Source organism: Nuphar pumila, chromosome 10 (assembly GCF_984573655.1).
Source record: "Nuphar pumila chromosome 10, dmNupPumi1.hap1.1, whole genome shotgun sequence".
Classification (NCBI taxonomy): Eukaryota; Viridiplantae; Streptophyta; class Magnoliopsida; order Nymphaeales; family Nymphaeaceae; genus Nuphar; species Nuphar pumila.
Window position 1 is genome coordinate 56,668,292 of NC_143258.1, and position 72,089 is coordinate 56,740,380.

Consider the following 72,089-nt stretch of genomic DNA (forward strand, 5'->3'; position numbering starts at 1 on the left):
ATGAATCCTACTTTGAGCAAATCTTCGAGTCCTTCTTTGACTTGTTCTATTATGGGATCCATTTTTCTCAATTTCTGCTTAATTGGCTTAGCGTTTGGCTTTAAAACGAGGACGTGTTCAACCAATTTGGGGTCTAAACCTGGCATATCTTCATATGTCCATGCGAACACTTCTTCATGTTGCTTGAGAAAATTAGTGAGCCTTTCCTTCTCTTCCGGACTTAAACTGGTGCCGATCTTTAGAATCTTGGGGTTGTCTTCCGAACCTATATTGACATCTTCTGTGGCGCCCCAAACCCCGACTTTGGGAAACTTACAATTTTCTGTAAATTTTGTTTTTTTTGAAAATGTTTAACCAGAGAACAGCGGAAAACACAGTGTACGTAAAACAACAAAGCCGCGGGTCTGGGCGGCCACCACAAGAGTGAAACAACAGTAAGGAAGCAACTTTTATTAAATACATTTACAAAGTGTACAACCAATTCTTTATACAAAAACCGACAACTGCCAAGATCCAGCAAGTGCCAGAAGTGTGGGTTCAGAGTTCGCTGTCACACATCGAGCTCCATCGCACGCCTAAGTAAGCACCTGTATCCCCATAAAACGTGGTCAGTACTCTTTCAAGCTGGTGAGACAAACCAAACACAATATACTAAAGTGTGGAAAACAAAGCAGAGCTATACATGACATACATAGCATGCACATTTACAATAATTTAGCAGTTACAACATGAGCAAGAGTACCGAACTACACATGGAGCAATAGATAGAAATAACTAGCATGAATTTATGAGCAATAAATATGCTAATTCATTTCACAGTCCATATCAATTAGTAAAGTATGCATCAAGGAACATAATAAAAAAGTGCTGGCAACTGTGTCAGGTTTGTGTGAAAGGGGCAAGTACAAGTCAACTAAAAGGTAACAAGCTGTAGTAACTGTAACAAGTGCTAGAAACGAGCAAGTAACTAAGGTAACTGCACAACAAGTAACTAGAACAACAAACTGAATTGTAACGAGTACTAAGCAGCAAGCAACTATAGTAACAACTGAAATAACTGTAAAGCAGGCACTCAAAGTAGTAACAGACTGTATCAAGTACTGAACAACGGAATAACCAAAGTAACAACTGAGCAAGAGAGGCAACTAAGGTAACCGCTGAACAAGTACGGTAACTGAAGCACATACTACAAAACAAGTAAAGTAGCAACTACAGTAAGTCAGCTGATTGGTTAGTTTTTAAGTTCTTCTTATTACTCCTTCGGGTACGCGAAGAAACCTCGCATTTTGTGAGACATGCACCTGGCGTCTGTTATTTAAATTATAGTGTGGTAACCGGGGAATCTACAGACCGAGTCAACCTCATGCGAGCAACACACAGCTAGGAGAAAACACTCGCATAGGCAAGGATTGCAATCCATACTACTGCAGTAGTGAGGTCCTAAAAAGGTAACCTCGACCTCCCTGACTTTGAGTGACTGGAGGCCAAAGGACGCTACAACTCCTGTCAAAACACATGGCGTAACAACGACTAGTCACTCAGAGTTGTACCATCCACCCTCTCCCAAGGTGAACCATTTTGTGAATGGGGCGAAGCAGCTTTATCTTACTTAGGCTCATGTTCATTCATACCTCTCTACGAGGAATTTGCCTCATGGTCCCCGCGGGGTACGCAAAATGAGGACTTGGCCTGCCCATTCACGTGCTCAGCCTCACGCGGCCAACAGAACACACTGCTCGTGAAAGCAGTCACAACACCATATTATTTCTTTTTGTTTTAGTGTATATCACACAAGAGTTCATTCACAACACAAGGGCCACTGCCCAAGGACTCCAACTGAGCCCACAACAAGTCATTTACATTTAGACCCTATGGTGTTATATTTTCAGTCTTTTCATTTCATGAAGTAAGGGCATGTGGTGCGCTTACCAATGCCTCAAGCAGTGTACCTCCTCAGGGTACGCACTACTCAATAACTGTGTCAGGATGTGCCAAGTGCAAAGTGTAAGAGTATCACGAGCATAACAACAGAGGCATTGCATATATCATTTCTGAGAGGCAATTAAGTATACGAGCAAATACACATTCACATGCATATGATATTTCATCAAAACTTCATTATACAAAGTATTGTCTCTAAAACATTAACAATGGCACTTCGCATATTTACAAGCGAGGTGAAACAGTAATGAGTGCGTACTGAATAACCAAGTGTGAGTATGCATCATAATTCAATGTGATAGCATGAACTAAGCGAGTAAATTACAAGTGTGAGTAGTCATGCATGAGCAGAATACGACAAGTACACGAACAAGCTAATTAAACATTTCAGAGCAACGTGCCTCACAATGAGACAGTTAGAAACATTTGGCCATGGTAAGGCAGCTCTCGAACAAATCAAGTTACGTGCACAAGCATACAAAACATGTATCTTTAACATAAGCGAGTTCGTCTCGCAAAGTGGGTCAACAGCCTGAGAAACTCACCAAAGAGTTCTACGACATCGATACACTAGGTATCATCGTTCAAACACTTCACGAATCTCATAACTATACAATGAGGGACATGTACATCAGAAAATGTGCCAAGTGCCAAGTGTCATGATCACTTAGGTGAAGACAAAGTGTTTTAATCATCAAACCAAAGCATTCAGATAAATTAGTCTCACGCAAGCCAATAAGCACACGGTTTTCCTAGGTTTACAGTGAATCACATTATACACAAGCGTTAACAAGCTTTACAATTGGCGAACCACGCATAGCGAAGAGTGCTAACTCCAATGCATTTAACATGTCATTGCACGCGTGACAAAAACATATTTAACTATTTATTTCTGCTATCATGGCGGCAACAAAGACAGTTGTTGGTGAAAAGATAAAGTGACAACTATGTCGTGCGATTAGGAAGTATGGCTAGTCAACTAGATATCTCATGTAAAAGACTGTGAAACTACAATGACAGGGCCCGAACGCTTCCGCTGCGCCAAAACTGCAGCAACATCAACCTAATTTGTTTGCAACTAAGGCTAAGCTTTGCCAAAAACCCACAGCACCTCCCAACTAGAATGCAGCCAAAGTGCTGCAGCTGCTCAACTCAAGAACGAAGTCTCCAAAACACCCTAAAGCTACTACTGCCATGCGAGTCCACGTGGCCCGCTGGTCTGGACAACGATACAAACCTAGGCAGCTGGACCATTGGACCCGTGTCTTAGACACTAATGCAGCCCCATAGGCTGCAGTCCGGAGCTCTTTATCGAAGCGGAAAAAGAGACGAAAAGGGCAAAAAGTCCAATAGTTGTGTTGGAATAGTTCCCAAAAGGCCGACAACCTTACCAACCATACTGGTGAAAAAAGGTACCAGGCGCACACATGCATGCCCGGTTTGGGCTATGCTGCCGAACTGCGGCAGCACCCACGACGAGACAACAGTGACCCGTTTGCTGCAAGGATCCAACTGAAGAAGAAGACGGAGATGGACAACAAGCTGTATTGTCCTACAACCCGCATACTGTTGGGATCGAATCCCCTGGACCAAGTGGGTTTGGCCCAGGAAGAACTACTAATGATGGTCGTGGCAACAAGAAGAGGTATGCATCACGGAACATAAAATTATTGATGTAACATCATGAACTGTGTACAGATATAGGTGGACATGTATGTGCATCGTGTCATAAGTGCGAGAACTAGTCAAGCGACTATACAAACATTTCACGTTATGATGAGACAGTTAGAAGCATTTGTCACGGTAAAGCGTGACTCACAAGTTGTGCCAAGGCTCTTAAACCATGTTTTTCAACCATAAGCAAGCTCATCTCGCTAAGTGGGGCCATTTCCCGCAACAGGACTCGCCAAGGAGTTCTAATTGTCGCATAAGTCTCATAAGACTGCGACTATCCATAAGTGCCTCAAACTCCCTTCATACTAAGAGAAGACATGCACTAACCATGTCAACCTGAATCATTCATTCGATTATAACGAATATGATAATTACATTAACTCGATGATATACGCCATGAGTTTCATAAATAAGTAAAACCTTATTTTGAAGGTATTCAAGAAGGCATCAACTGCAATAATTCGCATTCTAAGCAAAACAAACACATGTACAGGGATATGCATTTACATTACCCATATTGATGGGTTTATCAATATATTACGTAATTTGTTACGATATCTTGCAACATTAACTTGTGATGATTGTGTATATAAACACGTAGTTTGGGCCATGCCATGTATGGCAAGAGGAGTGCTATCAGCTTCTTACTATCGTAAAAACCTTAATTTACGAAAGGCATTAAACAGAGTGTCATAATGACAAATACGTATGGCAAGGGGATTGCCAACGCTATATTTTTTAATCGACATAAGCCAATGGTTCCTTAACTACGCAAAAACCCTTTTTTATTTGGAAGCCTTTGATTGGGTGCCATTAGCACAAAAATTGCGTTCTATCGCAAAGCGAACACACGTACACGAGTGGGAGTCCATCGCACCATGACGATGAATTCAACATTACTTTATGCATCCGTAACTGAATATACATAAGTTTGCTTTTGGATGGCGTGCACTATTCGTTGCGACGAGTCATAACCGTAAAGTGATTGGGGTATTGGACCCCGTGCTACGTGTGTCCTTACAGCCCTATAGGCTGCAGCCTGAAGGCTCACTAATGATGCTCAAAGGTGTGACAAAAAGAATATATATATATATATATATATATATATATATATATATATATATATATATATATATATATATATATATATATATATATATATATATATATATATTATATATATATCAGCTGCCACCCTAAAAAAGGGATGACAGCGAGCTCGACAATAATGCGGTAACAATCGGGTGCGGGGGCGAGAGTCGGTCCAAACGGTCTCACATCAAAGTCGGCCATACGGTGCCATGGGGCACCATGCACACGCAGCAGGCCCAAAGGTGGGCAACACTGCTGAAACAGCAGAAGACAGTACATTATGCTGTCATACGGTGCGGGAACCGAACGGAAGAAGGCGAACAACAACTATGCTGTCTCGCAAACCGCAAGAGCCAAACGTTAGGACTGTGTAGGGGCTGGTCCGGGGAATGACGCCGACATGGGTCGGCATCAAACGTAAGACAGCCCAGGTCTCGACTGGGCGTCCAGATTGGATGGGGCTCAGCCCCAAAAATCGGTCCAAGTCTGGTCCGATTGGTCCAGACCAAGAGGTGTGCACACGAATGAGCATGGTCTGGACCGTGCATCCAGACCCACGCTGGGCTCAGCCAACACTGTAGGGAAAAGGGGGTGCAGGCCCAGCTGCAGTCGAACCGCTGTAGTTGCAGCAAGGTCGGAACGTCCAAGCTGGTGGCGCGCGAAGGGCTAACACCCATACGGGCTGAGCAACCCGGTGCAGGCCTTTGACAAGTCTGGACCGCATTCGGTCCAGACCATGTCAGGCCAAGGCTGGGAACCGACCCCACACCAGCCCGAGCTGGTGGGTTCGGCTAAGGCTCAAACAAAACCCAAAAAGGGGAGAGATAAGGGCGCCCTCACGGGGGATCAAACTGGGTCAAGCACCGCTGGACACATCCAGCAGTCTGGACCAATCCGGCTGAAAGAAAAATCGTGGCCCAAAGCGACATATGGCCAAATGGAGGATAGAAGGCAAACAACACGGAGAGGAAAAAGAAAAGATGGTGCATTTCTACCTAGGCTCGACCCAACTAGCCCAGGCCAACAGCTTATCCAACGGGAGTTGTCTCAAAAGAGTGAACTGCATGGCGTGGGGGCTGTTCATGGTCTCCTTGCCAACCGAACCTCCTTTGCAAAACGATAAACAAGATGCGTTGAATCAAAGGGAAACACAAACAACCATGAAGACATTTCCAATTATACTACAAAACGAGAAAAGGAGTAGATACACAAAATGGGGAAACACGAGCCATGGAGAGACATTCTACCATGATTTGCTCAATGCATCATAATTCAATGCAATAGCTTGAACTAAGCGAGTAAATCACTAGTGAGAGTAGTCACGCACGAGCAGAATATGACAAGTACATGAACAAGCTAATTAAACATTTCAGAGCAACATGCCTCACGATGAGACAGTTAGAAACATTTGGCCATGGTAAGGCAGCTCTCGAACAAATCAAGTGGCGTGCACAAGCATACAAAACATGCATCTTAAACATAAGCGAGCTCGTCTCGCAAAGTGGGTCTACAGCCCGAGAAACTCACCAAAGAGTTCTATGACATGGATACAGGAGGTATCGTCGTTCAAACACTTAAATTTTGCGAATCCCATAACTATACAACAAGGGACATGTACATCGGAGAATGTGCCAAGTGCCAAGTGCCAAGTGTCATGATCACTTAGGTGAAGACAAAGTGTTTGAATCATCAAACCAAAGCATTCAGATAAATTAGTCTCGCGCAAGCCAATAAGCACACAGTTTTCCTAGGTTTACACTGAATCACATTATACACAAGCGTTAATGTTATCATCACAAAATTTTTACTTTTTGCGAGTCAAACTGACATTTGAAAAAGTTTTTGAAAATAACTCGCCTCCGTTTTAAAATGCGGGACAATTCCGAAGAATGAGACTCGCCTGTCGGTACGAGGTTCAACCATTCCTGACGCCTTTACCAGGGGTAATTGAACCAAGGATCAATTGTACGCTTAACTTTGCTCAACTTGTCTAAATCATGTTCTATTTCCTAAATGCACAAAGAATCAGGCATGTGCTATGATTTTCTGAAAATGCATATTTGAAAACATGATGTTTGATTTGAAATTTGAAAAAAATATTTGGAAAATAAACTCTTTGAAAATCGTGAATCATGATTGAGATACGGTATTTGAGAAAGTGAAAATCGATTTCTGAAGAAATATAAGGATTTTGTGAAAATCGATTTTGAGAAATGTGAAATAACTTTGGAAAACTTGATTTCTTTGAATTCAAACTTTGAAATTGAAAATATAACTTAGAAAAATCGAATTTGAAAATTGGGAAATACTTGAAATATCATTGGCAAATCCATATTTTGAGAAAATCGATTTTTGAATAAGACTTAGGAACTTTTTGAGAAAACTGATTTTTTTGAATTAAAATTGAAATTTGCAAATGCATGAATTGAATGAATATGGATTTGAAATACTTGATTTTGAGGAATTGAGAAAATCTTTTTGTATTTTTGAGAAATGAAGTGCATTTTGAAGTTAGCCTAAGAGTGTAGGCTGAATGTGGCTAATAAGAAGATTACAAATTTGGGTATCATTCGTATTCTGACTATGGCCATAAATACAAATTCCACCAAGTTTGTCAACTCCATAAGAGATAGTGCACGTGTCATTCATGTAGACCATAGTGAATTGATAAAAATGTGCATGAATGATACATTCATCAGACATTTAATATTTGCAGAATTAAACTATATGCAATGCAATCCTAGTCTAAGCTGAAATTTAAATTCTTATTCCAAATTTAATTTAATTTACATCACTATTGAATTTAAATACAGGAAATTAAAGGAAAGTAAAGTCTTCAATGTCTCTGAAAAACTAGAAAACTTTGTTAGTGATGATATGTTGGCTTTTCTAGGTTTATCCAATAATATCTAGAAATTACTGGATTTTGCAAGATATAAGCCTTTTTGCCATGATTCCCTTAAATCAAAATGATGAAATATGAAATAAAAATGAATAAATATGAAAATGGAATTTGAAATTTCGAAATTGGGGTCAAAATAACCAAAATACCCCTGATAGCAAGACTATGGCCTTCAAATCAGGGTTTTCAGAAAGATATTTTATAAAATGCAAGTTTTGAAATTCAAATGAAGATAAATCAAACTAAATATGATGTGACATGATTAAAAATATGGAAATTAGGGTTTAGAATTTCGAAATTGAAGTCAAATGACCAAATTGCCCCCGATAGCAAGACTATGGCCTTGAAATCAGGGTTTTCTGAAATAGATTTTGATAAAAATTTGAGATTTATGATTTAAATAAAGTCAAATAAATACAAAATTAAGCATGAAACATCTTAATATGATTCTAAACATGAAAAAACCCTAAAAACATGAACTTGTACACAAAAATCAAGAAATATCACAAATATCATGATTTTGGCAGTGTTTTTGGATCTTTCAGGTATCCTGTTTTGCAATTTTATTAATTCAGACATCAAATGAATTTTAAATTTCAAAAAAATTGGCACAGACACTTATTATAACCCTAAAATCAGATTGTAATTGCAAAAATAATTTTTTGACATTATTTTAATCCAAAAATTGCATTAACAACCTAAAATAAGCTATTTTTAACCTAGGTCACATATCATTTTCAAAGTTAGACCCGAATTAGGGGTCAATGATCCATGAAAACTTCTGATCTTTTACAGAGACAAACTAGGAAAAAAATAGAGATTTCGCAATTTACAGATCGGAAAAAGCATCTCTGGTTAGGGAGAAACCTTTCCGGCAATCGGAACTAAAATTTAACAAATCTAACAGGGGTTAAAACAGCTACTTCAGATTGAAAATACAGAAATAAATGTCAAACTTAATTATAAATCTTTGAAATTTTAGCAATCAACAGTAGACATAAAAATAACAATACTCACTTTTTACAGATCATGAATTGGATCTATGGTTTGGGATCTATGAATAACACACGTCTGATTAGGGTTTTGGTAAACCCTAACGAGTTTTAAATTTAAAATCACACTTTCTGTCAGAGGAAAAATACTAAACAGATATCAAAAAATCTCAAAATTTTACAGTAGATATATCTAATTAATATGAATCCATGGAATGTTACAGATCTCAAATCGGATATAGTATGAGAAAAATATCATCACAACAAGTTACCTTTCTGATTTTAACAATGATTTTAAAGCTTTATAAACCCGATTTGATGTCTGATTTTTCTAACAGGGTTCCCGAATCCCAAAGCCTTTGATTTTTTTACAGTAGTTCATCTACATATCTATGTATCACATATAAAAAAATAAGAAATTAACAGTGAATATTTCAATCCGAAACAGCATGATCTTTTCTGTTCTAAACTAAAAACACACAGAAATCTAAGAAACTTAGAAAATCATGCATTAACTAATGAAACACAATAAAATAAACACTAAAATAGTAAAATAAAAATTATTTCTATACTGGAAAACGTGTAACAAACATGAATAAATAAATAAATAAATAAAATACAGTGAATCAATGGCTGGAATTTGATGTTACCTTTAAAAGCATGGATTTAACCCATTAAAAGGGCAAATCACATCTTTTATTGGTTAATAATATAAAAAATAATGCAATAAACGATTCTAATGGATTAGAATCATGAAAAACAGCATGTAATAGAGTTAGATCTTCTTCTTGAATTGATTTTGGGGTTCTTGGATGAAATCCATGGTTAAATCCATTAACACAAGAGTTTCCATGGTGAAATCTATTGAAAAATCATAAAAAAACTAATAAAAATACTAATAAAATAATATTAAATAACTCACCTTGGTGCTCCAGCTGCAATGGAGAAAGGTGGAGGTGCTGGAGAGGAGAGAGAAGCCACGAAAATTTGAGAGAAAAAGAGCTCCTTTTGCCCCTCTAAAGACCCCTTTTTATAGTTTTTCAAAACCCATGTAATTAGGACTAATTAATACCTAACTTTGACTTTTTCAAACTCTATCGAAAACCACCAAGGGAGGATGATTTTTTGTGGTTTTCTAACCATAAATGAACTCTAACTAAACCTTAATTAACACCTAATTAAACCCTAAAAAGTCCAAATGTGGCACCACCTAGTATGGACCCACATTTGGTTTTTAAAACCTGAATTTAAAACCTTTAAAAACCAATGGTTTAAAACTTAAATAAAATGGATTTTTAAAATTGATTTTGACTCCTCTAAACCCTTAACCTAACTAGGACAATGACTAACCCTAGTCTAACCTTGACTTTTTCAAATGTGGCGCCACCCCGAGTGGGCTCCACTTGAATTTTCAAAAAATGATTTTAAAACTTGAAAATGAGAGATTTTTGAAAAGAGATTCAAAAGTAGACTTGAAATCAAAAGCTTTGAAATGGAATAGAGTTCCAACTGAGTCAGAACTCCTCTGGATATGGCTCCAACTGAGTGGACCCCACATCAGAGTTTTGAAAATTTGAAATAAATATTGAAAATGGCTTTGAAAAGGGGTTAAAATCAATAGTTGAAATTCAAAGTTTTGAAAGTAGAGTCTCAAGCAAACTGGAACTCCGAGTTAGATTCCTGGATTTTTAGGACTCTGTGATTTTGGTTTTTAAAAGCCAAATGAAAGAATTTTTAAAAGAATTTATCAGAAAATGGTGAAATAAGTCAAAAAATCTAGTCAGGGTCAGACTCCTAACTCGACCGAACTCTGAAATAGAGTCCTGAATTAACTGGACTCTACAAAATGACCCAATTTTTGAAAATAAATGAAAATGGAATAAAAACATACTTCAAAACAGACTCCTGACTGGACTAGGACTCCGGGACAGAGTCTTGATCGGACTAAAACTCTAGATTTTTTTGGTATTTTCTAAAAAACAAATGAAAGAACTTGTCAAAACAGTGAAAACAATAACAAATATTGAAATAAAACAGAGTTCTGCTTCAACTGAGACTCTGGGGACAGAGTCCTAATTGAACTAAGACTCTCCAATTTTTAGAGTTTCTAAGAAATCAAATGAGAGGATTTTGAAAAACAAGTGAAAACAAAATGAAATTGAAGTTTTGGTTCAGAGTCCTGATCTAATTAGGACCCTGAGAAAGAGTCCTGATTCGATCAGAACTCTAAGAATTTTGGCTTTCTGATAAACAAATGATGAAATTTGGGCAAAGCTTTTCAAAACCAGTGAAAATGAAGTGAGAAAATCAATTTTGGATAGAGTCCTGCTTCGATCAGGACTCTGGGGTAGAGTCCTGATTGGATCAGGACTCTGGGATAAAACCTCAGAATTTTGAAATTCTTTGATAAAAGTATAATAGTTTTGATAGATAAAAAGATTTTTGAAAGATTCTTTCAAAATTTGAAATCAGGATCAGAGTCCTGATCCAACTAGGACTCTGTGAACAGAGTCCTGTTTTGACTGAAACTCTAAGTTTCTGACTCATTTTGAAAGATTTGATTGAAAATAGATAAAATAGCTGTAAAAGATTAGAGTCCTAATCTGATTAAAACTCTGAAGAAGAGTCATGTTCTGACTGGACTCTTGAAGAAGAGTCCTGATCCAACTAGGACTCTAAAATTTTGGCCAAAACAGAAGATTTTCTACGAAAATAGGTAAAAAGGTAGTGAAAAGTAGAGTTATGATCCGACTGGACTCTGGAAAAAGAGTCCTGATCCAACTAGGACTCTGAAATTTTTGACAAGTAAAGGAATCCAGAAGCGACACCACCTAAATGGGTCTCATCTGAGAATTGAAATCAGTTGAAAATTTAGTTTAAAATGAATCCAGATTGTTTTCTGAGAAAATATTTCGAAATGTAAGGTCCCGGGGTTGGAAAATGACAGAATGTTGAATGAAAACACAAGTTTTGAAATTGATTTCGAAAGGAAAAGTTTTAAAACTCAAATCTGGATTAAATATTTTGAAAACATGAGTGTTGGATCTCGAAAATGGGATGCAATGACATGCAATGCAATGAAATGGTATGTTGAATTCATGCAGTGGTATGCAATGTCACAAGAAATGTAGACACTGAACGAGGATGAAAATTTGGGGTGTTTACAGATGTCCCTCTTTGCTACTAAGCCGGTATAGGGCTGAGCTTAGTGGCAGAGAAAACACACCAAATTCAGACTATAAAAATGTCCCAGTTAGATGAATCTGATTGGGTACGAAGGAATTAATCCAAGTGATGATGATAGATATGAAATGGAGAATAAGATGAAAATTTTATTTCAAAAGGAAGTGAGATTCAGGTTTTGCTCTTAACCTGGATGGGACAAAAAATACCTCATGTAGAAACGAAGCTCAGGTTTGACCCTTAACCTGACCGAGAAATGAAATACCTCATCAAAATGAAGCTCAGGTTTGTACCTTTATCCTGACCGGGAAATGAAATACCTCATCAAAGGAGGCTCAGGTTTATACCCTTATCCTGATCGGGTAGAAAATGAACGGAATCCTTGAAAGAAGAGACCCTGATGGAACCTTCAGATTTTGCACAATAAATCCGACAGGGGTTTTGCAAAAGGATGGAATTGGGGTCCCTAAAGTTTGAAAAGTGATTTGATTTTGGGCGCCTCATTGTTGAGACTAAGTAACTTTTGAAATTGCCTTTTGCTGGAATTGGTGGCTTAATCCTCAAGCCGAAATTCGACTGTTTATGGTGGGACAGTGGGGACATAGGGAAGTGTGCGAATCTGAGAGCCTGTGCGCTCAGATTATACCAAAGAAGGGATGGAATCTTGAAAACTCCCGTTATCAAGTCCTAAAAGGGATGGTGTCAAGATGCGCTAAAGATGAACCTCAAGCTCTCGATTCATGCCAGGATAGCTAGAAAATATTGTCAAAATGTTGAAAATTATTGGTGATTCAAAATAATTGAAAATGATGCATATTGTTTTGAAAATATTCCCTCTTTTCTACCTGAAATATTACCTCCGACTGGGCTTAACTCTGTAGAATTAAGATTTAAATTCAAATTGCTTGCAATTGGATTTCTTCCAAGGAAGCTATCAATTTCCTTGATATGAACAAAAAAGAAAGTATTCTTGATATTGCGAAAATCATTGGTGAAATAATATTGATAATAGAATTTCACAAAATTAAAGAAGATTCTTGATAGATTCGGCAGTCTGATATCCTGGGATTCTTTTCTCAAAATGGTCTTTCTGTCTGTACTCTTTTTTTTTCGACAGAATTGGAGCTCTCTTAGGCTTTTGGGGATTTTATTACATCATCCTTCATTTTGGAGATGTCCTTTTCTCTCTCTCTCTCTCTCTCTTTTTTTTTTTTGGGAAGGGTATGTCACAAACTCCTTCATCTCAGAGATGTTCTGATCCTTCTTTTCTCTCAGGGATTATATTGACGGTTATTGGCTCTTTGGATGGAAATCTCTTGGTGATAGCAAAAATTAACTATCTTTTAGGGTTTGTCGGTAGGCTCATCACACTCGCCTTCATTTCGACGGTGATCTGAACTTTCCCTGGAAGGATCCGTCACAAACTCCGTCATCTTGGAGATTATCCAAATCTTCTTTGGCCCCGGGGGTCGACTCGCTCAATTCGCCTTCATCTTGACGACAATTGAGAGATCACTTTTGCAGATATTTAATTGCAGCTTAGGTGATTGAGGAGATATGGAGAATGAGTGGATTTTTCTGTGTCACCCAGGATATTTCGACTGCTTTATTTTTTAAGAATGGTCTTTAAAAATGTGCCATTGACTGCGATCAATATCAATCACTCATGGCTTTGCAACAACCTTGAATATTCTTTGTTGGCCGTATCGCGGATTTATTCTTCATCCTTTTGGTTGGCCAATAGAAAGATTTCGAACTTTGAATCCTTTTTCGCAAAATCTTTGTCCTTTCGGAAGTAATACTGAGGGTATTCTGAGGTAATAATTTTGTGCAATAAATATTTTTTAAATCAACAAATATTTGATGACAAATTGGCAAAATTTTCTTGAAATCCTTTGTGAAAGCGAGCATTTGAGGCACAACACAACACATCTATGACAGGAATTCTCTTCTCCTTTCCCCAAAGGAGATGATTTAGAAATTGGAATTAGAAATTACTCCTCTCTTCCCTGAAGAGAAGGTGTTTGCAAAACGAACTTTCGAAGAGAAATTAAGCTTTCATCAAAACTTCCTAACATTAGGCTTCTCTTATGGAAAGGGGGCCGGTATTGGTGAGGTCAGTGAATTGGTCATGAAGAAGCGAGTTCATCACACTCTCCCTGAAAAGAGGGTCCTTCACGATGAAATGGACTAGTACAACATTGTGGTCACAAGGAAGGCGAACTTCCGTCGAAGCTCTCCCTGAACTAAGGGTTCCTTGTATGAAATTGGAGTTTTGTTTTGCAAACGGTTCACAAAGACACGGGTCCCTTCAAACTCTCCCTGAAAAGGGGCTAAGTGAACGAATTGGATAGCATGCAAAAAGAACGAGGTCCCTCGAACTCTCCCTATACAAAGGGTCTCTCGCAAGAGAAAATTATTGAAATTGGTATTGAGTGACCAAAAGGTCGAAATTTGGAAGTTGGAATTTTGAAACTTGAATTTTGATATTTGAAATTAGAAATTAGAAATTGGAAGTTTGGAATTTGGAAATTGATATTCGGAAATTGGGAATTGATTGACCTAAAGGTTGAAATTGGAAATTTGAAATTTGGTATTTGAAATTAGAAGTTGGACATTTGGAAATTTGAAAATTTGAAATTCGAAATTGGAAATTGATTGACCTAAAGGTCGAAATTGGAAATTGGAAATTGGAAATTTGAAGTTTGAAATTTTGAAATTGGAAATTGGATGACCTGGAGGTCAAAATTATGAATTGGTTTACTGGGAACGACATGGGTTCAATAGGGATTTAGCCTAAGAACGACATTGGTTCAATTGAGAACGACATTGGTTCACTGGGAACGACATGGGTTCAATAGGGATTCAGCCTAAGAACGACATTGGTTCAATTGAGAACGACATTGGTTCACTGGGAATGACATGGGTTCAATAGGGATTTAGCCTAAGAACGACATTGGTTCAATCAAGAATGACATTGGTTCACTGGAACGACATGGGTTCGATAGGTATTCAGCCTAAGAACGACATTGGTTCAATTGAGAATGACATTGGTTCACTGAGAACGACATGGGTTCGATAGATATTCAGCCTAAGAACAACATTGGTTCAATTGAGAATGACATTGGTTCACTGGGAACGACATGGGTTCTGTAGGGATTCAGCCTACGAACTATCAATTCCCTAGGGATTTAACCTGAGGATCACAGTTTAAGAAGGAAGAGTTCAACTTGTGAGCTTTGAATGAACCAGGTGCTAAACTGGGTTTTTGAGGGAAGATTCGAATCAGAATTCAACTCTTCAAGGAAACTAGATGGATTGGATTTCGAAAGAAAATTTGAGTCGGAACTCGGATCTTCTAGACCAACTCGCAGGATAGTTTGAGTAGAAGTTCAAACTTTTAAAGGAAAGCTAGGCGGATTGGATTTGGAAGAAAATTCAAGTCGGAACTCTAATTTTCTAGACCAACTCTGAAGGAAAAGAAAACTTGGGTCGGAACCCGAATCTTCGAAGGAAAACTAGGTCCATTGCGGAAAGAAAAGAAATTCGAGTCGGAACCCGAATTTCGGAAGAAAACTAGATTAACTAGAAGAAAAGAATATTCGAGTCGGAACTCAAATCCCGAAGGAAAACTAAACCGATTAGAAGGAAAGGAAATTCGAGTCGGAACTCGAATCCCGGAGGAAAACTATATCAACTAGAAGGAAAGAAGATTCGAGTCGGAACTCGAATCCCGAAGGAAAACTAAACCGGTTAGAAGGAAAGGAAATTCGAGTCGGAACTCGAATCCCGGAGGAAAACTAGATCAACTAGAAGGAAAGAAGATTCGAGTCGGAACTCGAATCCCGAAGGAAAACTAAACCGGTTAGAAGGAAAGGAAATTTGAGTCAGAACTCGGATCCCGGAGGAAAACTAGATCAACTAGAAGGAAAGAAGATTCGAGTTGGAACTCAAATCCCGAAGGAAAACTAAACCGGTTAGAAGGAAAGGAAATTCGAGTCGGAACTCAAATCTCGGAGGAAAACTGGATTAACTAGAAGAAAAGAAAATTCGAGTCAGAACTCGAATCTCGAAGGAAAACTGGATCAATGTGGACATTGAATTTTAAAGTGTACCAGTGCGAACACCGGATTTTGAAACTGTACAAGCATTAGGTTTTGAAAAATTACCAGTATGAATACTGGGTTTTGGAAGATTACCAGTACGAGCACTAGATTTTGGAAGATTACCAGTACGAGCACTGGATTTTGGAAGATTACCAGCATGAGCACTGGATTTTGGAAGATTACTAGTACGAGCACTGGATTTTAAAAAGATTGCCAGTACGAGCACTGGATTTTTAAGAAAAATTTACCAGCACGAACACTGGATTTTGGAAAATTACCAGCATGAACACTGGGTTTTAGAGAATTACCAACACGAACACTGGATTTTGGAAAATTACCAGCACGAACACTGGTTTTTGAAAAATTACCAGCACGAACACTGGGTTTTGGAGAATTACCAGCACGAACACTGGTTTTTGAAAAATTACCAGCACGAACACTGGATTTTGAAAAGTTATCAATTGATTCTGATAGAAGATTTTTGGTCTTCACCCTCACGATGACTTGGACAACTGTCGGAGCCTCAGGATTTATCCCTTACCCTGAATGGGTATTTCGATGCAAATGCAAATTGATGCAGATGAATGCAGGTGAATGCATGCAAATGCAAATGAATGTAAATGGGTGCACATGCGTGCAAAATGAGAGATTTGTTTGATCCTGCCTGCATACAGAAAGTTTTGAAGCCAATTTTCAAAATAATGCCCCAGTATAACTGGGGAGTGAGAGTTTGGATGAAAGGATAAGTAGTTGATATTTGAAGAATGCTTTCTGACTTTTGATTGATTCAGAGGAGACTCAGAAGAGGTCATTCCTCATGAAAGAACATTTTGCAGAGAAGGAGAGTGAAAGGTGACATCAAGTCTATGAGAAAAATGGATAATTTATTCAATTATTGAAAAGAAATAACAAGTTGGTAAGAAAACTGGGACTGTATTGATTAAAGATGACATAGCCTTGACGCTGTCAGTTTCTTGGAAAATTTGATCAGGATGGTCAACTGGTATTTTCCTCATCTCCAATAGGGATATTCTTGTTGATGCAATCTTGAATGATATTCTTTAGGGCGAAACAATTCTCAGTGTCATGTCCTACTGCCCGATGAAATTTGCAAAATCTTTCTTTGAATCTGCCCATGATTGTTGCGGGATCAGCTGCTTTAGGTAAACAGATCATATCTTTTGCGAGCATGTATTTCAGAACACTCTCTAGCGTTTGGTCCAGAGGGGTGAACTTTCGATCCGTACTCCAATCCTTGTGCTTTGGCTTTTCTTGATCTTTTTCTTTATGCTGAGGACTAGATTGAAGAGGCCTATCATTGTTGGAGAACTTTCCTTTTTGGCCCTTAGATCCCTCTGAATAGTGATCATGATTATTCTTGTTGTTTTTGCTATCATTGGCAGAAAGAGTGAAGTGAGTCTTCATAGATCTGACTGTATCTTTTGCCAGCATGTATTCCAGAAAAGTCTCAAATATTTGATCCAATGGGGCCATCTTGCGATCCTGGTTTGGATCATCACGCCGCACCTCTTGTCGAGTGCTTGATTTCTGCTGAGACTTGGGTAAGACAGTCGACTGGTATTCTTTCTTATTCTCAACGAAGAAATTCTTGTCGATATGATCTTGGACAATGTTCTTGAAGACGAGACAGTGGTCGGTATCATGCCCTACCGCCCTATGAAATTTGCAGAACTGGTCTGTTAATCTTCCCATGACTGTAGGAGGATTTGTGACTCTTAGAAGCTTTACCAATTCCTCGGCCAACATATATTCAAGGATTTCATCGAGAGACTGCTCGAGAGGAGTAAACTGGCGATCGCAATCCCAGCAGTCCCGCTTTATCTTTTCTTTCTGTTGATTCAATTTTCCACTCTGCTTTAAAGATTTCTCTTTCTGACTTGTATGATTGCCTTTGTTATCTTTGCACCCATCGTGTTTGGTATTGACAAAGAAGGCGGGATTCGTCTTCTTTTTTGAATCTTGATTATTCCTGATGGGGGTGATGCTTTTGTAGAGGTCTTTACTCGTGAAGACCTTCTTTCCCTTGTCATGAGCTTGCAAATCTTTAATCATCTTGGCCATTTCCTTCAGTTGTATTTAGACTGGATCATCCATTGCTTGATTTTTCAATTTATAGGTTGTCCCTTGTCTATGAGAGGATCTTTGAAGTGCTTGTTGAACTTCATACTCTTCATCAGTGTCACCTACCGATCCTGATTCATCAGATGTATCTTCCTGTTGGATATGTTTCTTGGATAGCTTCAGAATTTTCTTGACTGCCTGACCTTTTGCCTTCTGCTTGACTTGGATCTTTTCTGTACTAGCTTCGGCTTGTTCTGTCAGCATTTTGGTCATCATCTCTTTGAACATGACATACATTTGGAGATTGATGCCATTATCCTCTTGCTGATTCTGATTTTGGATTGATCGAGGTGAGTCAATTTCTTCTTCTGAAGCTGTTGGATATGCAATACCTTCGACTGAGGCAGTTTTCTTTCCGGACCTTGTCTGAACCATTGAGTATCACAAAATGTTCTCTTGAATGTCACTAATGCTCTCTGCAAGGTAGAACTGATGGTTTAGGATTTTGAAAAAAATTTGGTTGGAGGATAATGTTTGTTGAGAATTTTGGCAGACAATTAGAGAAATATCCCATTACTAGGGATCTAGTCGTCGTTGGAATTACGACAATTGCGTTGTCATTCCTTTGCAAAAATAAACAACTGAAAAATATGCCTTGTTACCTAGGCGAGGCCGTCAAACCAAGATAGAATGAAATTTAAAGGAATTTTATTGAAGAAAGGAAAAACATGATTTTGTTAATAATAAACTTGACAAAGGGGAGGGGGACAGACAATTTTCCACCACTCCTGATAATCAGAGGACACTCGAGGACCAGGAAAAATAGTGAGAGTAACAAAAGAATCCCAGCCATGTCTGGCAGAATGGTATACTCCGGACCACTGATCTGATGTGAGATCGAAGTCTGGCAAGATCCCTGATAGTAGACGAATTTCTATGCGCTTCTGTCTCTGAGAGAACTGCCTGACACACCGCTCTGGATGGTAGTATGTGCAGAAGAAGGGGCCAAGTAGCCTGAATCACTTGCCATATGCATAAGTATATCTGGGAGGTGATTCCTGACGATCAAAGTAGTCTCATACGACCTCTTCCTCCCGAAGGTTATCGATCAAGAATCGGTATCGAGCAACTGGAAGAAGCTTTTCACCATTATATCTGAATGAGCTGGCTCGGGCTGGCACATGCCGGAGGAACCAAAATTGCAATGCGTAGGTGCACCCTTCGACTAGAATTGATTCTCCGAGTGTGAAACGGGTTAACCCTCGGTATAGAAAAGCAAGTGCATCCATGGCTATGGAGAGGCGGCTGGTCTGTCGACTTCCCCACCTTCGCAGAAGTTGAACTATCCTGATATCTATGTAATTTCGTTCATCTGGAAAGAGAGTGAATCCCACAGTGCATAAGACCATCGCATGTTGGATTCTCTCTCGGGCTGTTCGAGATAAAGAACTGACTTCCACAAATGCCCCATACTGTATGTAGATTTCGAGCAGGTCCACATATTTGTTTCCATTCTCCTCGATCAATGGCCAAGACTTGCGTCCTGTCATGCGAGCTAAAGCATCTCGGGGATCCAGACCCTTGACATTGATAAAAAATTGTTTCTCCAGTGGATCTCCAGGGTGACCAACTGGTTCAGGTAATCCCATAATCTCCGAGAATTCGTCCATCAATAAAGTCATTTTCCCCCATGGGAACCAGAAGGTACTAGCGCTTGGATTTCATCGCTCCACCAGTGCGTGGATCAAATTGTTGTTAACTGTCTGCTTTCCTACTACAGATGCCAGTTCCAATCCACAATCGTCCAAGTGGTCCGGAAACATACCAGAGAAGTTCTTGAACCATGAATAGTACCACCAGGGAAAGAAGGATCCGGTGATGAGGACTCGATGTTCTGGAAGACCTTGTCGCACCTCGTAGGAGATGTGACACTCAGAAAAGACTGAATCTAGTTGACAGGATGCCATCAAGGTAGACTGAAAAACATTGAAAATTTGGAATAAGACTTGGGAAAATACAAGGATTTTTAAAAAGATGCAGGTAGGATAATAAAGCAGGAAATTCGAGATCCAGAAGGACGAAAGGATGGAAAATCACTTAGAGTTTTGAGAAAAATAAGGAGAATTTGGAGAAATCATCCAGGGTTTGAATAAAATAGGAAATTTCAGACAGTATATGGAAACAGATGGAAAAATTTAGAGATTTATGAAAATCGTCCAGTATTTTGAAAAACTTGTGAAAACTGTAATAAAATGGAATAAAAGAAGCTAACATTCAATCACATTATGTACAATCAAGTATGCACATACAACATTCCCTAAAAGCTGACTCTAGATGCACAAGTTTTGAAATAGCTGTAGGACCTTAATCCTAACTCTAAGGTTCTGATCATCTATGTCCAATCATGTTATGCCTATATACTCAAGCCAAGGCTCGATGTACGTGGCATAAAATCAATTTCTCTGGTTCTAGGTTCAAGTTTTCCAACATCCTTGAGCACCTGCCGATATACGTTGGACTATGGCCCTTGGTACGTGGCAGGGGGGTGTTAACCCAAATAGGTGTCCCAGTTGTGAGGTTTTGTCCCGAACTATGGTTCTGGAAGAGAGCCCAACAACGTGAAGACCGGGACAATATAGGTAGGGTGGTTTTTGAAAACATGAGCACATGCAATCAAATCAGAAGGCTCTAAAACCTAAAGAGATAGAGATTTTGAAAAATTTGAAGAAGCAAACATTGTTTTCAATCAAACCTAAATTGAGGAGGGTTGTATTAGACCTAAGCCTATGTGAGCATGAATAATTCTCCTCAATATGGTCCTACCAAACCATACCTAGTCTACATGCAATCCATGTCATCTGGGTTTGAGTCTAGGCTCCTAGGTTCACATGATATCATGAAATAAAAGCTGACATTCCATGAAACACGATTTTGACAATTTGAACTAAGTTAAGCTCACAATTGATCAGGCGAAGACAGGTCCCGTCACGGTCGCCAAACTTGTTATTATCACAAAATTTTTACTTTTTGCGAGTCAAACTGATCTTTGAAAAAGTTTTTGAAAATAACTTGCCTCCGTTTTAAAATACGGGATAATTTCGAAGAATGAGACTCGCCTGTCGGTACGAGGTTCAACCGTTCCTGGTGCCTTTACCAGGGGTAATTGAACCAAGGATCAATTGTATGCTTAACTTTGCTCAACTTGTCTAAATCATGTTCTATTTTCTAAATGCACAAAGAATCAGGCATGTGCTATGATTTTCTGAAAATGCATATTTGAAAACATGATGTTTGATTTGAAATTTGAAAAAAAATATTTGGAAAATAAACTCTTTGAAAATTGTGAATCATGATTGAGATACTGTATTTGAGAAAGTGAAAATCGATTTCTGAAGAAATATAAGGATTTTGTGAAAATCGATTTTGAGAAATGTGAAATAACTTTGAAAAACTTGATTTCTTTGAATTCAAACTTTGAAATTGAAAATATAACTTAGAAAAATCGAATTTGGAACTTGGGAAATACTTGAAATATCATTGGCAAATCCATATTTTGAGAAAATCGATTTTTGAATAAGACTTAGGAAATTTTTGAGAAAACTGATTTTTCTAAATTAAAATTGAAATTTGCAAATGCATGAATTGAATGAATATGGATTTGAAATACTTGATTTTGAGGAATTGAGAAAATCTTTTTGTAATTTTGAGAAATGCAGTGCATTTTGAAGTTAGCCTAAGAGTGTAGGCCGAATGTGGCTAATACGAAGATTACAAATCTAGGTATCATTCGTATTCTGACTATGGCCATAAATACAAATTCCACCAAGTTTGTCAACTCCATAAGAGCTAGTGCACGTGCCATTCGTGTAGACCATAGTGAATTGATAAAAATGTGCATGAATGATACATTCATCAGACATTTAATATTTGCATAATTAAACTATATGTAATGCAATCCTAGTCTAAGCTGAAATTTAAATTCTTATTCCAAATTTAATTTAATTTACATCACTATTGAATTTAAATACAGGAAATTAAAGGAAAGTAAAGTCTTCAATGTCTCTGCAAAACTAGAAAACTTTGTTAGTGATGATATGTTGGTTTTTCTAGGTTTATCTAGTAATATCTAGAAATTACTAGATTTTGCTAGATATAAGCCTTTTTGCCATGATTCCCTTAAATCAAAATGATGAAATATGAAAAAAAATTGAATAAATATGAAAATGGAATTTGAAATTTCGAAATTGGTGTCAAAATGACCAAAATACCCCTGATAGCAAGACTATGGCCTTTAAATCTGGGTTTTCAGAAAGATATTTTATAAAATGCAAGTTTTGAAATTCAAATGAAGATAAATCAAACTAAATATGATGTGACATGATTAAAAATATGGAAATTAGGGTTTAGAATTTCGAAATTGAGGTCAAATGACCAAATTGCCCCCGATAGCAAGACTATGGCCTTGAAATCAGGGTTTTCTGAAATAGATTTTGATAAAAATTTGAGATTTATGATTTAAATAAAGTCAAATAAACACAAAATTAAGCATGAAACATCTTAATATGATTATAAACATGAAAAAAACCTAAAAACATGAACTTGTACACAAAAATCAAGAAATATCACAAATATCATGATTTTGGCAGTGTTTTTGGATCTTTCAGGTATCCTGTTTTGCAATTTTATTAATTCAGACATCAAATGAATTCTAAATTTCATAAAAATTGGCACAAACACTTATTATAACCCGAAAATCATATTGAAATTGCAAAAATAATTTTTTGACATTATTTTAATCCGAAAATTGCATTAACAACCTAAAATAAGCTATTTTTAACCTAGGTCACATATCATTTTCACAGTTAGACCCTAATTAGGGGTCAATCCTCCTTGAAAACTTTTGAATTTTTACAGAGACAAACTAGAAAGAAAAACAGAGATTTCTCAATTTACATATTGGAAAAATCATCTTCGGTTAGGGAGAAACCCATCCGGCAATCTGAACTAAAATTTAACAAATCTAACAGTGGTTAAAACAGTTACTTCAGATTGAAAATACATAAATAAATGGAAAACTTTAAAAAAAATCTCTGAACTTTTAGCAGTGAACAGTAGACAGAAAAATAACATTACTCACTTTTTACAGATCATGAATTGGATCTGTGGTTTGGGATCTATGAATAACACACGTCTGATTAGGGTTTTGGTAAACCCTAACGAGTTTTAAATTTAAAATCACACTTTCTGTCAGAGGAAAAATACTAAATAGATATTAAAAAATCTCAACATTTCACAGTATATAGATATAATTAATATGAATCCATGGAACTTTACAGATCTCAAATCGGATATAGGATGAGAAAAATATCATCACAGCAAGTTACCTTCTTGATTTTAACAATGATTTTAAAGCTTTATAAACCCGATTTGATGTCTGATTTTTCTAACAGAGTTCCCGAATCCCAAAACCTCTGATTTTTTTACAGTAGTTCATTTACATATCCATGTATCACATATAAAAAAATCAGCTATTAACAGTGAATATTTCAATCCGAAACAGCATGCTCTTTTCTGTTCTAAACTAAAAACACACAGAAATCTAAGAAACTTAGGAAATCATGCATTAACTAATGAAAAACAATAAAATAAACACTAAAACAGTAAAATAAAAATTATTTCTATGCTAGAAAACATGTAATAAACATGAATAAACAAATAAATAAATAAAATACTGGGAATCAATGGCTGGAATTTGATGTTACCTTTAAAAGCATGGATTTAACCCATTAAAAGGGTAAATCACATGTTTTATTTGTTAATAATATAAAAAATAATGCAATAAATGATTCTAATGGATTAGAATCATGAAAATCAGCATGTAATAGAGTTAGATCATCTTCTTGAATTGATTTTGAGGTTCTTGGATGAAATCCATGGTTAAATCCATGAACACAAGAGTTTCCATGGTGAAATCTATTAAAAAATCATAAAAAAATAATATTAAATAACTCACCTTGGGGCTGCAGCTGCAATGGAGTAAGGTGGAGGTGCTGGAGAATAGAAAGAAGCCACAAAAATTTGAGAGAAAAAGAGCTCCTTTTGCCCCTCTAAAGACCCCTTTTTATAGTTTTTCAAAACCCATGTAATTAGGACTAATTAATACCTAACTTTGATTTTTTCAAACTCTATCTGAAACCACCAAGGGAGGACGACTTTTTGTGGTTTTCTAACCGTAAATGAACTCTAACTAAACCTTAATTAACACCTAATTAAACCCTAAAAAGTCCAAATGTGGCACCACCTAGTATGGACCCACATTTGGTTTTTAAAACCTGAATTTAAAACCTTTAAAAACCAATGGTTTAAAACTTAAATAAAATGTATTTTTAAAATTGATTTTGACTCCTCTAGACCCTTAACCTAACTAGGACAATGACTAACCCTAGTCTAACCTTGACTTCATCAAATGTGGTGCCACCCCGAGTGGGATCCACTTGAATTTTCAAAAAATGATTTTAAAACTTGAAAATGAGAAGTTTTTGAAAAGAGATTCAAAAGTAGACTTGAAATCAAAAGTTTTGAAATGGCATAGAGTTCCAACTGGGTCAAAACTCTTCTAGATATGGCTCCAACTGAGTGGACCCCACATCAGAGTTTTGAAAATTTGAAATAAATATTGAAAATGGCGTTGAAAAGGGGTTAAAATTAATAGTTGAAATTCAAAGTTTTGAAAGTAGAGTCTCAAGCAAACTGGAACTCCGAGTTAGAGTCCTGGATTTTTAGGACTCTGTGATTTTGGTTTTTAAAAGCCAAATGAAAGAATTTTTAAAACAATTTATCAGAAAATGGTGAAATAAGTCAAAAAATCTAGTCAGGGTCAGACTCCTAACTCGACCAAACTCTGAAATAGAGTCCTAAATTAACTGGACTCTATAAAATAACCTAATTTTTTAAAACAAATGAAAATAAATGAAAATGGAATAAAAACATACTTCAAAACAGACTACTGACTGGACTAGGACTCCGAGACAGAGTCCTGATCGGACTGAAACTCTAGATTTTTTTGGTATTTTCTGAAAAACAAATGAAAGAACTTGTCAAAACAGTGAAAACAATAACAAATATTGAAATAAAACAGAGTTCTGATTCAACTGAGACTCTGGGGACAGAGTTCTAATTGAACTAGGACTCTCCAATTTTTGGATTTTCTAAGAAATCAAATGAGAGGATTTTGAAAAACAAGTGAAAACGGGATGAAATTGAAGTTTTGGTTCAGAGTCCTGATCTAATTAGGACCGTGAGAAAGAGTCCTGATTCCATCAGAACTCTAAGAATTTCGGCTTTCTGATAAGCAAATGATGAAATTTGGGCAAAGTTTTTGAAAACCAGTGAAAATGAAGTGAGAAAATCAATTTTGGATAGAGTCCTGCTTCGATCAGGACTTTGGGGTAGAGTCCTGATTGGATCAGGACTCTGGGATAAAACCTCAGAATTTTGAAATTCTTTGATAAAAGTATAATAGTTTTGATAGATGAAAAGATTTTTGAAAGATTCTTTCAAAATTTGAAATCAGGATCATAGTCCTGATCCAACTAGGACTCTCTGAACAGAGTCCTGTTTGACTGAAACTCTAAGTTTCTGACTCATTTTGAAAGATTTGATTGAAAATAGATAAAATAACTGTAAAAGATTAGAGTCCTAATCCGATTAAAACTCTGAAGAAGAGTCCTAATCCGACTGGACTCTTGAAGAAGAGTCCTGATCCAACTAGGACTCTAAAATTTTGGCCAAAACAGAAGATTTTAAAAGATTTTCTCCGAAAATAGGTAAAAAGGTAGTGAAAAGTAGAGTTCTGATCCGACTGGACTCTAGAAAAAGAGTCCTGATCCAACTAGGACTCTGAAATTTTTGGAGATTTTTGACAAGTAAAAGAATCCAGAAGCGACACCACCTAAATGGGTCTCATTTGAGAATTGAAATTAGTTTAAAATGAATCCAAATTGTTTTTTGAGAAAACATTTCGAAATGTAAGGTCCCGGGGTTGGAAAATGACAGAATGTTGAATAAAAACCCAGGTTTTGAAATTGATTTCGAAAGAAAAAGTTTTAAAACTCAAATCTGGATTAAATATTTTGAAAACATGAGTGCTGGATCTCGAAAATGGGATGCAATGACATGCAATGTTATGCAATGCAATGAAATGGTATGTCGAATTCATGTAGTGGTATGCAATGACACAAGAAATGTAGACACTGAATGAGGATGAAAATTTGGGGTGTTTACAGTTAACAAGCTTTACAATTGGCGAACCACGCATAGCGGAGAGTGCTAACTCCAATGCATTTAACATGCATTGCACGCATGACAAAAACATATTTAATTATTTATTTCTGCTATCATGGCGGCGGCAAAGACAGTTGTTGGTGAGAAGATAAAGTGGCAACTATGTCGTGCAATTGGGAAGTACGACTAGTCAACTAGCTATCTTATGTAAAAGACTGCGAAACTACAAGGATGGGGGGGCTCGAACGCTTCCGCTGCGCCAAAATTGCAGCAACATCAACCTAATATGGCTGTAACTAAGGCTAAGCTTTGCCAAAAACCCGCAGCACCTCCCAACTAGAATGCAGCCAAAGTGATGCAGTTGCTCAACTCGGGAACAAAGTCTCCAAAACACCCTAAAGCTACTGCTACCATGCGAGTCCACGTGGCCAACTGGTCTGAACAACAGTACATACCTAGGCAGCTGGACCATTGGGACCCGTGTCATAGACACTAATGCAGCCCCATAGGCTGCAGTTCGAAGCTCTCTATCAAAGCGAAAAAAGAGACGAAAAGGGCGGAAAGTCCTACAGCTGTGTTGGAACAGTTCCCAAAAGGCTGACAACCTTACCAACCATACTGGTGAAAAAGGTACCAGGCGCACACATGCATGCCCGATTTGGGCTGTGCTGCCAAACTACGACAGCACCCACGACGAGACAACAACGACCTGTTTGCTGCAAGGATTCAACTGAAGAAGAAGACGGAGATGGACTGCAAGATGTATTGTCCCACAACCCGCATACTGCTGGGATCGAATTCTCTGGACCAAGTGGGTTTGGCCCAGGAAGAACTACCAATGATGGTCGCGGCAATAAGAAGAGGTATGCATCATGGAACATAAAATTATTGATGTAACATCGTGAACTGTGTACAGATACAGGTGGACATGTATGTGCATCGTGTCATAAGTGCGAGAACTAGTCAAGCGACTATACAAACATTGCACGTTATGATGAGACAGTTAGAAGCATTTGTCACGGTAAAGCGTGACTCACAAGCTGTGCCAAGGTTCTTAAACCATGTTTCTCAACCATAAGCAAGTTCATCTCGCTAAGTGGGGCCATTGCCCGCAAAAGGACTCACCAAGGAGTTCTAATTGTCGCATAAGTCTCATAAGACTGCGACTATCCATAAGTGCCTCAAACTCCCTTCATACTAAGGGAAGACATGCACTAACCTTGTCAAACTGAATCATTCATTCGATTATAACGAATATGATAATTGCATTAATTTGATGATATACGCCATGGGTTTCATAAATAAGTAAAACCGTATTTTGAAGGTATTCAAGAAGGCATCAATTGCAACAATTTGCATTCTAAGCAAAACAAACACATGTACAGGGATATGCATTTACATTACCCATATTGATGGGTTTATCAATATATTACGTAACTTGTTACGATATCTTGCAACATTAACTTGTGATGATTGCGTATATAAACACGTAGTTCGGGCCATGCCATGTATGGCAAGAGGAGTGTTGTGAGCTTCTTACTATCATAAAAAACCTTAATTAACGAAAGGCATTAAACAGAGTGTCATAATGCCAAATATGTACGACAAGAGGATTGCCAACGCTATGTTTTTCAATCGACATGAGCCAATGGTTCCTTAACTACGCAAAAACCCTTTTTTAATTAGAAGCCTTCGATAGGGTGTCATTATCACAAAAATCGCGTTCTATCGCAAAGCAAACACACGTACACGAGTGGGAGTCCATCGCACCACGACGATGAATTCAACATTACTTTATGCATTTGTAACCGAATATACATAAGTTTGCTTTTGGACGGCACGCACTATTCGTTGCGACGAGTCATAACCGTAAAGTGATTGGGGTATTGGACCCTGTGCTACGTGTGTCCTTGCAGCCCTATAGGCTGCATCCCGAAGGCTCACTAATGATGCTCAAAGGTGCGACAAAAAGAATATATATATATATATATATATATATATATATATATATATATATATATATATATATATATATATATATATATATATATATATCAGCTGCCACTCTAAAAAGGGGATGGCAGCGAGCTCGATAATAATGCAGTAACAATCGGCTGCGGGGGCACGAGTCAGTCCAAACGGTCTCACATCAAAGTCGGCCATATGGTGCCATGGAGAACCATGCACACACAACAGGCCCAAAGGTGGGCAACATTGCTGAAATGGCAGAAGACAGTACATTATGCTGTCATACGGTGCGGGAACCGAACGGAAGAAGGTGAACAACAACTATGATGTCTCGCAAACTGCAAGAGCCAAACGTTTGGACTGTGTAGGGGCTGGTCCAGGGAATGACCCCGACATGAGTCTCCATCAAACGTAAGGCAGCCCAGGTCTGGACTGGGCGTCCAGACCGGATGGGGCTCAGCCCCAAAAATCGGTCCAGGTCTTGATCGATTGGTCCATATGTTATCGTCGCAAAATTTTCTTCCATCTTCCCTTCCCTTGCGGGAGAGAGAGAGAGAGAGGAAAATGCTTTCGCGAGTCAAACTTGACCTTAGTTTTGAAAAAAAAATTTGAAATACTCGCCTCCGTTTTTTAAAATAGCGGGAAAATCCATGGGATGGGGCTCGACCTGTCGGTACGAGGTTTAATCGTTCCTGCCGCCTTTAATAGAGGTAATCGAACCAAGGACCAAAAATGTGCTTGACTTAGTTAAATCATCGAAATCGTGTTCCATCCTAAATGCACAGAGAATTCAGGCATGTGCTATGAGATTTGGTAAAATGTAAGTTGGAAAAATATGATGTATGCTTAGGAAACCTTTGGAACTGAAAAGCATTTCTCAGGAAAAAGAGAGAAGTCGACTTCTCAGATAATTCTGATAAGAGGATTTGAAATCTCAGGAAAACTTATAAAGATTTGGCAAAATCATGAATGCATGAAAATCCTGTGAAAATGGAAAGAATTCTTGAGAAAAGGGTAAACATTTGAAGGGAAAATGCTTGTCAGGGAAAACTTCAAGTTTTGAAAGCTTTCTTTGGAATATGGTTGAAATTCATTGGAAAACTTTTAAAGAAGGAAAATCAAAACTTGGGAAACTAAAATCCTGGGAATTTTAGCCTTGCAAGACTTGGAGATCGATTTTGATTCTTGAGAAAGATGAGAGACTCCTTTTGAACATCTTAAGAAATAACCCTTTTCATGGAAAATTGTGGAAAAGCATGACTTGGGAGAACTAATTGTGAAAATTTCTCAGAGTTTCTTGAGAAATTGATTTTCTTGAGAATGAAATTTTCTTGAGAAAATCATGAGAAGAACCAGTGATTTCATGATGTAAATGATATGAATGAATGTCATTTTGTAAAAGCCTCTTTTCAGAAAATATGCAATTTTAGGATTAAGCTAAGGTAATATTACCACATATTTTGACTATGGCCGTAAATATGCTTGTTATTTACTTAGTTAATTCTAAAATACTTTATGAAATTGAAAATATGCAGTGAAGTTTTGGAAGATAGCCTAAGAGTGTAGGCTCAGTGTGACTGGTAGGAAGATGATGGATCTGGGTCTCGTCCATATTCCAACTAGGGTCATAAATATAGACTCCACCGAGTTCATCAACTCCCTAAGAGTTGGTGCACGTGCCATTCGTGTATATCCATAGTGCTTTTGAAATAAAATGCATGAATCACATAAACATGATATTGCAGGAATTTAAACTACATGATATGCATCCCAGTCTAAGCAGAAAATTAAATCTCTTATTCTAAAATCTACATTATTACATCACTAAATAAATGAAATAAAAGAAATTGTAGACTTCAGCTCCTTCCTTTGAATGTCCATGCCAAACTTGAAATGGGGTTCGTTCAAATATGTGGGTTTTTCCAAGATTTTCCAATAATATTCTGAAATTATTGGACTTAGTTGGATATAAACCCTATTTTCATGCTTTCTTGATATTTGAAATAATGTAAATACAAGAAAATCCAGTAAAAAATAGTTTGAAATTCGAATATGTGGTCAAATTAACCAAAATACCCCTAATATTGAAGTTATACCTTTAAAATCAGGGTTTTTTAAAGGAAATTTTGGTAAAATTGAGATTTTGAAATTCGAATTGAACCAAATGATGATGAAATGCAATATGGGGCATGATGACATGCTGCTAAACACATTAGGACTGTAAAACCAGAATTTTGACATGCTATCATTCATCAAAATAATGAATTTCACTTGATTTTCGCTTGGATCAGGGTCCCATGGGGCCCTGTTTTGATGATATGGTTAAACCGAGCATCAAACGAATTTCAAATGCTGTCAAATTCAATATGGAGCATCTACCTATTCTTATAAACAGCCTAGAATGCTAAAACTCAAGAAATGACATGGTTTAGATAGTGAAATTTAAAGAAAGTCCTAAAAGGGGCGAATTTCGCCTACGGACCCGAACCAAATGCAATACTTAATATGATAATATGAAAATTACACCATAGAAACATCTGATGTTTTGCAAACTAATAAAGAACCTGAAATTGAACACTTTTGGCTTTTACAGCCATGGGATTTGAACTACAGTGAGTTCGGTAACCGAAATTTGGCTCTGACGGAGGTAAAATCCACCTGATCTAATATAAAAATGCTAAAAAAATAGCAACCCACCATGGAAATTTCTGATATTTAAATGCGAAACTACTGATAAATGCAGAAACAATGTTTATTTTTATGATTTTGGCATTTGATCAACAGGAACAAATATAAAAATGCGACATTACTTGCCTAAATCAACAAAACAGACAAATATGACAAAACAGAAGATTGACAAGAAAAATTCAAAACAGATAGTAAGACTGTTCTAAAAATCATAAAATTTCAGATGCAAACAGAGAACATCCCGAACATGACATTCACTTTTTACAGATTTGGATTTGAAGCAATACCCAAAGAGAACCCATCAACTTAATTTGATCCAATGTCTCAAAGGCCCAAATCAGGCTCTGACACGTGTCCCGAACTCTCAGATTTTTTTCAGACATCAAAAAATTTAGAAAAATCTGATAAAATTATATTAACAACTAGACATAATCCCAAGTTCTGAACATCTTTCGGATCAAAAATCGGATCTCATATGAGAGCTATCTCGATTTTACAAGTCGGAGATAAATTTTCAAAATGTATCCAGGCAACAAAATTCGACCTACCATTTTGAACTTTTACCATAGTAAACAAATTCAAATCATTCCTAATTTTTGTTAGATTGTTAGGGACACCTAAGGGCTCATACTATGATTTTCTCAGAATTTGTAACGAAAAATAAGTGCATGAAATGACGTGTGGACTGACTGACAAAAATAGAGAGTGACCTAAATGAAGCTGAATGCATGAAATATTAAATGAATTCATGGAACATGCTACTTTAATGAAATGAAACATAAATCTAACCTATTTTAATGTATGAACATGATGGAATGTGGAAATTGAATCAAGAAAGCTTGAAAAACCTCTTTTAGATGTGTGTCATTTTATGAGAATAGCTCGATCCATCCTTCAGATGAGCTCTTTCTTTAAAATGACAATACGAATGGAGTAAGGATATTAATATAATGAAATCAATAGGGAGAGAAGTACACCTTGTATTTTCCTGCAGCTTTGGAACTCCCGAAATGAGCGGCTACCAACGACTTCTTTCGTCCTTCGATCCGAGCTTCCGAGGGTTCACGAAAATCGATCCACGCCTAGATCGAATTGGAAGCGGTGCAAGCAATATTGGTGCTTCAATGCACCCTCTCAATTGATCCCAAAAGGGGCGTGAATTCAGAACTTTAAAATCGTGTAGTAGAGGAAGTCTAAGTTGAAATGCCAAATCCAAAAGGAGCTCTCCCTCAGTTGGGTGTGGGCTAGGGTAATTATAGAATTTTTGGAGATTTTTGAAATTCAAACAAAATGAATCTGGACCCTCCATGTGCCGCCATCTCAAGGCATGCCATCTTGGATTTTTGAAATAAATAAAATACGAATTTTGTGAGTGAGACACCTCAGCAGAGTTTGAAAATTTTCAAAATTGAGGTTTGCTTGATTTTCTCTGCAGGAGCTTCCCAAATGGCGCCACCTCAGAGGATGTCCTCTTGGAGTTTGAAATTCAAAGATTGGTTTTCCTGGAAGAAAGAGAGACTGCCATGTGGCGCCACCTCAGGGTGGCTCCACACTGCCATGTGTGAGAAGGTAGGAGCAGAGAAAGCAAAAGATGCCACCTCAGAGGGGTTTGAATTCTACTTTTTCTGATAAAAGGAGATCTGGACATGTGGTGTCATCTCAGACTAGATGAAAAAAGTAAATTTCAGGATTTGCGCCACCTCAGCCTGGAGTTTAAATATTTGAATTGTTGTTTTTTTTGAAGGAGGCAAAGAGTGACATGTGTCTCTTGCTTTTTCTGAGAAAAGTAGAGAGAGACTTGTATCCCTTGCTTTTTCTGAGAAGAGCAGAAGGTGACATGTGTCACTTGCTTTTTCTGAGAAAAGCAGAGAGAGACATGTGTCCCTTGATTTTTCTGAGAAGAGCAAAAGGTGACATTTGTCTCTTGCTTTTTCTGAGAAAAGCAAAGAGAGACATGTGTCCCTTGATTTTTTTCTGAGAAGAGCAAAAGGTGACATGTGTCACTTGCTTTTTCTGAGAAAAGCAAAGAGAGACATGTGTCCCTTGCTTTTTCTAAGAAGAGCAGAAAGTGACATGTGTCACTTGCTTTTTCTGAGAAAAGCAGAGAGAGACATGTGTCCCTTGCTTTTTCTGATAAGAGCAAAAGATGACATGTGTCACTTGCTTTTTCTGAGAAAAGCAGAGAGAGACATGTGTCCCTTGCAGGAAGAACACATTAGATGGTGCCACCTCAGGAGAGACAAGCTCTACCTTTTCTGGACAGGGCAGCACATGACACGTGGCATTCTCAGAGAGACATCAGAATGACACATGGCCAAGGGGTGAAGATGGTGGACATGTGGCGCCATCTTAGAGTGGCCCCACACTGACAATTGGCAAAGAAATGGAAAGAGAGAGAAAATGACATGTGGCGCCACCTTTAGGTGAACCCCACGTTGACACATGGCAGGTAAATGGGAGGAGTGAGAAAAGACAAGTGGCGCCAATCCAGGGACAAGGCTCCTATATTTTTGGGTTTTTCAAAACTCAGGTTTTTCAAAAGAAAGGCCTATGTGACACCACCTCAGTGTGGGCCCCACATTGCTTCTTTATTGAAATAAAGACAAGACAAAAAACCTCTTTTTGGATTTTTTATAAAATCTAGACCAATGGGCAAAACAGACATTTTGAAAAGAGTTGGCCCCTGTGGGGTGATTTTGCAAAAGAATGATATTGGAAATTGCTGATAAAGGGGGAAGATCTGAGATAAAGTGGCTGAAATCCTTATTGAAAGCTATCCAGATTGTTTTCTTGAGAAACTATTTTGAAATTTAGAGTCCTGGGGGTAAAATGGGAAGAATTGATAATTTTGAAGACCCAGGGTTTTGAAATCAATTTTGAAAAGAGTTGAAATTCGAATCTGGAATGAAAATTTTGAAATCGGGAGTTCTGGACGTCGAAATGACATGTTGTTCATTGCAGTGATATGAAATGCTCATGCAATGCTATGCAAAGACATGTTTCCTGAAATGCCGCTCTGAATAAGATTTTGCGATTTTGCTGTTTGGTGATATTTCTGAGTCTAAATAGAGAGATTTTGAGACTCAAGCATGGAATTTAGGACTTTCTAAATGGTCCAATCTCAGAAAATGACCATTTTGCACTTCCGTAATTTCGGGGAGGTGAGTGAAAATTTGGGTGTTTACAAATGCCCCTCTTTGCTACTAAGCCGACTTGTGGCTGAGCTTAGTGGAATAGAAAAACACACCAAATTTGGGCTATATATATAAAAAATGCCCCAGTTAGAAGGATCTGACTGGGTATAGAGATATTAACCTGGTGAAGATGGTAGATATGGAATGGAGAATGAAGAACAATAGATTTGCTCTGCAAGAGTGAAGTTTAGGTTTTTGCCCTTAACCTGGATGGGACAGAAATACCTCGTACGGAACGAAGCTCAGGTTTGACCCTTAACCTGATTGGAGAACGGAATACCTCATCAAAATGAGGCCCAGGTTTATACCCTTATCCTGATAGGGCAGAAAAATGAAATACCTCTTTGAATGAGGCTCAGGTTTATACCCTTATCCTGATCGGGTGGAAAAATGAAATACCTCTTCAAATGAGGCTTAGGTTTATACCCTTATCCTGATCGGGTGGAAAAATGAAATACCTCATCAAAGGAGGTTTAAGTTTGTACCCTTATCCTGATTGGGAGGAAAATGGATGGAACCCTCAAAGGAAGAGACCATGATGGAACCTTCAGATTTTGCACAATAAATCCGACAGGGGTTTTGTAAAAGGAAGGAAAATGGGGTCCCTAAAGCTTGAAAAGGGGTTGATTTTGGGGCGTCTCATTGCTGAGACTAAATAGCTTTTGAAATTGCCTTTTGCGAGAAATGATTGGTTGTTCGACCTTGAATCGAAATGGGACTGTCTATGATAGGACAGTGGGGACACAGGGAAGTGTGTGAATCTGAGGGTTCACCCTCTCAAAGAAGGGAAGGCATCAAGTCCTTAAGAGGGATTTAAAATTTGGTGTCAGGATGTATCAAAGACGGACATCAAGCTCTCGCTTCGCGTCAGGATAGCTAGAAAATATTGTCAAAATGTTGAAAATTTTGTTGTTGATTCAAAATACTTGAAAAATGATGCATATTGTTGCAAAAATATTCCTTCTTTTCAACCTGAAGCATTACCTCCAAATGAGATTCACTTCGTAGAATCAAGATTGGGAATCCAAATTACTTGTGATTGACCTTCTTTAAGGAAGCTATCAATTTCCTTGATATGGACAGGAAAGAGAATTTAGTATTGTGAAAGTGATTGATGAAAGGATATTGATAATAGAATTTCACAAGTCTAAAGAAGATTCTTGATAGATTTGGCAGTTTGATATCCTGGGAGCTTCTCTCATGATAATCTTTCTGCACTCTTTTGGCTCTCTTGGGTTTTGGCTACATTCTCCTTCATTTTGGAGATGTTCTGACTTTTTTTCTCTTTCTTTTTCCTCTCTCTTTTTTTGGGAAGGGTACGTCACAAACTCCTTCAAATTGGAGATGTTTCGATCCTTCTTTGACGATATTGGCTCATGGGTTAGAGATCTTTGGATGATAGTTGAAATTAAATATCTTTTAGGGATTGTCGGGAGGTTCATCGCATCTGCCTTCATCTCGACAGTGCTTTGGACTTTCCCTGGAAGGATCCGTCACAAACTCCGTCATCTTGGAGATGTTTCAAATCTTCTTTGGCCCCGTGGGTCTATTCGCTTAATTCGCCTTCATCTTGACGACAAGTGAGAGATCCCTTTTGCGGATATTTAATTGCAGCTTAGGGGATTTAAGGAGACAGGGCTTGGGTGAATTCTCTCTTTTTCTAGCGCTCAGGATATTTTCACTGCCTCGTCTTTACAAGAATGGTCTTTAAAGATGTGGCATTGACTGCAATCAATATAAATCATTTATGGCTTTACGATAATATTGAATTTTCTTTGCTGGCCATATCGAGGATTTATCCTTCATCCTTTTGGTTGGCCAATGGAAAGAATTTGAATTTCGAATCCCTTTTCACAAAAGCTTTTTCCTTTTTGGAAGTAATGCTGAAGGTAAACTGTGGTAAAGATTTGTGCAATGAAGATTTTAAAACCAACAAGTAATTGATGGACAAATTGATAAAATTTTCTTGAAATCCTTGGTGAAGGAGAGCATTTGAAGTCTGGTTCAACCCATCCGTGATGAAAATTATCCTCTCCTTTCCCCAAAGGAGGCGATTATCAGTTCACTGGGAACAATATCAGTTTAATTAAGAACGACCATCTCTGGGAATAATATTAGTTCAATGAAGATTGACTATCAGTTCCTTGGAAACACTATTAGTTCAATGAAGAACGATTATCAGTTCACTTGGAACACTATCAGTTCAATGAGAAACGACTATCAGTTCACTTGGAACACTATCAGTTCAATGAAGAACGACTATCAGTTCACTTGAAACACTATCAGTTCGGTGAAGAACGACTATCAGTTCACTTGGAACACTATCAGTTCGATGAAGAACGACTATCATTTCACTTGGAACACTATCAGTTCGATGAAGAACGACTATCAGTTCACTTGGAACACTATCAGTTCGATGAAGAACGACTATCAGTTCACTTGGAACACTATCAGTTCAATGAAGAACGACTATCAGTTCACTTGGAACACTATCAGTTCGATGAAGAACGACTATCAGTTCAATGAAGAACGACTATCAGTTCACTTGGAACACTATCAGTTCGATGAAGAACGACTATCAGTTCACTTGGAACACTAACAGTTCGATAAAGAACGACTATCAGTTCACTTGGAACACTATCAGTTCAATGAAGAACGACTATTAGTTCGCTTGGAACACTATTAGTTCGATGAAGAACGACTATCAGTTCACTTGGAACATTATCAGTTCAATGAAGAACAGAGACCATTATAGAGAATTGGATCGCTTCTATGAATGGTTTCAGGATTATTCCCTTATCCTGAATAGGGAATGGAAATTGGATGACCTGGCGGTCAAAATTGAGAATTTGGTAATTTGAAAATTGGGTGACCCGGGGGTCGAAATTGAAGAATTGAGTGACCCGAGGGTCGAAATTGAAGAATTATGGAAAATGATTCAGGTTTATCCCTTAACCTGAAGGAGAATTTTAATGAATATTTATTGCAAATGAATGAGTGCAAATTGATGCAAATGAATGCAAAATTAATACAAATGGGTGCATATATATGCAAAATGAGAGATTGGTTTATCCTGCCTGCATAGAGGATGTTTTGAGGTAAAGATAAATTTTAAAAAAAATGCCCCAGTGTGACTAGGGAGAAAGATTTTGAATAAAAGAAGTATAATTGATGAATAAGGCGACAAGCTTCTTGACTGATAGACGTCCTCAGGATAATTCCTCTCAAGAGAGACATTATGAAAAGGAAGAAGAAGCAAATAAGATGGCGCCAAGCTATTAAAAAAAATTGGTGGCTTTATTGATGCTTTAAAATCAAGGAAAGAGAATGGGATTACATTATTCTTTTGGAAAAGCAAGATGAGAAATGGGAAGGTGTCATCTTCTGGAATGATTGTGAAAAAATCTTAGTCAGGATGACTAGCCATCTTTTTCGTCTTCAACGAGGAGCTTCTTGTCAATGCAGTCTTGAACAATGTTCTTAAGGACGAAGCAGTTTTCTGTATCGTGCCCTTTTGCTAAAAGAAACTTGCAAAACTGTTCTTTGAATCTGCCCATAATTGCTTGAGGATCGGTGGCTTTAGGCAATCGGATAATGTCTTTCGCAAGCATATACTCGAGGATACTCTCGAGTGTCTCATCCAGAGGAGTGAATTCTCGATCAGTTCTCCAATCATTGCACTTTGATTTTTCTTGATCTTTCTCCTTGTGTTGAAGGTTGGATTGGAGAGGTTTATCATTGTTGAAGTCCTTCCCCTTTTGCCTTTTGAATCTCTCTGAACTGTTGCCATGATTATTCTTGTTGCCTTTGCTATTATTGAAAGATTTGGCTGAAAAAGTGAAGTGAGCCTTCTTTTTTGCATCTTGATTGTTTCTTGCAATGGTAATGCCTTCATAGACCCCATTCTCCACTCCCATTTCGAGCCATTCAGCTCGTTCAATGAGTTCAACGAAAGACTTGGAGGGTGAGGTAGAGATTAATCCTCGCAGAGGTTGCGAAAAATTATTGAGGATCAGTGATAGAGCATGCCTCTCTGATATAGGATCCCTCATTTTGTTGCAGGTCTCTCTCCATCTGCGAATGAAGTCCCTTGCTTTTTCATTATCTCCCTGCTTCATATTACAGAGGTGATTTAATGTTGGTGGCGCTTCAGTATTGAACATAAATTGCTCGATGAATAGGTTGACCACCTTATCAAACTCTCGCAACTCGATTGGATTGATATGTTTCGCGTACCATTTGGTTTCGGCTCCTTCCAGGCTACGGGGAAAACATAAGAACAGTGCTCTGTTGTCCCTCTTGAATTTGGAGCATTCTGCGAAGAACATGGCGAGGTGGGCTTTCGGGTCGCCAAAACCGTCGAACTTGATGAATTTACGAGGCAGATTTTCCAGATCTTCGTCTCCTTCTAGGCCATCATAGAAGTCCTCGCTAGTAAAGACTTTCTTGCCCTTGTCGCGGGCTTGCAGATCTTTAACTACTTTGGCCATTTCCTTGAACTGTGCTTGCAAGGGCTCTTCTGTGAATTGACTTTTTGTCTTGCGGCTCTTCCTTTGTTCTCGGCCATGTTTCTGAAATGCTGGAGGCACCTCATATTCTTCATCGGTGTTCTAAATTGAGTCTGATTCATCTGAAATTTCATCTGGCTGGACATCCTTCTTGGAAGCCTTCTTATCCTTGTGCCCGTGGAACTTTTCTCTGAATGAATTCCTTTCTGAGTTGGTCCCAGGCTACTCATTCATCATCTTGTTCATCATTTTCCGGAACATGGCATACATTTGTGGGTCTATGCCATCATCCTCTTGTTGCTGCTCTTGACTCCTCTCGGATCGCGGGGAGCCCATCTCTTCTTCTGAGGCTGATGAGTACTAAAAAGACGTTGTTTTTCTGCCTGATCTTGTTCTTACCATCAAATGCTGCGGACTCTCTCTGTAGGGCAAAGACCTGATTAGATTCTGAGGAATTTTTTTTGTGGATTTTTGGATATTTGGAAGAAAATATGGTAGACCATTGGAAGATTATCCCATTACTAGGGATTGAGTCGTTGTAAGGATTACGACAATTGTGTTGTCATCCTTTTACAAGAGAAATGAACAACGAAAAATGTGCCTTGTTACCTAGGCGAGGTCGTCAACCACGAGGAAAATACCCTTTTTTGAAGAAAAGAGATATCTTTTGGAAAAACAATCTGCAAACAGATTTAGAATAAGGAGAAGGAAAAAGGAAAGATGGATAAACAATTTCCATTGCAATAATCAAGGTATGCACGAGGAAAATAAGGTGAAGCATCAAATAGACAAAAGGATTGAGGATCCGAGAAAACAATGAGAGAAAAGATATGATTTTAGAAAATTGCAGGCAGGATAAAAATGCAGCTGGAAATTCGAGATCCAGTAGAACGGGAGAAAGGAAAATCACCTGGAGTTTTGAAAGAAATTGGATATTTGGGAAAATCATCTAGAGTTTGAGAAAATAAAAGAAGAAATGAGAATGTGGATATTTGGAAAAATATTTTTGGGGAAAACATGAGAGGAATAACGATAATATAAAACAGTCACATCCTGCACAAACATTTATGCACATATAGCACTCCCTAAAAGGCTGAATCAAGATGCATCTCTTTGAAAAACAGTTGTAGGACCCTAACCCTAACTCTAGGTTCAGATCATCTTTGTCCAATCCAGTTATGTTGATATACCCCAACCGAAATTCGAGGTACAAGGCATATAATTTCAACTCGGGTTCTAAGGTAAGGTTTTCCAACATCCTTGAGCGTCTACCGATATACTTCGGACTGTGGCCTGCGGTACGTGGTAGGGAGGCGTTAACCCAAATAAGTGGCCCAGTTGTGAGGCTCTGTCCCGAACTAGGGTTGTGGAAGAGAGCCCAACAACGTGAAGACCGGGTAAAAGTAGGTAAGGGAGGTTTGAAAAAATGATCACATGCAAGAAATAGAGGGCTCTAAAACCTAAAGAGATAGATTTTTGAAAACTTTGAAGAAGCATACATTGTTTGCATTCATATCCTAAATTGAGGAGAGTTGTATTTAGACCTAAGTCTATGTGAGCATGAAAATATCTCCTCAATCTGGTCCTAGCAAACCATGCCTAGTCTATATGCAATTAATGTCAGCTAGGTCAGAATCTAGGCTCCTAGGTTCGCATGATATCAGAAAAAAGCTGACATTTTGTAAGCACAGTTTCCATAATCGAACTAAGCCAAGCACACTTTTGATCAAACAAGGACAGGTCCCATCACGGTCGCCAAACCTCTTATCGTCGCAAAATTTTTTTCCGTCTTCCCTTCCCTTGCGGGAGAGAGAAAGAGGAAAACGCTTTCGCGAGTCAAACTTGACCTTAGTTTTGAAATTTTTTTTTGAAATACTCGCCTCCATTTTTTAAAATAGCGGGAAAATCCATGGGATGTGGCTCGACCTGTCGGTACGAGGTTCGACTGTTTCTGCCGCCTTTAACAGGGGTAATCGAACCAAGGAAAAAAAATGTGCTTGACTTAGTTAAATCATCGAAATCATGTTCTATCCTAAATGCACAGAGAATTCAGGCATGTGCTATGAGATTTGGTAAAATGTAAGTTGAAAAAATATGATGTATGCTTAGGAAACCTTTGGAATTGAAAAGCATTTCTTAGGAAAAAGAGAGAAGTTGACTTCTCAGGAAATTTTGATAAGAGGATTTGAAATCTCAGGAAAACTCATAAAGATTTAGGCAAAATCGTGAATGCATGAAAATCCTGTGAAAATGGAAAGAATTCTTGAGAAAAGGGTAAACATTTGAAGGGAAAATGCTTGTCAGGGAAAGCTTCAAGTTTTGAAAGCTTTCTTTGGAATATGGTTGAAATTCATTGGAAAACTTTTGAAGAAGGAAAATCGAAACTTGGGAAACTGAAATCCTGAGAATTTTAGCCTTGCAACACTTGGAGATTGATTTTGATTCTTGAGAAAGATGAGAGACTCCTTTTGAACATCTTAAGAAAATAACCCTTTTCATGGAAAACTGTGGAAAAGCTTGACTTGGGAGAACTAATTGTGAAAATTTCTCAGAGTTTCTTGAGAAATCAATTTTCTTGAGAATGAAATTTTCTTGAGAAAATCATGAGAAAAACCAATGATTTCATGATATAAATGATATGAATGAATGTCATTTTGTAAAAGCCTCTTTTAAGAAAATATGCAGTTTTAGGATTAAGCTAAGGTAATATTACCACATATTCCGACTATGGCCGTAAATATGCATGTAATTTACTTAGTTAATTCTAAAATTCTTTATGAAATTGAAAATATGGAGTGAAGTTTTGGAAGATAGCCTAAGAGTGTAGGCTCAGTGTGACTGGTAGGAAGATGATGGATTTGAGTCTCGTCCATATTCCGACTAGCGTCGTAAATATTTTCTCCACCGAGTTCATCAACTCCCTAAGAGTTGGTGCACGTGTCATTCGTGTACATCCATTGTGCTTTTTAAATAAAATGCATGAATCACATAAACAGGATATTGCAGGAATTTAAACTATATGATATACATTCTAGTCTAAGCAGAAAATTAAATCTCTTATTCCAAAATTTACATTATTACATCACTAAATAAATGAAATAAAAGAAATTGTAGACTTCATCTCCTTCCTTTGAATGTTCCTGCCAAACTTGAAATGGGGTTAGTTCAAATATGTGGGTTTTTCCAAGATTTTCCAATAATATTCTGAAATTATTGGACTGAGTTGGATATAAACCCTATTTTCATGCTTTCTTGATATTTGAAATAATGTAAATGCAAGAAAATCCAGTAAGAAATAGTTTGAAATTCGAAATTGTGGTCAAATTGACCAAAATACCCCTAATATTGAAGTTATACCTTTAAAATCAGAGTTTTTTGAAGGAAATTATGGTAAATTTGAGATTTTGAAATTTGAATTAAACTAAATGATGATAAAATGCAATATGGGGCATGATGACATGCTGCTAAACACATTAGGACTGTAAAACCAGAATTTTTGCATGCTATCATTCATCAAAATAACGAATTTCGCTTGATTTTCGATTGGAACAGGGTCCCGCGGGGCCCTGTTTTGATGATATGGTTAAACCGAGCATCAAACGAATTTTAAATGCTGTCAAATTCGATATGGAGCATCTACCTATTCTGATAAACAATCTAGAATGCTAAAACTCAAGAAATGACATGGTTTAGATATTGAAATTTAAAGAAAGTCCTAAAAGGGGCGAATTTCGCCTACGAACCCGAACCAAATGCAATACTTAATATGATAATATGAAAATTACATCATAGAAACATCTGATGTTTTGCAAACTGATATAGAACCTAAAATTGAACACTTTTGGCTTTTACAGCCACGAGATTTGAACTACGGTGAGTTCGGTAACCGGAATTTGGCTCTGACGGAGGTAAAATCGACCTGATCTAATATAAAAATGCTACAAAAATAGCAACTCACCATGGAAATTTCTGATATTTAAATGAGAAATGGCTGACAGATGCAGGAACAACTTTCATTCTAATGATTTTGGCATTTGATCAACAGGAACAGAGAGAAAAATGCGACATTACTTGCCTAAATCAACAAAACAGAAAAATATGACAAAACAGAAGACTGACAAGAAAAATCCGAAAAAGATAGTAAGACTATTCTAAAAATCATAAAATTTCAGATGCAAATATAAGACATCCCTAACATGACATTCACTTTTTAAAGATTTGGATTTGGAGCAATACCCAAAGAGAACCCATCGACTTTAATCGATCCAAAGTCTCATAGGCCCAAATCAGGCTCTGACACGTGTCCCAAACTCTCGGATTTTTGTCAGATACCACAAAAATTCAGAAAAATCAGATAAAATCATATTAACAACTAGCTATCATCCCAAGTTCATAACATTTTTCAGATAGAAAATCGAATCCTATATAAGAGAGATCTCGATTTTACAAGTCCGAGATAAATTTTCAAAACGTATCCCGGGCAACAAAATCCGACCTACCATTTTGAACTTTTACCATAGTAAACAATTTCAAATCATTCCTAATTTTTGTCAAATTGTTAGGGACACATTAGGGCGCATACTATGATTTTATCAGCATTTTTAACGAAAAATAAATGCATGAAATGACATGTGGACTGATTGACAAAAACAGAGAGTGACCTAAATGAAGCTGAATGCATGAAATATTAAATGAATTCATGGAACATGCTACTTTAATGAAATGAAACATAAATCTAACCTATTTTAATGCATGAACATGATTAAATGCGAAATTGAATCAAGAAAGCATGAAAAAGCTCTTTTTGATGTGTGTCATTTTATGAGAATAGCTCGATCCATCCTTCAGATGAGCTCTTTCTTCAAAATGACAATTCGAATGGAGTAAGGATATTAATATAATGAAATCAATAGGGAGATAAGTGCACCTTTTATTTTCTTGCAGCTTTGTAACTCCCAAAATGAGCGGCTACCAACGGCTTCTTTCGTCCTTCGATCCGAGCTTCCGAGGGTTCACGAAAATCGATCCACGCCTAGATCGAATTGGAAGCGGTGCAAGCAATATTGGTGCTTCAATGCACCCTCTCAATTGAGCCCAAAAGGGGCGTGAATTCAGAACTTCAAAATCGTGTAGTAGAGGGAGTCTAAGTTGAAATGCCAAATCCAAAAGGAGCTCTCCCTCAGCTGGGTGTGGGCTAGGGTATTTATAGAATTTTTGGAGATTTTTGAAATTCAAACAAAATGAAAATGGACCCTCCATGTGGCGCCATCTCAGGGCATGTCATCTTGGATTTTTGAAATAAATAAAATACGAATTTTGTGAGTGAGACACCTCAGCAGAGTTTGAAAATTTTCAAAATTGAGGTTTGCTTGATTTTCTCTGCAGGAGCTTCCCAAATTGCGCCACCTCAGAGGATGTCCTCTTGGAGTTTGAAATTCAAAGCTTGGTTTTCCTGGAAGAAAGAGAGACTGCCATGTGGCGCCACCTCAGGGTGGCTCCACACTGCCATGTGTCAGAAGGTAGCAGCAGAGAAAGGAGAAGATGCCACCTTAGAGGGGGTTTGAATTCTACTTTTTCTGATGAAAGGAGATCTGGACATGTGGCACCATCTCAGACTAGATGGAAAAAGGTAAAGTTCAGAATTTGCGCCACCTCAGCCTGGAGTTTAAATATTTGAATTGTTGCTTTTTCTGAAGGAGGCAAAGAGTGACATGTGTCTCTTGCTTTTTTTGAGAAAAGCAGAGAGAGACATGTATCCCTTGCTTTTTCTGAGAAGAGCAGAAGGTGACATGTGTCACTTGCTTTTTCTGAGAAAAGCAGAGAGAGACATGTGTCCCTTGATTTTTCTGAGAAGAGCAGAAAGTGACATGTTTCTCTTGCTTTTTCTGAGAAAAGCAGAGAGAGACATGTGTCCCTTGCTTTTTTTCTGAGAAGAGAAGAAGGTGACATGTGTCACTTGCTTTTTCTCAGAAAAGGAGAGAGAGACATGTGTCCCTTGCTTTTTCTGAGAAGAGTCGAAGGTGACATGTGTCACTTGCTTTTTCTGAGAAAAGCAGAGAGAGACAAGTGTCCCTTGCTTTTTCTGAGAAGCGCAAAAGGTGACATGTGTCACTTGCTTTTTCTGAGAAAAGCAGAGAGAGACATGTGTCCCTTGCAGGAAGAACACATCAGATGGTGCCACCTCATGAGAGACAAGCTCTACTTTTTCTGGACAGAGCAACACATGGCACGTGGCGTTCTCAGAGCGACATCAGAATGACACATGGCCATGGGGTGGAGATGGTGGACATGTGGCGCCATCTCAGAGTGGCCCCACGTTGACACTTGGCAAAGAAATGGAAAGAGAGAGAAAATGACATGTGGTGCCACCTTTAGGTGAACCCCACACTGACACATGGCAGGTAAATGGGAGGAGAGAGAAAAGACAAGTGGCGCCAATCCAGGGACAAGGCTCCTATATTTTTGGGGTTTTTCAAAGATTAGGTTTTTCAAAAGAAAAGCCTATGTGACACCACCTCAGTGTGGGCCCCACATTGCTTCTTTATTGAAAAAGAGACAAGACAAAAAACCTCTTTTTGGAATTTTTATAAAATCTAGACCAATGGGCAAAACTGACATTTTGAAAAGAGTTGGCCCCTATGGGGTGATTTTGCAAAAGAATGATATTAGAAATTACTGATAAAGGGGGAAGATCTGAGATAAAGTGGCTGAAATCCATATTGAAAGCAATTCAGATTGTTTTCTGGAGAAACTATTTTGAAATTTAGAGTCCTGGGGCTAAAATGGGAAGAATTGATAATTTTGAAGACCCAAGGTTTTGAAATCAATTTTGAAAAAAGTTGAAATTCGAATCTGGACTGAAAATTTTGAAATCGGGAGTTATGGACCTCGAAATGACATGCTGTGTAGTGCGGTGATATGAAATGCTCATGCAATGCCATGCAAAGACATGTTTTCTGAAATGCCGCTCTGAATAAGATTTTGCGATTTTGCAGTTTGGAGATATTTCTAACTCTAAATAGAGAGATTTTGAGACTCAAGCATGGAATTTAGGACTTTCTAAAAGGTCCAATCTCAGAAAATGACCATTTTGCCCTTTGGCAATTTCGGGGAGGTGAGTGAAAATTTGGGGTGTTTACACCAGACCAAGAAGGTGTGCACACGAATGAGCATGGTCTGGACTGTGCGTCTAGACCCACGCTAGGCTCAGCCAACACTGCAGGGAAAAGGGGGTGCAGGCCCAGCTACCTGCACCCAGCTGCAGCCGAACCGTTGCAGCTGCAGCAAGGTCCGAACGTCCAAGCTGGTGGCACGCGAAGGGCTAACGCCCAAACGAGCTGAGCAACCTGGTGCAAGCCTTTGACAGGTCTGGACCGCATTCGGTCCAGACCATGTCAGGCCAAGGCTGGGAACCGACCCCACACCAGCCCGAGCTGGTGGGTTCGGCTAAGGCTCAAACGAAACCCAAAAAGGGGAGAGATAAGGGCGCCCTCACGGGGGATCAAACTGGGTCAAGCACCGCTGGACACATCCAACAGTCTGAACTAGTTAGACCGAAAGAAAAATCGTTGCCCAAAGTAACCTATGGCCAAACGGAGGAAAGAAGACAAACAACATGGAGAGGAAAAAGAAAAGATGGTGCATTTCCACCTAGGCTCGACCCAACTAGCCCCGGCCAGCATTTAATCCAACGGGAGTTGGCTCAAAAGAGTGAGCTGCATGGCGTGGGGGCTGTTCATGGTCTCCTTGCCAACCGAACCTCCTTTGCAAAAACGATAAACAAGATGCATTGAATCAAAGGGAAACACAGGCAACCGTGAAGCCGTTTCCAACTATACTACAAAACGAGAAAAGGAGTAGATACACAAAATGGGGAAACACAAGCCATGGAGAGATGTTCTATCATGATTTGCTCAATGCAATATATATGTGAGCATGCCAAAACAGAAGTACTTAAATATGAAATGGCTTCCAGCCAATGTGCAACCAAAACACCTTTACAAAGCGTGCAAGTATACCCTTTAGATCCAAAATCTGAAATGAAGCATGTAATGTAACTACAACAATCGCAAAAGCACGAATAAAGATGCAAACTCATGGCGTATTGCCACTATTTCGCTCAATGCAATACATGCAACGGGAAAAACAATGGCAATGGGAAAAATACCCAAAACAATTTTAAATGGGAGAAACCCAAACGATTTTCAAATTGCAACACACCACCACATTTCACAACAAATGAAAAAGATGTATTGTAAGCATGCTAAAACGAAATCCACCATCATGGGGTTCGTGTAGGAGTGTCTCACCTACAAGGCTTTAGAATGGAGGAAATGAAGATGGAGGAGGTGCTCATGGTTTGGAGTTGCAGCTAGGTTCACACCACACTCTAACCTCTCTCACACTCACTCACGTTTTAGGAGAAGGATGGGAAGGAGGAGAGAGAAGCTCCTCCAAAGAAAATCGCCCAAGGGGAAATGGGCTCTTCTCTCTCTTCAAGACTTAAGTAGCTAGGGTTTTCAAGATTGGACGGATAGGATTAAAAGAGAAGTGATGGACGGCTAGGGTGCTCCACGCCCCCCTATAGCCAGCCCACACCCAATGCATGTTGATCTTTTGAGACTTTTAAAAAGCTTTTCAAGAATGCCATTGAAAAGTACCTTTAAAACTTGAAGAAATTACAAGGGGGTGCCCTTGGCTGCCACCCCACTCACCCAATCGAGTTTGTTATTTGAATTCTTTCAAAAACCTTGCAAAAATGCCATGGGGTGCCAGCCCCATTCCTCTTTTTGTTGGAAAACGCCCCTCATAATGCTTCATTATGAGTCTTTTTTAAAAGACCAAGGGCCAATCATGGCCTTCTTTTCAAAAGCCATGAAAAACTTTCAAAATCACAACCCAGTTGGTCAACCATGACTAAAAATGTCCCCTAGGGAGGACACCCAATGGATTTGGGTCCTCTCCTAGTTGATCCGGTCCAAATCCAAAATTGTCTATGCATATGCTTTCAAAACAATGCTTAATTAATGCATTAAAATACTAAATATATTCCAATAAATCATTTAGCGTACTTTATAATCTCAATTAATATGAAATGATCGATGCATATCAATAAAATTTCCTTTCGTTTGCGAGAATTAAGCGTATTACGATTTGGGTCCAAACTTGGAGCAAAACTCGTAATTCACATGCGCTGACAAGGTTTTTACGTCGTACGGGTTCCAAATTCGGGGAAAAACTATAAAAGTATATTATAAATTAACCCTTAAAATTTCAGAAGCTAATTCGTCCAGAATTAGGCACTTCTAACTTACACAGTATATTTTACGCGATTTTCGGGTCGCACGTGCAAAGCTCCAACACAAGGCATAATCAAAATATACTTAATTACGCAATATAACCTCGTAATTATACGAAAGCATACATAGCAACACTAAGTAAGTAGTAAATCCTCAAAAAATTTCGCGGGTCTTACATCTTCAGTCAGATCTTGTACTAGAGTAGATGGTTCGTCTTGCTTCTGGGCTGAGGTGAACTCTGGTAATTCCTGAAGAGACTGATCAAATTCTGCATAATCAACTGACTGTTTTACAACCTTGCCATCTTTTGTGCTGGCTTTGACTCGGTGAATTGTTGTCGATTTCTGGAAAGCCTTTGGATTGAGAACGAGTTTCTTAATTGTTCGGGAAGGCATTCTGAAATTTTGGATAAGAAATTTGATTCAGGTAAAATTGCCCATCATAAGACAAACAACGTTTGAAAAGAACCATGCATAAAATGACATTGGAATTATAAAATTAGGAGATAGAGAGAAAGGAAATAGATGGCATCCAGATAGACGAAGAAACTTGAAATTTTATTGATTTTGAATTGATCAAAGACATTGATAGAATGAGACATTTATTTTGAAAAGAATAAAGGGGAAATAACAAATGGTTCTCAATGTGCCCCCTTAACAAAAACAGTCTTCTTTTGTGAGCCTTCACCGAAAAACCCTAGTCCTTCTCTGTCGGGACGATGCTTTTGAATCACTGGTTCGATGCGACCATCTTCATTTTTGCCCAGTCCTTTGAAGGGTTGATAACCATGCTTCAGAAGTAAATCAAATCTTTCTTGTTTTCATGAACTACGAAAACAACAGATGGTCTTTGAGAGTGTTGTAGTTGATCCGACCTCCAATCTTAAAGAACTTAGGACCTCTCCATCGAGTCATGGCCATAGTGTGCAAAGATGATTCTGATGTCTTGAGTATTTCTAGACTTTCTCCGAGACTGATTTCTTCACTTTCCTTGATGCTGTGAATGTTGGTCGAGGAATCATGGGCTGTGGGAGCCTTTCTTTTGGGTCCTCTCCTAATACCGTTGTAATCATTCCACCTTTGGACCATTTTACGCATTGATGAAGGGTGGAAGGTATTGCATTTGCATTATGAATCCATGTCCTTCCGAGCAGCAGATTATAGGTGGGTGGCACATTGACCACATGGAAAAGCACTGAATGTATTGAGTAATTGATAAACACTTTCAAGAATATCTTGCCTTTAGCTGTTTAACCATGATTATCAAATCCATATATAGTGATAGGATATGAAATGTACTCTTCTTTTTTTATGCCTAGTGCCTTTGCTGTCATTTCAGGACATATGTTGAGGCTGCTGCCTCCATCAACCAACACATGGGGTACTGTCATTCCTCTCACTCGAACGACGATGTACAAGGCATTGTTATGAAAGGAGTGAGTCTTTGGAAGGTCCTCATCAGAGAAGGTGATCGGCACATTTGGCATGGCTAAATTCACAATTTGAGCCATGTCTTCAGGCGTGGTATTGGGTTTGACTTTAATTTTTCTGAGCAAATCGTCCAGTACTTCTTGGTGCTTGTATGAGCTCTTGGCTAAGTCCAAAAATGAAACATTGGACAAAGCGGTCAGTGGCTTTTGAGTTGAAATTTCTCCTTTTTTTGGAATGGATTGGATAAAGTGTTTTGGGAATCCAAGAATTTGACTGGCTGCTGTAGGAAATACTTTGGGTGGCTCTGCTGACACTTTCAGCTTATCAAAAGCTGAAATTATGTCCATCTTCTTAGAAGTTGGAGCTGCTTGTCGTAGCACTAACACCTGATGTTGAACATGGAGATCTTGAAAAGAACACGGCTTGATGTGTTCTTGAGGTAGAAATGGTTGTTCAGATATCACTGCTGTGGTGTGCGGCGGAAATCGCTGATTGAGAATGTCCATTTTTTCTTCTTCATCTCCTTCCACCAAAAGATTCTTGTTAATGAGATCCTGCATAATATTCTTGAGAACGAAACAGTTCTCAGTGTTGTGTCCCACTGTTTTGTGGAACTTGCAGAATTGGTCTTTCCACTTCCCCATGGGCACAGGGGGATCGGCCAGTCTAGGCAACTTGATCATTTCCTTTGACAGCATATACTCGAGCACATCTTTAAGTGATTGGTCGAGAGGAGTGAAATTTCTGTCGTAGCTCCATCCTTCATGTTTGGTCTTTTCACGCAGTTTCGGCCCTTGATCTTGCTGAAGGGGCTTGTTATATTGAAAAGTAGGCTTTCCTTTCTTATCACTTTTACTGTTTGCATTGTCTGTGCCATAGCAGAAGTCTTTCTTCTGCCCTTTGTAATGATTTCGGCTATAGTTATTGTTGTTGGCAGAGTAGGTGAAGTGAGTTTTCTTCTTCTGTTCACCTTGGGGGTTATTTTTGGGAAATGTGAAGCCTTCGTAGACTCCATTCTCCACGCTTAGCTCGAGTCATTCTGCTCGTTCAGTTAGCTCAATAAAGGTCCGGGATGGTGCGATAGAGATTAATCCTCTTAGCGGTTGCGAAAAGTTGTTGAGGATCAGCTATAAAGCATGCCTTTCTGATATAGGATCACTCATTTTTGTTGTAGGCTGATCTCCATCTATGAATGAAATCCCATGCCTTTTCATTTTCATTCTGGCTTAGATTGCAGAGATGACTTAATGTCGGGAGTGCCTCTGTGTTGAATAGGAAGCGTTCAATAAATAAATTCACCACTTTATCGAACTCCTTGAGCTCGATGGGGTTGATATGCTCAGCATACCATTTAGCTGCAACTCCTTCCAAGTTGCGGGGGAAACATAGAAATAGTGCTCTGTTGTCTCTCTTGAATCTTGAGCACTCTGCGAAGAACGTGGCGAGATGGGCTTTGGGGTCGCCAGAACCGTCAAACTTGATAAACTTGTGTGGTAGATTCTCCATATCTTCATCTCCTTCTAAGCCATCATAGAAGTCTTCGCTAGTGAAGACTTTCTTGCCCTTGTCGCAGGCTTGCAAATCTTTAACAACTCTAGCCATTTTCCTGAACTGTGCTTGCAGAGGATCTTCGGTGACCTGACTTTTTGGTTTGCGGCTCCTCCTTTGCTCTCGGACATGTTTCTGAAATGTCGAAGGCACCTCATATTCTTCATTGGTGTCTTTCGCTGATTCTGTTCCATCTGAGATTTCTTCTGGTTGAATATGCTTCTTGGAAGTCTTTATTGATTTCTTATCCTTATGACCGTGGAACTTCTGCCTAAATCAATTTTTTTCTGAACTGGTCCCGGGCTGCTGACTCATCATCTTGTTCATCATCTTTCGGAACATAGCATACATTTGTGGATCTATGCCATTGTCCTCTTGCTACTGATCTTGACATCTGACGGATCTGGGAGAATCCATTTCTCCTTCTGAGGCTGAGGAGTACTGAGGTGATGTTGTTTTTCTTTCTGATCTTGTTTGAACCATCAAAAGTTGCGGATGCTCTCTACAGAGCAAAGACCTGATTAGATTATGAAGAAATTGGTTTTTGGAAGAAATATTTGCTAGAAATATGGTAGACAATTTGAAAAGATATCCCATTACTAGGGATTAAGTCATCGCAGGAATCACGACAATTATGTTGTCATCTTTTTGCAATAGAAATGAACAACGGAAAATGTGCCTTGTTACCTAGGCGAGGTCGTCAAACCACAATAGAAAGAGAGAAAATCTTATTAGAATGAGAAAATTTAAACTTTTTATTGATCTTGACAGAGAGGTGGAGGACAAACAATTTGCCACCATTCACGATAGTCGGTAGACACTTTAGGACCAGGAAAGAATTTAAGGGTAACAAAGGAATCCCACCCGTAGCGGGCAGAATGATATGCTCTGGACCATTGTGCGGACGTGAGATCGAATTCTGCCATAGCTCCTGATAGCAATCGAGCTTTGACGTACTGCTGTCTCTGGGAGAACTGCCGAACACATCGCTCCGGTTGGTAGTAAGTGCAAAAGAATTGTAACGCCCCGGATTTCCAAAACAAAGCTAAGTTAAAATTTTCATGAATTTCTTTTTTTTTTCTTTGCAGCGGAACTTAGAAAAGCTTTTAACAGCGGAATCAGACGATAATGAGTCGTCAGTTTTAGAAAACTCCGAGCACGTTGCAGGAATGTGGCCAAGCCACTCATTGACCACCGAATGTTCCATTTTATCGTAAACCACATGGTTATTACAACATCACTGCTTGAATAAGCAGCATGGGTTTAATAAAAGGAAGCAGTACCACCCTGTCTAGAGAAACCCTGGAACTCGATGCCGCCTTGCTCCGCATATCGCCACGCAGGTCCAACACCTGAAATCTCCATTAAACGGGGTCAGAACCACTGATGGTCTGGTAAGCATGCAATCATGTAACCATTTAACTCAAGTACAATAATGACCACTCAGGGTCGTAATGCGTAATAACGACGCTCAAGCCTCCAAGACTTAGCGTATATCGCAAGAGCCTCCGCAGGGCAATGAGTTGAGCATCCGCTCGAGTCCTCATGACTTAGAGCAAGCCTTTTCAGGGCTGTGGTTTGAATAACCGCTTAAGTCTCCACGACTTAGCCATGACCTCTTCCGGGTCTCAAAGTGATGTTTAACTCAAGTCTTCATACTTGGCACATCCGTATCCCACACATCTAAGGACAGCTCCTCGAGCTTCGCTTAGTCGTGCGGATACAACATGGGTCTTTGCCCAATCGGTCCAGTAGTATACCGAACATGACACCTTCACAAAGGTTATGCAGGACTGACTCAACACGTCATCCACTCATACATTCAAAGCATCGCTGTACCTAGAACTAATGCATTGTTTGATAATTAACCGCTCCCGCCTTTGGTACGCAGGTAGAGCTATTGTCCGAGCATCTACGCAACGTTCTGGGGGTTGATTATTCTATGTATTTTAGATACCCCAGAAGCCTGTTGACCCTATCCATAGTAGGGCAGTGTGTTTCAACTGGGAGAACCCTACTAGGCCCATATTCGGATGCATCCTCTACTTGCAGTAGTTAGGTTCAATCCTTAGATCTTAAGGATAAACACGACCCCAAAACCCATGAGTGACTGAGGCCATCGTGGACTCTATCAGGTCCAAAGTAAAATACATGTCACTCAAGGCTGTACCATCACTGTCATTCCACAGTGAGTATAATTCCTGAAGGGGTCTGCCAGTCTTACAATTACTTGGACAGAATCTGTTCATCCTTCGGGGTAGCCTTATTGAGATCCTTGAAATCAATGCAAATCCTAACCTTGCCATTCTTTTTAGGAACTGCTACGATATTTGCCAACCAATCTGGATAATCAATGGCTCGGATGAAGCCTGCTTTTAACAAATCTTTCAGTCCTTCTTTAACTTGCTGCTCAACTCGAGGGTCTAATTTCCTCAGTTTTTGCTTGATTGGTCTGGAATCTGGTTTCAACTTGAGTCGATGCTTAACCAGCTTAGGATCTAGTCCTGACATATCTTCATAAGTCCAAGCAAATACTTCTTGATGCTGCTTAAGGAATCAGATGAGTCTTGCTTTTTCTTCTGCATTTAGACCCGAACCGATTTTAAGGATTCTCGGATCATCTTCTGAACCAATGTTGATATCCTTAGTTGGATCTTGAACCAAAGATGATGGTTTGTCTTGCTTTTGAATGTGAGCAAATTCTGACAATTCTTGAATAGTTGAATCAAACTCTGCTAGCTCTTCGGTCTGCTCTGTTGCCTGGCTGACCTCTGCTCTGACCTTTATCTTATGAATTCTTGCCAGTTTTGATTTCTTTTGGGAGAATTTGGGATTGATAATGAACTTCTTCATTGATTTCAGGAGTTATGTTTCAATTATCTTCTGAAAATGCCAAAGGAAAAAAAGGTTTTCAAGAGAAGGTACAAGCCAAAAACAAGCTTTTTGTACAAAGCAAAGAACAATGGCACAGACAAAATATAAGCAAGAATGATAGATGCCCAAATATGAAGAGAAGATCGAGTTTTCATTGATCGAGAATAAAATATTTATAAAACTGACAAAAAGATTGGGACTGTGTTTATCCCTTACAAGATCAACTGAGAGACAAGAACAGAAAAACAGGGAAACTAAGGCATCATCTTCCTCATTTGGTCCATCTAACAAATATTGTTTTCTTGCTAGAAGCTTGGTCGGTGAACCCCAACCCTGAACTATCTGAATGCTGAGCGGAAATGATCGGCTCCACTATACCGTCTTCATTTTTTCCCATGCCTCGGAATGGCTGGTACCCATGTTTTATCAGCAGATCAAATCCTTTTCTAGCTTTGGAAAACTGAGGAAATAAGGGATGATCTTTGAAGGAAGTGTAGTTGATACGTCCTCCCAGTTTGAAGAACAGGGTCCTTGCCATTGAACTATTGCTGCCATGTTTTCTTCTTCTTGGACACCCTTCAGCTTCAGCATTTCTAAACTCTCGCTGAGGTTGATTTCATCACTTTCTCGGATGCTTGGAATGTCTGTTGTAAATGTTGGACGAGGAATCATAGGCTGTGATAGCCTCTCTTCAGGATCTTCTCCCAGAATAGTGGTGATCATCCCTTCCTTAGACCATTTTATGCATTGGTGGAGGGTTGATGGAACATCATTAGCATTGAGGATCCATGTTCGTCCCAACAGAAGATTGTAGGTTGGCGGCACATTGACCACGTGGAATAAAACTGTGTGCATCGAATAGTTAATGAAAATTTCTAGAAGGATCTTGCCCTTGGCATTCTGCTCGTGGTTATCGAAGCTGTAGATTGTAATTGGATCAGGCACATATTCTTCCTCTTTCAATTCCAAGGATTTCGCTGTCATCTCTCGTCAAATATTGAGGTTGCTGCCTCCATCGACAAGCACATGTGGGACAGTCATGCCCCTGGTCCTTACCACAATATACAATGCATTATTATGAAAAGAATGAGGCTTTGGCAAGTCCTTATCTGAAAAGGTGATAGGTGCATTAGTCATTGCCTGGTTTACAATTTGTGCCATATCTTCTGGAGTAGTGCCTGGCTTCACCTTAATTTTTCTCAACAAATCATTTAGCATTTCTTGATGCTTTGAGAAATCATGAGTTAGTTCCAGGATTGAAATGTTGGAGAGTGTCGTGACTGGCTTCTAGAGCAGATTGGCTCGCTTTTCAGCTGCTTTAGAGGTTTCTGCTTCCTCTGCAAAGACTTGCTTTTTAATGAACCTTTTCGGGAAACCTTGGACCCTTTTGTTCTCAATTGACAAGTTCATTTGACTTAGGATTGAGATGATGTTCATTTTCTGGGATGTAGGCTGGTCTCGATGCAGAACCATTACCTGATGTTGGAGATTTATGTCCTTACTGGAGCATGGACATATATGGTTTTGTGGAAGAAATGAGCATTCTGAGATGGTTGCTGTGGAATGGAGCTAACAGGATTTCCATTTTTCTTTCCTCTTCATCTTCCATGAGGATGTTTTTGTCAATGCAGTCCTGGATCAAGTGCTTCAAGACGAAGCAATACTCTGTATCATGCCCTATTGCCCTGTGGAACTTGCAGAATTGTTCTTTGAACCTTCCCATGATCACTGGTGGATCTGCAATTTTGGGAAGTTTAACCATTCCATGGGAGAATAAGTATTCCAGGACTTTTTCCAGAGGCTGATCTAAAGGAGTAAATTTGCGATCCCTACTCCAATTGATGTGTTTAGGTTTTTTCTGAAGATCCCCTTTTGTTGGGGACCGCTTGAGAGAGGCTTATCACCGTTTTTGAAGAACTTTCCTTTCTGCCCCCTGTTCTGATCAGGCTTCACGCCACTGTTGTTACTGTTCTTGCTGCTACTGCCATGACTGTCGCCTGGGGCGTCGGCTGAGTAAGTAAAATGTGCCTTTTTCTTTTGATCTTGGGCATTCTTGACCAGAGTAATGCCCTCATACACTCCATTTTCCATTCCCATTTCGAGCCATTCTGCTCGTTCTGTCAGCTCAATGAATGATTTGGATGGGTATCGAAAAATGAGGCTTCTCAAAGGTTGTGAGAAGTTGTTGAGGATAATTTGGAGGGCATGTTCCTTAAAGATGGGATTCCTCATTTTGTTACAAATACTTCTCCATTTGTGGATGAAATCTCTGGCCTTCTCATTGCTTTCTTGTTTGAGGTTGTATAAATGATTGAGCGTAGGCATAGCTTCTATATTGAACAGAAAGCGCTCAATAAACATGTTAACAACCTTGTCAAAGTCTCTCAATTCAATGGGGTTGACATGCTCTGCGTACCACTTGGCAACTATGCCTTCCAAACTACGGGGGAAGCATAGTAAGAGAGCACGATTATCTTCGCTGAACCTGGCGCATTCTGCGAAAAACATTGCCAAATGGGCCTTGGGATCACCGGATCCATCGAATTTGATGAACTTCCTAGGGAGGTTCTCTAGATTATTATCCCCTTCCAATCCGAGGTAGAAGTCTTGCCTGGTATATGATTTCTTTGCTTTGTCTCAGATTTGCAGATCCTTTACTATCTTGGTCAATGCTTGGATCAAATCCTCTGCGGGGGTGCCATATTTAGGTCTACTTACTGGTGCAAGTTCTTCAACTGCCCTCTTAGACTGTCGCAGATGCTTTGGGATATACATCACCTGCTCTTCTTCTTCAGAACCCTCTTCCGCTGACTCCGAGTCCTCAGAAGTGCTGTCATGCTGAATTTTCTGTTTATTGATCCTGACATGCCTTTTTATGGGCTTTCTCTTGATCTTGCTTTTAGATATTTCTTTCTTTGAACCAGCACCAGCCTGCTCAGACATCATTTTTGACATCATTTTCTGAAATACTTTGTACATGGCAGGGTCAACATCATCTTCCCCTTCTGAGTTTTGTCTAGACAATCTAAGACAATTCATTTCTTCTTTCTCGCTGTCACTGTGTTGTTGAACTGTTTGCTTGCCAGTTCTAGTCTGAACCATTTTGAGATGCCAAAGTTCTCCTGCAGAATAAGGGAATGGTTAGAGTGTGGAAAAAACCTTTTGAAAACCGAAATTTTTGAGAAAAAAATAAAGGGCTTTGGTAGACAATTTTAAGAGGCTATCCCATTACCCGGGATCGGGTCATCACAAGACTTGTGATAATTGTGTCACCATTTTCATGATAACGGATAAATGTGCCTTGTTACCTAGGCGAGGTCATCAACCATGATAAAAGATATTGAACATAAATAAGAGGAATGTCCCATTTACCAGGGATGAGGTCGTCATCAGAATCATGACCATTTATGCCATAAAATGATTAAAAGAATAAAATTTGGCCCAAAAAGCTTTTCAATAGAACAAAAGTAAACTTTATTGATGATAAATTCAAAGACAAAGAGAGGGTGGGCAGACAGTTTGCCACCACTCTTGATATTCAGAAGATACATTGGATCCAGGAAATATAGACAGAGAAATGAAGGAATCCCAAGTATATTTGGTTACATGGTATGCTCCAGACCACTGATCCGACTCCAGATTGAACTCTGGTATGTTATCCGTCAGGAAGGAGACGTTGGCACGAACCTGCCGCTGCAAAAACTGTCTGAGACATCTTTCTGGCTAATAATCGACACAGAAGAAGGGGCCAAGCAATCTGTAGCGCTTGCTGCGAGCATAAGTGTAGCGAGGAACTGATTCTCTCCTGTCGAAGAAATCCCAAACGATCTCTTCCTGATGCAGTTTCTCGATCAAAGCTCGACATTGACTGGTAGACTTCAGTTTCTTGCTGTTGAATCTGAAGGAACTGCCCTTTGATGGAACATGTCGCAGGAACCACGACTGCAGGGCATAGGTACAACCTTACACCAGAATGGTCTCCCCAAGAGCGAAACGAGCCAATCCTCGATAAAGAAAAGTCAAGGCTGCCATAGAGACTGAAAGCTGACGGGTCTGCTTGCTTCCCCATCTTCGAAAGAGTTGGGTGACTCTGACATCGATGAAATTCTGACTGTCTTGAAAGAAAGCTAATCCCACTGTGCATAGGATCATGGCATGCTGAATTCTGTCTTTCACTGCCCGAGACAAGGTGTTAATCTCCTCGTAAGCTTCATACTTGCGATAAAGTCCAAACAGGTCAATGAACTGACTTCCGCTGATCTCAGTGAGAGGCCAAGATCTGCTCCCGGTTGCTCTGGCCAAAGCTTCTCGAACATCCACCCCTTTGATGTTGATCAGGAACTGTTGCTCGACAGGATCATTTGGTTGACCAACTGGTTCGAGCACTCCCATAATATCATTAAATTTGTCTATATGCAGAGTCATCTCTCCCCATGGAAACCAAAATGTGCAAGTACGTGGGTTCCACCGTTCTGCCATGGCCTGCATCAGACTTCCATTGATGGTTTGCTTGCTTACTGTTGATGCCATCTCCATTCCGCAATCATCTAAGTGGTCTGGGAACAAACATGAGAAGGTGGCAAACCAAGAATAATACCACCGAGAGAAGAAGGGATGAGACTGGATAACCCGATGATTCGGGAGTCCATCTTTTAGCTGATGGAAGACATGATCTCTGGAAAAGACAACATCGTGGGATTTGGACGCCATCGAAATGATACTGGGGCAAAAAAGAATGAGGAGAATTAGATGGAATGCAGGACTTATGGATAGACTCTTGGAGGAAACGAAAAATCCTAGAAACTTTAAAAGATTGAGAAAATTTTAAAAGAATTCTCCAGGGTTTTTGAAGAAAATTTGATCTAAAAGAGAAAAGAATGTAGGTAAAGAAAAAATATACACCTGGGGTTTTCTGAAAATAAGAGAAAGTTCTGAATAACATACCCAGGGTTTTTTAAAAAGTTTGAGGAATACAAAACATCGCATAATCACAGCTGCACAAACAAGGATGCGCAAACAACACTCTCTAAAGGCTTACTCTAAATGCAATATTTTGAAATAGCTTGTAGAACCTTAATCCTAACTCTAAGGTTTAGATCATCTGATTCCAATCAAGATATGTCGATATACCCAAGTCGAAGCTCGAAGTACGTGGCATAAAAATATTTCTCCGGTTCTAAGGTAATGGCTTCCAAACATCCTTGAGCACCTACCGATATACCTCAAACTATGGCCCTTAGGTACGTGGTAGGGGGGCGCAAACCCAAATAAGTGGTCCAGTTGTGAGGCTCTCTCCCGAACTATGGTTCAGTGAGATAGCCCAACAACGTGAAGACCGGGACAATATAGGTAGAGATGTTTTCAAAAACATGTTCAACATACAAGAAATCAGATGGCTCTAATGCAAGCCCTAAAGAGATAGAATTTTAAATGAAGAGAAGCATACACTTGCATACATTGTTTGCATTCAATCCCTAGAATTGAGGAGAGTTGTATTTCAGACCTAAGTCTAATGTGAACATGGAATAATCTCCTCAATATGGTCCTACCAAACCATACTTAAATTCTATATGCAATGATGTCAGCTAGGACAGAGTCTAGGCTTCCTAAGGTTTACATGAAAATGAAGCTGACATTTGTAGAATAAAGACTTAGATAATATCAAAGTAAAGCAAAGGCATAGATTCGACCGAACGAAGACCTGTCCCATCACGATCGCCAAAACTGTGATCATCGCAAAATTTTTCCTCTCATTCCTCTTTTCTTTTCTCTTCGCCTTTCTTTTCCCCTTTTGAAGGGGAAAAAGATAGAAAAGAAGAGAGAATGAGAAAAGAAAGAAAAGAGAGGAACTCTTTTGCAAGGTCTCACTTGACCTTAATTTTAAAAAAAATTACTCGCCTCCGTTTTGAAATATTTGCGGGAAAATTGGGAGACGGGATTCGCTCGTCGGTACGAGGTTCGACCGTTCCTGGCACTTTTACCATGGGTAATCGAACCAAGGATCGAATTTATGCCTTTTTTGCTTTGCCTAAAATATGATCTAAGAATTTATTCTAAGTCTAGATGCACAAAGAATCATGCTTGTGCGATGCAAATGCAGAAATGTATGCTTTTGAGAAAATACTTTTGGAAATCTGAGATTTCCAAGTGAAAATGTGATGATGGAATGAAGAAAAATGATTTCTGAATAGTTGAATATAACTTAGAACTTGAGATAGATCAGAAAAGATATTTGAAGTTCTAAGTCTTTGAAATAATCAAAGTTTGGGAAAATAAATATTTGAATTTGAAAAGAATGATTTGAAGCTGAGATAAAAGAAAAAGAAATGAAGTTTCAAAGTCAGAAATGGACTTTGAATTTGAATTTTGAACCTGTTTTTAGGAGAGAATGAAATTTGAAATGAAATTGAATTCCAGATTCAAAGTTTTGAAATCAGAATGGAATTTGGATTTGAGAAATCCAAATAAAAAATGGATTTAAGAAGTCCAGATGGGATCTGAAAATGGAATTGGTTTTAAAATCTGGAAATCAAGATAGATTTGGATTTGAAATCTGGAATTGGGAATGGAATTGGATTTGAAATCTGGGATCCAAGATGGAATTTGAATCCAAAGTCTTAATCCTAAATAGAATTGTATCCAAAGTCCGACATCCAAAATTGAAGTTGAATTCTGGATTCCTAAATGGAATTGGATCCGAAGTCTGGGATCCAAAATGGGGATTGGATTTTACTTTTAGAATTTGGATTTTGAAAGTTCAAATGGGACTTTTGAAGATGGATCTGGGTTTTGAAAACCCAGATGGAATTTAAAACTTTAGGAAAAATCGAATTTTGAGATTCAAAATCAATCTCAAAACTTTGATTTTGAATTTTGAGAGTCAAGGCTCAATGGAAAATAAAGGATGAACTTGATTTAAAGTTTGAGTTTTTGAAATCAGAAGATGAATCAAAAATTTCAAAGTTTAATTTAAACTTTTGAAATTGAACTTCGAGATGTTTGATTTAAATTTTTGAAATTGAATCCTGAAAATGAATTTGGAATTTCAAAGTTGATTTGAACTTTGAAATTTGTGTAGAATTTAGAAATTGAATTTTGAATATACAAATGAATTTCAAAGTCGAATTGGACTTTGAATTTTGATGTTTGAATTTGGAATCAGAAGATAAATCAGAATATTCAAAGTTAAATTGAACTTTGAAATTGCATTTTTGAGATGTTGAATTGAATTTGAATTTGGTTTTGAATTGGAAATTGAATTTTGAATATAAGAAGAGAATTTCAAAATTTCAAAGTCAAATTAGACTTTGAATTTGAATTTTGAAGTGAGATAGAAAGATGAATTTGAAAAATAGAAATTGAAAATCAATTTGAGAAGTGAAGAAGATACTTGAAGAATTATCTCAAAAAATCACTTGGATTTTGAAATCAAAAGAATTTTCCAAAATATGATAAAATTCTATCCTAAATGAAGAAATGAATTGAAGAATTCTGAAGTTGAATTTGAAAAACATATTTCATTCTTTAAATAAATTAAAATAAGATTGGAGATATAATACATCTCTGACTATGGTCATAAGATGTATTATATAATAATCGTATTTAAATTCAAATGAAGAATAAAACACATTTTTGGGGCCTTTATAGAGTTTAAAATGAAATTAACTCTCAATATATCCCGACTATGACCATTGATATATATTTTGAGTTAATTTTTAAATTAAACTCCAATAAAGAAAGAAAATGTTTGAAAATATGATGATTTTTGAAAGGAGATCCAATGTGGGTCCAGTGTTATTTCATAAAAAATGAAAATCCTAAGTCTTGTTCATATCCTGACTATGGCCATTGATGCAAATCATTAACTTAGAATTTTAATCACCTCCTATTAGAATGGTGCACGTGCCATTCGTGTGCCATAATCATTTTACACTAGTTAGGGGCATTTTCATAATTTCCATAGTTTCGGCATTTTAGACCTGTTTTCAGTAGTTTCTGCATTTTAGGAGCTGCATAATCATCATACAACATTATTAGAATTAGTTTAGCTAAATTTAGAATTAGTTTAGTATTTTATTTAATTATTGTCTGATAATTAGAACTTGTTTTATTAATTTCATAAAATTAGACTTAATTTCATTTATAGTTTTCATTCCTAGATTAAAATACTAACTTTGTATTTTCCTTCATTTTTAGGTTGAAAAGCATATTTAGTTTCCAGGGTTATTGTCCAAGTGCGAAGAGCGAATAATTGGCAAAAAGACGGAAATACCCTTGGTGTGGAGCAGAAGACTTAGTTGCTTTTTCATTTTCATTTTAGTGATAAATTGTAGTTGTATTAGCTTTATAATTGTAGATTGACATTTGTAATTAATAAATTAAATTTTAAGAAATACTCTAATTATTTCCTGTTCCCTGAGGATTCGACCCGTACTTACCACTTTGTGGAAAGTCGGTTTTTATACTTTTGGTTCACGATTTTCCAAAGTTTTATTGAAAATAATTGTTTTAAAAAGATCATTTCAAAATATCAACCAAATTTTGGCATCGTTGCTGGGGAACGGCGAATTAATTACTTTATTTCGTAGATTTTGATTTAGTAATTTGTTTTAGTTAGTTAATTAGTTGTTTTCTTTTTAGTTAGTAGGTTTAGTAAGTGAATATAGGATTAACATAGTTAGTAAATATAGGATTCACGTACTGTTCTTTCTAGGATTCACTTAATTTTCATTCTGCAAGGAGCGATTAGATAGGTGGGTTTTAGAAAAACATAGTTTGTGATTTCCTGTATTTATTTGTTTTAGTATTTTAGAATAGTTTACTTTGTTATTTATTTATTTAGTTATAGAATTCTGACATAGATAGATAGCATATCTGTTTGTTTCGTAGTACTGTTATTTGTTTTATTTACATTTTAGTACCTGTGTTAGTTTAGATTTAGATTTAGGTCGTTTGCTTACATCTGGTCTTAGTACCAGTGTATGTAGGGGCGACGAGGTCTAGGAACGCCATTACATCCATTTGTTGACAATCCAGAGAGAATTTTACATTCTCATCGAAGTTCGACGACAATGGCTGACATGGATCCTCCACCTCCACCCCCAGCTCATCCACGTCCTCTGCGGGAATACTTCATTCCCACAGATTATGTCCAGGCATCCTGCATTCGGAGACCCAAAGTAGGAGCGCCTCATTATGAGATTAAGGCCAGCATTATTCAGATGCTCCCATCTTTTTATGGCCTTAGTCACGAGGATCCCTATCGACATTTAGATGAATTCCTCGAAATCTGTTGTACTGTAAAGATACAAAATTTCGATGATGATGCTTTGAGGTTGACTCTATTCCCCTTTTCATTGAAGGACAAAGCCAAGTATTGGCTAAAGTCCTTAGATTCTGTAGAAATAGAGTCATGGGATCAATTGCAACAGGAGTTTCTTCGGAAATACTTTCCCATTGGTCGTATGAACCAGTATCATCGAGCCATCACTAGCTTCTCAGAGCTAGATGGTGAGCCCTTTCATGAGACCTGGGAGAGAATGAAGGATCTCCTCAGGAAATGTCCCCATCATCAGGTGCCGAAATGGCAACTGGTGCAGAGCTTCTACGATGGATTGTCTGACAAGGATCGTCAGATGATCGACTCTTCATGTGGAGGGACATTCATGCTGAAGAGCGAGGACGAAGCATGGAGGTTATTTGATACTTTGGCCGAGAATTCCCTCCACCATGCTTCGAGTTCTCATTCGGATAGAGCCACACCCAGAATTCAGAAGAAAGCTGGTGTTCTTGAGATTGGTCCATCTACTGCACTACAGTGCAAGGTAGACATGATTGCTCAGAAGCTGGACCAGCTTCTCTCAGGATCGGCCACTACACAGCAGGTGTGTACTCTTTGTGCCAGTTCGGCACATGATATCACTGAGTGCCCTTCGGCAGCTCAGTATCCTGAATTTGTTCAAGAACAAGTTCAGGCAGCTCAGGGTTACGTCAGACCGCCAAACAACCCATTCTCATCTACATATAATTCGGGTTGGCGTAACCATCCCAATTTTTTATGGAAGAATCCACAGTCTTCCATGCAGATGCCTACATCCTCTCAGCCAGTTCGGCAACCATCTTTTAATCAATCATTTCAGAGGCCGAGCTATTCTCAGTCTTCTTCTTCAGTCACTCCCTCGATTCAGCAGGAGTCTGCCCCGCAGACATCTTTCGAGGAGAGACTTCTCCAGGCATTCCAAGAGGGGAAAACCTCTAATCAGAATGCCTTCGAGAAGTGTAGCCAGATATTGAGCTCACATACGCAGTCCATTGCGAAATTAGAGTCACAAATGGGACAGTTAGCTGAGGCTATTAGTAGGAGACCCGAGGGTACATTGCCGAGTCAGGCTGTCATGAACCCGAAGGGCAAGGACCAGATGACTGGAGGCCTGTTTCATACTGAGACACAGCAGCAGGCCAAATCTGTTATGGCCCTGAGGAGTGGACGGGAGTATCACGTCGAGAGCAGAGAGAGTGAGAGTAGAGAGAGGATAGAGGAGCCAGAGATCATTGTTTCACCTACGTTGGCTCAGCCATCATTATCATCCCCATCCTCATCATCATCTTCATCATCTTCATCTTCATCCTCAGTGCAGAAGAAGGATAGGAGTGAGCCTTCTCACAAAGAGAAGGAACCACCCGAGTATATTCCCCCACCACCCTATCCCAAAGCATTAGGGTCTTCTAGATATAGAGGAAAGCAAGGTGCGAAGATCCAGGACATGCTTGACATATTCAAGCATGTGCAGATCAACTTACCTTTGCTTGATGCGATTTAGCAGGTGCCAGCATATGCCAAAATCCTGAATGAACTATGTACGCAGAACCAGAAATCTAGAGAGAGAGTTCCTAATAGGGTCCATCTTACTGAGCAGGTGAGTTCAATACTTCAACATCAGACACCACCAAAGCTCAAGGATCCTGGAGCCCCGATTATTGCCTGTACCATAGGGAACATCCGGATAGAACGCGCATTGCTCAATCTTGGAGCAAGCTTGAACATTCTGCCCGGGTATTTCTTTGATTCTTTCGGGCTAGGAGAGATGAGATCGACTCCTATTACACTGCAGCTGGCAGATCGTTCTGTCAAGGTACCGAGAGGTGTCTTGGAGGACGTGCTAGTTAAAGTGAATGATTTTTATTTCCTAGTTGATTTCATTATTCTTGATATGGAAGGAGTAGACAGCCAGCACCAGACTCCGATTATTTTAGGCAGACCATTCTTGGCGACTGCCAATGCGTGCATCAACTGTAGAATCGGAGCCATGGATCTCTCATTCGGCAATAGAAAGGTCAAGTTGACTATTTTCAATGTCGCAATGGGACCAGCGGGAGACATGGACTGCTTTCATGTAGATATTGCGCAAGAGTTATTGGAGGAGCACCCCGATTTGTATATTACTGAGGATTCTTTAGATTTGTACCATATAGAGAAGAATAGTGGTGTAGATAGTGTAGATGTGTCTAGAGTGTCGTCAGAGAGACCACCTTGGGGAGCTATCATTGAGACTCTTCCCCTACTTGCGGAGACCCCCGCCAAATCTTCGATCGAGTCACCTCTGAAACTTGAGTTGAAACCCTTACCGGATTCACTCAAGTATGCATACCTCGGAGATGATGAGACTCTGCCTGTGATCATCTCGTCCCTGCTCACTGAGGAGCAGGAGCAGAGATTGCTGACTATTCTTCGAGAGCACAAGGCAGCGATTGGCTGGGGAGTTGCTGATCTGAAGGGGATTGATCCTTCATTCTGCATGCATAGAATTCATTGTAATGAGGAAGTCAAGCCTGTTAGGGATATGCAGAGAAGGCTAAACCCCAACATGAAGGAAGTGGTGAAGAACGAGGTGGTGAAGTGGTTGGATGCCGGAATCATTTACCCTATTTCTGATAGCCAGTGGGTCAGTCCGATTCAGGTTGTGCCGAAGAAGTCAGGGCTCACTGTGGTTGAGAACGAGAAGGGTGAGAGAATTCCGATGAGGACCACTACAGGATGGCGAGTCTGCATCGATTATAGGAAGCTGAATGTGGCAACTAGGAAAGATCATTTCCCATTGCCATTCATTGATCAGATCTTAGAGAGACTCACAGTTCAGAGCTACTATTGTTTTCTAGATGGATATTCAGGATACAATCAGGTAGCTGTCCATCCTGACGACCAGGAGAAGACTACGTTTACATGTCCTTATGGCACCTTCGCGTTTAGACGTATGCCGTTTGGGCTCTGCAATGCCCCGGCCACTTTTCAGAGGTGCATGCTTGCTATCTTCTCGGACATGATAGATGATGTGATGGAAGTATTCATGGACGATTTTTCAGTGTATGGCTCTTCTTTTGAAGATTGCCTCCAAAAACTTACTCGAGTATTGAGTAGGTGTGCGGAGACAAATCTTGTCCTTAGTTGGGAAAAGAGCCATTTTATGGTCCAGGAGGGGATTGTGCTTGGACACATTGTGTCCAAGCGAGGCATTGAGGTTGATAGAGCGAAGGTGAAATCCATTTTCCGTTTGACTCCACCCACCTCTGTGAGGCAGATTCGGTCATTTTTAGGGCATGCGGGATTTTATAGGCGGTTCATAAAAGATTTCAGCAAAATCTCTCGACCGCTTTGCACTTTATTGAAGAAAGACCAGCCCTTTGATTTCAGCGAGGACTGTATGAAGGCCTTTGAGATTCTCAAAGAGGCCTTGATTACTGCACCTATCTTGAGACCTCCGAATTGGACTCTCCCATTTGAGATTATGTGTGATGCATTTGATTATGCTATGGGGGCTATTTTAGGACAACGCGTTGATAGGAAACCCTATGTGATCTACTATGCGAGTAGAACTTTGTCTGATGCTCAGTTGAATTATACTACGACAGAGAAGGAGCTACTTGCAGTAGTTTTCGCATTGGACAAATTTAGGTCCTATTTACTCGGTTCGAAGGTGGTTGTCTATTCTGACCATGCTGCATTGAAATATTTGTTGAATAAGAAAGACACCAAACCGAGATTGATTCGTTGGGTTCTACTACTACAGGAGTTTGATCTCGAGATTCAAGATAAGAAGGGAAGCGAGAATGTAGTAGTAGACCATCTTTCCAGACTGATCGTGGAGACCACGCAGGATCAGAGGCCGATCAGTGATTCTTTCCCCGACGAGCAGATCATGACAGTTAGGACATCGCAGTTACCCTGGTTTGCAGATATTGTGAACTATCTGGTTTCGAGGCAGATACCTGAGCATTGGAACAAGAATGAGAGTGAGAGATTCCTATCTCAGGTGAGGCACTATTATTGGGATGAACCAGAGTTGTTCAAATACTATGCAAATCAGATCATTAGGAGATGTGTTCCGGAGGAGGAGTACCAGTCCATTCTGAATTTTTCCCATTCATTAGCCTGTGGAGGGCATTTTAGCAGTAGGAAGATGGCTGCAAAGGTTTTGCAGTCAGGATTTTATTGACCCACACTCCACAGGGATGCTCATAAGTTCTGTAGGCGATGTCTTCGATGTCAGCAAATTGGGAACATGTCCAAGAGGGACATGATGTCCTTGCTTCCGATTTTGATAGTCGAGATTTTTGATGTTTGGGGCATTGATTTCATGGGACCATTTCCGCCTTCATTCGGAAATTTATACATTCTAGTGGCGGTTGATTATGTGTCCAAATGGGTCAAGGTTGTGGCAACCAAAACCAATGATCATAGAGTAGTGCTTAAGTTCATTAAGCACAACATTTTCAGTCGTTTTGGTGTGCCACGTGCGATGATTAGCGATGGTGGCAAGCATTTTAGGAATGTAAAGATAGCTTCTCTTCTAAGAAGATATTCTGTCAATCATAGATTCACCACGCCGTATCATCCGCAGACTAGTGGACAGATTAAAGTGTCCAATAGGGAGATTAAGCGAATTTTAGAAAAGACAGTTCATCCGGACCGCAAGGATTGGTTCCAGCGCTTAGATGATGCACTTTGGGCATATAGAACTGCATTTAAGACTCCCATTGGCATGTCCCCGTATCGCCTTGTATTCGAGAAAGCATGCCATCTTTCTATCGATCTAGAGCATAGAGCGTATTGGGCTATCAAGAAATTGAATTTTGACCTCACCCAGGCTGGCAAAGAGAGAGCACTGCAGCTCTCAGAATTAGAGGAACTCAGGAATGATGCGTGTGAGAATGCCAAATTATACAAAGCTCGCACGAAAGCATTTCATGATAAGCATATTGCCAGGAAAGTGTTTGAGCCAGAGCAGAAAGTGTGGTTATACAATTCTCGCTTGCATTTATTCCCAGGGAAGTTAAGATCGAGATGGACAGGTCCTTACATTGTGAAAGAAGTATTTCCCCATGGAGCAGTGACATTATTCGATCCTATGACTCAAGGTACATTCAAGGTGAATGGTCAAAGATTGAAGCCCTTTATTTCAGATTCCTTGCAGGATGGGGAATGTGAGATAGTGCATCTCACGAAGGCATAAGGATTCAACCAGAGGGATGTATCATATGTACACTAGTTAGTTTTTCATTTCAGTATTCTTCTTTATTCAGTATTTTATTTCATATTTGCTAACTTTTCTTTTGATATATGCAGGATGAATCTAACACTTAGTATATCAAGTTACCAGGTACAGAGAAGAGCTTTCAAAGAATTCAAAGATCAGATGAAAGTCAACTTCAGAAGCTCAGAGCAAATCAGGTTGTATCTATCCTTTCTCCCATATTTTTGTTAGTGTCTTTTAGTGTGCATTTGCATTACATTTTTACTTATTTTGTATGCCACTAGGGACAGTGTCATTCAAGCATGGGGGGGTGGTTTAGATGCATGCACACAAAAATTTCAAATGTTTTTTTTATGACTGGTAATTAAAGTAGGCATTTGAGAACAAATTGTAGCATATATGATTGTTTTTGGCATAATCTAACAGTTTATAAATTTTTAAGCCCCATAATTTTTTTTTTCTAAACTAAGTCAAATAGAGTAGTTATTTATGAGAAAATTCAAAGAAAAGATAGTATTTGATTGTTAGAAAATTTTGAATCACTTTAGTATAAGTATGCACAGTATGTTTTGTGAAAGAAATAAGCAATGGAAAGATGTTTTTGAAAAATGAGTTTAAAAAGAATAGAGCTACGTTTAGTTGTTGATGTCTTCGTGAATCCTAGTAGTAGAACTCAGACACGAGATGAAGGGTTTGAGTCTCTTAACGAAAAGGATAACGAAGGAGATCATCCCCTTGTCTAGTTGATATCTGTGGACTTTGTAGTTCGAGTAAGTAGAATCTGAAGGGTGTTTTACACCTGGTGCCCCAAAGCCAGCTGGTTTGGGAGCCACCGGTTCGAAAGCTTGTTACATGGACTGCATAGAAAGCCTAAGAGATAGAGACATTGCACATGATGAGAGGAAGACTATACGTAAACTATTAGAATAGAAGGTCTAGTGACTCGAGCAATTAAGTCCGAGGGATACTTTGTATCTAGTGCCCTAAGGCTGGCCAGCCTGGGAGTCACTGACCCAAAGCTCGCTACACGGGTCACGAAAACTGACTATTCGAAATAGTGCTCATATGAGAAGAATGCTCAAGAGAACAAAAGTTGAAAAAAGAGTGAAAATGAAAGAAAAAAAGATAATGTGCTGAATGAGAAAATTTTCATTGCTTAGGCATATATGTGTATTACTGTGTAGAAAATATACAAGTGAGAATAAATGAGTGAAACATGAGAATACTTGACTTTCTGAGAAAAATCATAAATTAGCTACAATATTAGAAAAGTGAAGGAAAAAGAATTTTTACTGTGGTGGCATGAGATTTTTAAACTTGTTTTGAGAATGTCAATTACATGAAATATTTGTTCCAACTGCATTCTTAAGAGCCTCATATTTTTGAAAAAATCATCCTTGCATTTCATTGATGTTTGTGGGTAGCATCTCTGCAAACCCTCACGAGACCTTACTCGTCCACTAGTGTAAGCTAGGGGTTTAAAGGGCTTGTTGCATACACTAAATGCAACCGTGATTCCTACGAAAGTGAGTTAGTATTATGCATTCATGCTTAGCATTTCTTGTCTTCGTTGCATAGCATAATTAGGGTTTGTTAAGGGACTAACAAACATTCAAGCATGGGGGTATTTGATGATGCATGAAATGCACATCAGGTTAATAAGTTTTTCATGCATTTTGTAACAAGTTTAAGGTTTTAAACCCATGTTTATATGTATTTTGATAGTAAGGGGTTATGGTTCAAATTTCAGAAAAATCGGAGTTAAAATGAGAGAGTTATGGCTATTTCAGTGTTTGGGCATAGATTTCGAGGTGGATCGGATCCATATCCGACCCAATTAGGTTATTTGGACTTTGGATCAACCCTTATAAAGCCCAAAACCCAACCCACACACCTATCCATATCCAATTTAAAATGTTTTGCAGAAAACCCCCCAGAAAGTGGCGCCTAGCAAAATTTTATTTTTTAAACCTCTTTCTGAAAAATGTCAAAATTATAAATAGTTTTTTTTGAAGAACTCTAGACGTCTTTGGCTTTGTTTGGACGCCCTATGCAGTGCTTCTAACTCCAGCATCTCCTTCCCCTCCATTCTCCCAAGTGTTGGCCATTGAAGACCGGTTCATGCTTGGTTTCCAAGCATAATTCGATCTCTCTTGTGCTTCCTCTTCATTTCTTCCTTTTTCCTTGCTGTATTTTCACCATTTTTCTGTACTTTTGCAGGTGTAGCAGAGGTGGAGACTACTAACCTTGTGTGGGAGTGCGAAACACACCAACAAGGTGAGCCGGCCCTACCTCCATCCGGTTTTCTACACCCTCCGATCGAGAATCGGCACATACTTCATCTTCGGTGGATCTCCAACGTGTAGCAGCTGCAAAGGTGCTGTTTTTTGGTAAAGTCCAGCATTCTCGAACTGTTTGGGACGTCAAGATCAAGCCACGGTTCGCTCTTCTTCATCCCCCCGGTCGTCGGATCTTCCAAGAGGTAGGTCTCCTTCTTCCTTCTCTTCTAGCTAAAACCGAATTGTGTGTTGATTTTCTTTTTTTATTTTCTGTGTGTTTCTTATTTGTTCTTTTTGTTTCAACCCTAGAATAGATTTTGTGCACAGACCAGCACGTTAGATTAGGTTTATTTTATTGATTGATTCGGTTGAATCTTTCTTTTTAGGATTTTTTTACCCAAATCGTGAAAATCGGCTAGATCCTCATCTAGCCGATTCTTCAAGTCTGTCCAGCGTGTTTTACTGTGTTCTTTTTAGTGAAAAAATCATTTAAAAAGTTTGTTTTGATTTAGTTTAGTTGTGGGTTTGAATATTTAGTGTTTCAATTAAAAAGAAAAGAAAAATCGGCTAGACTAAATCTAGCCGATCTTTGGATTTTCATAAGCTAAGTTTTGTAAATTTTTTGTGGTTCTACTTCAGGATCTGAGTTTGTTCATGTGTTTCCTGCGAGTTCCATTTTCGTTTTAGGTGAGGATTGAGTCCATGTATTTCATGTGATTTGTTTTGCAATAGTCGTTGGATTGGGATTGAAATTAGTGAAGTGCATGTGAAATCATTGTGGATGTAGTGTAGTTTACTGTGTGTTTGCATTTTAACAGTCTTGTGAGGTTTTGTGATTCGAGTTCATCATGGTTGGGTCTTTCCAAATTTCGTTTTAATGTCTTAGTGCTTTAGGTGTTTTGTTTTATTCAGAAAAAATATCAAAAATCGAGTGTTCTTGATTGTATTGATTGTTTAGCCGGCTGCATGGTTGATATTTAGTTTAGTTTTTCAATATTCTCCATTGTTAATTCTTGTTTCCTGAAGTTAGATAGTTTTAGAAATAGATTTCCTAGTTTTAATTTCACATGCTTTGTTCATTAGAATAGTTGTTCATATAATTTGATGTTTTCGATGTTTTTAGGATTTCCAGCATGTTATATGTCTTATTTATGCTGTCATTAGTTTAAATTAGTTAGTTCTAGTCAAGTTTTGATTTAGATTTGTTTTGTTTATCGTGGTGAGTCTTGTGTCATGTTTGCATTCGTTTTTCTTCGTTAGAGAAAATTTTGTTTTAGTGTAAATCGATTTTTTTAGGTCATCTTCTTCCCCAAGGAGGGGCGGCAGCCATTAGAGCTCCAATTGAGCTCTAGGCTATTTTAGGTAGGACTTAATTGCAATTAAGTAGAGTTATGAGGTTGTCTACATTCAATGTATTAGGAGTTTATTGCCTTAGACGTTTTTAGGAGTCCAATGAGGTAGGTGAGTTTTTAATTAGAGTAGCACATTCAATTAATTTAGAAATTCGTGTTTTTCATT